This window comes from Papaver somniferum, chromosome 3, assembly GCF_003573695.1.
Source record: "Papaver somniferum cultivar HN1 chromosome 3, ASM357369v1, whole genome shotgun sequence".
Taxonomy (NCBI): Eukaryota; Viridiplantae; Streptophyta; class Magnoliopsida; order Ranunculales; family Papaveraceae; genus Papaver; species Papaver somniferum.
In genome coordinates, this window is record NC_039360.1 from 69,144,442 (window position 1) to 69,216,530 (window position 72,089).

General features: G+C 35.6%; 1 protein-coding gene and 1 pseudogene across 1 annotated transcript; one reads left to right on the forward strand and one right to left on the reverse strand.

Moving 5' to 3' along the window:
- The first annotated feature begins 38,213 nt into the window (after window positions 1-38,213).
- On the forward strand, window positions 38,214-43,922 carry LOC113356423. Its single transcript, XM_026599547.1, has 10 exons — window positions 38,214-38,775; window positions 39,485-39,582; window positions 39,658-39,703; window positions 40,166-40,248; window positions 40,426-40,490; window positions 41,588-41,649; window positions 42,558-42,617; window positions 42,808-42,840; window positions 43,476-43,541; window positions 43,643-43,922. The coding sequence occupies exons 1-10, from the start codon at window positions 38,341-38,343 to the stop codon at window positions 43,685-43,687; spliced, it is 993 nt and encodes a 330-aa protein (XP_026455332.1). The 5' UTR covers window positions 38,214-38,340; the 3' UTR covers window positions 43,688-43,922.
- A 5,848-nt stretch (window positions 43,923-49,770) lies between these two features.
- Window positions 49,771-52,603, reverse strand: LOC113359555 (annotated as a pseudogene).
- Window positions 52,604-72,089: the final 19,486 nt, after the last annotated feature.

Consider the following 72,089-nt stretch of genomic DNA (forward strand, 5'->3'; position numbering starts at 1 on the left):
TCTTAGATCCCCTAGGAGACTTTTCGGTACAACAGCTGAGGAATACAACATTCTTATTTCATATTTGGGTTCTTTTCCTTTCAAGCATGATCTTGACGATGAGTTACACTGGTCATTAAAATCTAAGAATGTGTATAATGTTAAGTCCTTGTATGATTTTATTTCCGTTGTTGATTCAGATTGGGTGGATAAAGTTGTTTTTTCTTTCATATGGAGTCAGAAATACCCTCCCAAGATATGATTTTTTCTATGGTCTATTGCTCATGGAAGGTTTCCAACCAGAGACTCTCTAAGAAGGAGAAAAATTGATGCTCCAGCTGAATGCGTCTTCTGCAATGCACCTGAGACAACCAACCATCTGTTGTTGCAATGCAATTTCGCTAAGAAGATTTGGAGTAAGCTCATAGAAAAGTTTCATTGGTTTATTGTGATGCCTGAACATGCTACTTCAGCTATCAAATCTTGGCATCTGAAACAATCATCTGTTGCTCAAACTACCATTTGGAATCTTATCTCGGTTGTTATTCTATGAAGTATTTGGCAAGAGAGAAATGTTAGGGTCTTCACAGAAAAAATCTGCAGCAAAATCGCAGTGGTGAATAAGGCATTTTATTGTTTTTATGGCCTATTTTGTGTTTCGTCCCCTCCCAAGATCGCTAATTAGCGTTTCCTCCCCAAAAAGATTAAAATTAGTGTTTCTTCCCCTCGTTAGTTTTTCCATCCATTTCTCTGTTAGCTGAGTCAGCACCTGTACACGTGTGGCATACACTGTACACGTGTTTCATGATTTTCCCAAAATACCCTCGAGTAAAAAACAGATACCCTCCTATCTACTGCTTTCATACACTCATGGCAACATCACCTGCAGTTCCATTTTTCTGACCAGCAAAACCACTCTTATCTCGAACCGACTTCTTCCCTGACTTTCACAATGCTCCTTCTCTTTTCTCACTTCTCAATCTATATACTTGAAACGCCAACAAGCTCCATGTTATCTTCTATAGAAACTTTACTGCACACTCATTAAAACAACACCAATCTTCTTCTTACTGCAAACCCTAAATCCACCAAATAACCACCATCCAAAAATTAAACGCATATACAACCATAACCTCCTCCATCTTAAATTCATCACCTGAATCATTCAATGTCTTCATTAAGTTGCTTCATAAAAAACATCAGATCCCCTAATTTCTAAAAATCAAATCCGTTTACTCTCTTCCATATGAGAGATGTTTCTCTCATTCACTTGAAACTGAAATTGAAAGAAAAGAAGCAGTTGCTGCTACAATTATTTACGATAAAACAAATCGAGAAACAGACAAAAAATCGAGAAAATTGAAAGGGGATTTAAGCGAATAGAGATGTTGTTCGAATTTGTGAGACATGGAAGAGATGATGCTCTAGAATTGAAGATTAGAATCAAGACCTCTTGTTGCAATCGATTAAAAAGAGTAATCTGGAATTGAATCTAGGTTTTGTAATTAGTTGTTTTCTTGTTGAATCATGAAGAAATTGAAGATGGGTTTATCTCCAAATCAAGTTTCGAGCAAAGTCTGTGAGTGATGGATCTTGACAGTAACAAGGGTGATGTGGTTTGGCTGATTTAATGAATCCGAGAGTAATCGAATGGGTAATTGAAGATGTATTAAATGATTGGAGAGAATTATTGTTGTTGTTGGTGAAGAAGATGATCTGCATGAATGGGTTTGTGCTGATGTTCATGGGTTTCGGATGAAGAAAGGGTTTGAATCTGGAAGACCGTGGGCTAAGTTGTGTTGAGAAACAAGATCTATTTTGTTGGTAGTCAAGGGTATTTTGGAAAGATCATGAAACACGTGTAAAGTATATGCCACGCGTGTACATGTGCTAACTCAGCTAACAGAGCAATGGATGGAAAAACTAACGAGGGCAGGAAACACTAATTTTAATCTTTTTGGGGAGGAAACGCTAATTAGCGATCTTGGGAGGGGAGGAAACACAAAATAGGCCACCTGTTTTTATTCTTGGTCTCTAGTTGAGAAAGACTTTGAGTCTATATCTTCTGTTGATGTTACGAAAAACTAGCATTCATCTTCTTTCTTTTTTTATATGAATTAGTATGCTTTGATGTATGGTCTGTGTGTAGACCTTCTTTGCTTTCTGTGGGTGTAGTCTGTTTGTAGACTTTACTCTTTTTCTCTCTTGTATTTTTTTCTCTTGGCTTAGGGTGGTATAAAGCTTTTATACCCTCTTTTTTTTTAATCAATAAAACTCTTTTCTTTGTCGATCAAAAAAAAAAAATCTTACACATGGATGACATGCTGGCGCCAGGACTTGTTTTTTTATAATTTTAATTTTGAAAAACTTTCGGTGATCTCTAAAAAACTAAATTAATCATTATGCGAAGATGAGAATGCTAACTTACCTTCTCATTTGATCTACATTCAACACCATTATCACAGCAAATATAAATGTCTTCATCTTTGGCTTCTTCTGTTGATGATTAACTTCTGAACTTCATGGAATGTTGACAACTTGTATTCATTATTTTTTGATTCCTTATTGCTTGAAACTTATATATACTTCTTCTTTTCCCCGGCCTTAACTAATGAAATAAAAAACTAACTATGATTTAGAAATGCAAGTTTGTTTGCATTTTTGTAATTTTTTCCGTTTATTTTGAAGATAACAAAAAGAGTACACCTACAATAATAATGAAACTGAAATTAACATGACCATGGGGAAAGACTTAAGCACAGGTATTGCCTTGGTGTCGTAAACTTCAAAAATTTGTATCTTTTTTTTTTACCTTTGATATAAAACTTTTCTCCTCTTTTTGTTGCTTTTAAACCTTGAACGTCTTCAACTTTATTTATAATTTTGATGTCATTCTGCTTGTTGATGATGATATGTTTCTATTGTTAATGTGTTAAGGCTACAAGATAGAGTTAGCAATTCTGACATTAATAGATAATATTTCTCCGTTCAATAACTTGTACACTTTTTGCCCGCTAACATTTATCTTTTCCCTCTTTGATAGATAATAACCGGGTGTCATGCAATGTCTTAAGCATTGGATGATAAATTTGTTGTCAGTGCATATATGTCTATTACCTAATCCTTTTGAAATGACGTTTTGGCATCCATAATATAAACCCTCTATTTCATGGTGTGTTTCGCTCACACCTCTTATTTAGGCCTGCACAGAAACCGCATAGTAACCGATAACCGCATTGAAACCGAGGAAACCGAACCGTAACCGAACTGAACCGTTAATCCAACGGTCGGTCACGGTTTGAATTTTGATAACCGTTAGATCTACAAATCGGTCAACGGTTTCACCATTAACCGCACCATAACCGAACCAATAAAACGATTAATTTAGATCGTAGATATATATTTATCCTGATCAATCCTAGTCATCTACAACTATATTATATACATATAATAACCCTAAATCTAAACTCCCATTTCATTCTCATTTTTTCATTTCTTCTCTCTATCTGTTTTAGAGCAGTCGCCTCCACCGCCGCTCACCATCATATCAACCACCTCCGTATCCATAAGGAACACCACCACACACCAACATATCCACCACCTCTATTTAGTAAGTACAAACTAGTCTCTCATTCTTCTTGTCTAACTGGTTCTCTGATTCTTGTTGCTTTTTAACGTAACCCTAGCTTTTGTTCCAGATTTGGTTGAATGGGTATTTATGATTTTGATTGTAGTAGTAGTGATTTGATTATTTGTATTTTGATTTTTGTTGTCTTTTTAACATAAACCATAGATTTTTGTTATGGATTTGATTGAATGGAGGTATTCATTTGTTCATGCACTAGATTAGATTTATTTGATTTTTATTAGATTATTTTTTTGAAATTTATAATAATCAGGGGTTCCTTCTTCTTCTTCTTCTTCTTCTTCATCATCATCAATAGCCTACATATAATGTTACAGCATGTGTTTTAGATCTGAGGTTGGGGTGTTTGCTTGATTTTTAGAATCTGGGGTTTACAGTATTTTTAATTTTATTAGATTTGAAGTTCATAGGGTTATAATTAATATCAGATTTGGAAAATCCTAGGTTTTGGTCTTCATGATAATGGAACCCTAGGCTTTTAACTTGGGGGTTCTCATGATAATTGCAGGTTCTCAAAGAAATGAATCGTTGTTACGGAGTTATTTGGAAAGAAAAACCAAGAGAAGGAATCTTGAAGGCAGCAGCTAAAATTATTTGTGTTTCTATTTGAACTTTGTTCTTAAGTTTTAATCTTAAGCTTGTTTAGAACCTTAATTTTAATTGTATAATGATTGAATTGTTATGTTTGTATGTGTAATGAATGATGAAATGAAGCTTGAATACCTGTAGGAACTTAAAGTTGCAAATTTGGAACTTTTTTTCTTTCTTTTTTTTAAATTCTGGAACGGTTAAAACCGAGATAAACCGTAAAAAACCGCACTGAGTCGGCTCGGTTAAAAACCGAATCGCAACCTTAACATTTCGGCTTCGGTTTCAAATGTAGAAACCGACTATACACGGTTATGCCAACGGTTTTAACCAATAACCGAACCGACCGAACCGTATGCAACCCTACTCATATTTAATCACCACCAGCAGCTAGTTAAATGGTCAGTGTTCTCTTAAATTGTAACCATACATACTACGACGAGTGAATCGGTTGTAGGATCCATCACAAAAAAGCTTGAAGGAACCAGTTGGTGGAGGCAGAACGCATACCTAAGAGAGATTTTTTTTAATGAATATTTTTATATTCGGGTTCTTAAAATTATCAATTTAATCATATTCTCACCATAAAAACCTAGCATCACAAAGAAACAGTAACACAAGTTATGATAATATAATTTCTTTTAGAGTTTCATTTGTAAACCAAATCCTTACTTAGCAAAAAAAAAAAGAAAAAAAAAGGTGAGCTAATTCCCAAAATTAATAAACAAATGAAGAAGCTAAACCCGGTAATAAAAATTATCATAATCAAGTTAACCTAGTTGTTATGGTGAATTTTTTTTTTGAAGCATTTGTTATGGTGATGTATCACTATCACTTATTCTTTATGGGTGATAAGGATTTTTGTGTAAATATGCACTAAATAAAAGATTTTCGGAAACTCAGTTTAACTTATTTTTTATGGGTGATAAGGATTTTTGTGTAAATATGCACTACATAAAAGATTTTCGAAAACTCAGTTTATGTTGAAAATATAATTTCGGTTTTTGTAATATCTACTACATTAATAGAATATTTTCCTTTTCTTCATGATAATTTTTTTTTTTTAAATTCTTTTTATTTTTTTTTATATTTTTTTAATTATTTAATCGTCAAGAACATCATCAGACGACAAGAAACTAGTTGGAATCCTAGCAACAAGCTGGGATCCAACACCTTTCTGAATCACAATCCCTAATCTGTGAAAAAAGAAATTACATTTCTTGGCACCAACATCAAACCTAGACAAATGATTATGCAGCCTCTTAAGTAAACCCACGGTTTCCTCACCAAGCTCGCCAAACGTCGTGAAAGCCAGGGTACCAAAACCATAACCTAGAGCTAAACACTTATCCAAGTATTTTTAAATCGAAATTATTATCTTTAATTATCGAGTTTGAAGAATCTTAAGAATCTTTTACTAAAATTAGATCTAATTCGTTGTGAAGTTTGAAATATGGATAGGGTTTTCGAAAGGAAGTGAAGGAAGTCAATGATAATCTTGTCAGTCTTGAATCCAGATTGGTAATCATTGAAGAAGATTGGTATCCTTTGGGTTCCGAGGAACTTATTCCGAAATCTTATGAAAAACCCTAAGATATAATATTGTGGTTTAGTATTCTTCGAATGAACGACTAATCAATTGTTGATTGATTTCACTATTTATATAAAGTTTATTCAAACTATCGATAAAAGTTATGGTAGGTATTTGCTTTGCTTTCTTGTTGATAGTCATGATTACAACTTTGTTTCAATCACTTTGCTTTGAGTTCGGTTATAAGATGAACTTCAGTTTTCATTAACTAAGTTTCGGTATCTTGTGGCTTATCTTTTTATGATTTTTTGACTTATTGATTCAGCGGATTTTATATCTAACCTTTTGGGTTTCTTTATCAAAGAATCATAAGAAGATGATGTTGATTTAACTCATTTGTGAGACACATATATACTAATCTCGATTTATTCTCTATAAGTTGTGTATTCGATATACATATGAGTTGTTTAGGTTTTAGTCTTTCTCTTGTGGTAGGTGATGACTAAGATTTTGTTGACCTTTTCTATGGTAAAGGTTATTTCCGTGTTATTCTTTTATTTTGTAAGGAATAACAAACACATGAGGAGAGTTTTACTTTCAACTGGTGCTTGATAATATATCTTTGTGGGGTGTGGTTGTGGAAATTGAGTTAAAAATTATTTTTGATAATATGTTTCCTGATAAGTAACTAGTTCGATTCCGTAACTAGCTTGGCGTATCGAAGTTAGGTAATGATTATTCTAGTTAATCATTTTCCTGATAAAAAAACTAAATTAATTATGATTTTTTTTCCTTATAGAAATTTGTGCAATTATTGACTATAATTGGTCTGGGATAAGAAACTAGTTATCTAACCTAGTTTGGCTTATCGAAATAAGGTAAAATTATTTTTGTTATAATTGGATCCTGATTCTGACCTTAGTTGGACTTGTCGAAATAAAGGAAAATTACTTTGGGTAATTATTCCTTGGTAAGAGTCTATGCTAATTACTTTAGTGATTTTACATAGGGTTGCCTATCAAAAGTGGTGTGTTAGACCTTCTATTTTATTAATCTCTTAGAGGTTGTATCGAGTTCATATAAACTTGAGGTTCCTTTCAAAATACTTTTTGTGTTTTTCGTACCTTTTTCATTTTTGTAACAAAAAGGGGGAGAAATATATGGACTATACAGTGATTTAACTATCATTGAGAAAGGATATACGAGCTGAAAAGTATATATCTAAGCATAAAAGAGTAGAACATTGATCAAGGTGGAGAAACATATCATGTTGTGTAGTATTTCATACTACGAAACTGAAAAACATATATGTTCGATTGAATATATGCCTAGCTTACCTTTAGGGAGAGTAAAGTTATTGTTATTCAAATTCTTTAACAACATCATTTATCTTTGAATATATGCAGGACTTTGTGTTGTTGAAACTTGGAATCAAGTGTATGAAGATATAGTTAAGAGATAGTTATGTAATTTAATATCTTCGTCTTTTAATTCTTTTTTTCTCCATATATATGCGTTTTGTCAATAAAATTGAAAAAGGGAGAGATTGTTAGAGCATTGCTCTGTTGAACTCACCAAGCGTTGGTATATTAAGTTTGCTTAGAGGTTTGAAACTAAAATATGACAAGTAAACTTGACATACCAACTGAAAAGACGAGGGTACCCAAATACACCACAATCTTTTATTTATCCACCTATAAGTCCTCTACCGAAAGTGATTATCTATGGACTGAGTCGAGACAGTACAAAAAATTGGTTCACACTTCGTGTCATCGTCTATGGATACGAGAATGAGACAATACGACAACGAAATATGATACTTGATAATAGGTTCAGACTTAACCAAACTCTATAGGACACTATCAAGTATATACGGAGTTAACGTTTGTGTAATTTACTTTAAATTATATAAACAAATATAATTGCGGAAAATAAAAGTTAATCACACAGCAAGATTTTGTTAACAAGGAAACTGCAAATGCAAAAAAAAACCCGGACCTAGTCCAGTATTGAATACTCTCAGAATTAAGTCGTTATACAAAATCTACACCAACTTCGTATAGTTGAGACCAAGCAACTACCCTAGTACTTAGTTAGCTCAATATCCATGCGCTTCCGACTTCAATGAATGCACGCACTGGAACAATTCCTTTGTATCGTATTCCAAACAGTAAAGGAACAACAAATCTGTTTGGTAACAACTTTTTCGATTCTTTCAAGATAAACATATATCAAGTCATACGTAAAGGCGCTTCTGTTTAATCTAATAAACTCCTTTGCCTAGTTAGATCGATCTATCCAATAACTACCAAAGTAGTCAAGTTTAGATTCGCACTCAATCGAAATAAATCTCAAAGAGATATATTGAGAACGTCGATCTCATGCAACTAATTAATCAATCAAATAAATCCGATCAAGGTTTGTGCACACCCAAAGATATGAGAAATAAATAAGAAATCTTCTTCGTCTTGAAATTGTTAGAGCACTGCTCGGTTGAACCCACTAATGTTGGTATGTAAAGTTGGTTGTCAATTTTAGTTGCCAAAATGCATTCTTGATTTAGCATACTAAAGATAGTTTCGGACTAGTTTAGTTCTAAGAAGTTGAATCGATGTTATCCTTAAAGGATGAAGATTGAAGGCTACAAGAAGACATCAACGAAGGTATGTAATTGATTTCATTCGGATTCTTGTTCAATTCTACCTTTCTAATTTATCAAGATACATGCTCACTACATGGAACAATTCCGATGACGGTAAATGTACATTTATGTATATATACTTGAGGTTATTTGATTCATGACCTTGGTGATAATAACCTTTATCCTTATAAAGGATCTCATGTTATAGTGAATGATCTTGCGAATCCAATGAGCCAAGAATCACTCAATTCCGAGTTATAACGACAAAGTTATGAGTGATTTAAGTTCATTAGTAGGAAACATTCCATGGGCTTTGGAGTGGTCCGCGAACTTGGGCCCAATACGTGACTAAAAGGGATTTTTGGTCAAGTTAGTGATGTTTCCTTATCTATGCAAGTTAGCTATTGGTCCAAACACTTTTGATTTCCATATTAAAGTATTTGTGATTCCTGCCTAAGTTAAAATGTGATGTATACATATAAATATAATTTTTGTTAAATAAGTTATTTATTTAATTATTTTGGCAAGAGTTTTAACTTAGGAAAGACTCTCATATTTAGGAGAATCTTGTAAAAGGAAAATAGCTTTGCTTAGATTCCAAGCTATTGTTCATTATAAATAATGAGTTCGCAAGTTTACACGTTTTTCATCCCTTTGAAAAATTGGCGTAAGCTCTGCAGTTAGGGCTGAACATGGTTTCGGTTTTCCCTTGAAACCAGACCGAACCAGACCAATTAGGAAGAAACCAAACTGAACCATTTACTAATGGATTGGTTATGGTGTAGAAAGTGGAAAACCAATAGTGTTGGTTTTGGTTTGGTTTGACCACTAAAACCGAACCAAAAACCATTGGAAAACCGATTAATTTTTAAACTTAGTTTTTACCTTGATTTACAAGTATTAGATTCTACCCATTGATTTAGAGGATAAATAGAAACCCTAAATCTAATATTTCATTATAATACTCTCCCTCTTTCTCCTCCTCTTAGTCGCATCCCTTCTCCGCCCCTAACTACTCGACTTTCTACTTCCCTTCTTCCTTCTTTTTTGTTTGTTAATAACTAAATTAAGATATATTATATATCTTCTTTTGATCTCTAGATTTAGAGTATGCTTTAACTATTCTTGATTTTTTTTTTGTCTGTAAATTTGTGTAAACCAATACTATCGGCAGTTACGATTTTTTTATTTGTAAATTTGTGTATTTGTTTTTTGTTTGAGTCGTTTGACATAATTATTGGTTAACCAAAAACAGCTGGGACAAACCGAAACCGGCTGGAACCATTTGGAAACCGAACCAATGGTTAATAGATTGGTTTGGTTTAGATTTTTAGAAACCGATAGTATTGGTTTCGGTTTTGGTTTGGCTAGAAACCGAACCAAAATCGACCATGAACAGCCCTATCTGCAGGTTGTTTTCCACGTCTTCCGTTCTTCGTGAACGAGAGTGAGATAAAAGTATTTGTATTAGGGATCAAAAAGCCAAGTTGGATTTAATCTTCGTGATTGATCATACAACTTGTAATCTAGGTTTTTCACTTCTTGTCTATTATAAGGTTTTCTCTTCTGATATAAAGCCATTCAAGAGTTGTTGATCATAAACCCTAGGTTTTTATAGATTTCAGTTTCCGATCGTATACCAACACTCGTTAGTCGAAATCGGAGACTAGAAAGAAAAACTTCTTTTGAGGCATCTCGTAAAAATCCTTGAGAAGTTTTAAACAAGATATCTCTAGATTTATTCTAGTTGTTCTTGTGGTTGATTTATTGGGGTTTTCTTAACTTGGAAATTGATCTTTGGAATCACCCAAGTTTACTTACGGAAATCAGTTTCACGGACTCCTTGTGTGTACGCATACTGATTGTAAGTTAAAACCCTAATCTACAAGTTTGTTTTGATATTACTTTTACCTAGTAATTGTTTTTATCAAAATAAACACAAGATTTCCAAAACCTTGATTCACTTCTAAAAGGAAATCAAACAGGTGTTTTGTGCAAACAAAATATCAAATCGTATCGATCGTTGTGGTGTATCTTCTGAAGAGAACTTTGGGTTCTGCTGGAAGATTTGTGTGAAGAGTTCCTAAAGAGAATCGGTATTCTGCTAGGAGTTCTACTAGTGCTGAAGAAGGTATTACCATCTAGTCTGAATAGGTAGTAGGAATTTGGTGTAACAACTTATTATCAGTGTGTGTTTATTCTGGACTAGGTCCCGGGGTTTTTCTGCATTTGCGGTTTCCTCGTGAACAAAATCTGGTGTCTGTGTTATTTCTTTTCCGCATTATATTTTATTTATATAATTGAAATAATACAGGTTGTACGTTAATCAATCATAGTTGTTAAATCCGACCTTGTTTGTTGGATAAGACTTGATTGATCTTGAACAGTTGAATAGGTTGGATAAGACTTGATTGATTTTGTTATTTTCACATTGTTAGACCAGTCTGGACTAACCCTATTTCAAGTGGACACTGTGTTGAAATATTCCTTTAGTGATTGTTGCTTAAAGAGGTTTATACACGGTGGATATTGAATAGGTTGTGATTAAAACAAAAGACTTTGTTTCAAGAGATTCACACTAAAATCAGGTTTACGGACTTGTTTCTGTTTAACTTTGATTGTGTTGAAATAGAGATATTAAACTCTTTGATATACTTTACTCTAGATTGAGTTTGACTGTCCAGTTGATTCTCTAGAAAGTATATTGGAGTTTGTCTATTCAGATTGCCAAACGAAATATTGGGTGGTGTTGTTAGACCCCCGCTTTTTCAATTGGTATCAAAGCAGGCAAACACGCTATGACCTCATAAGTCTGTGTTTGTAGCAATCTGGTTCTATGGACAGAGCTGTTATCTCTATAAACGTACCACCAGCCTTTGATGGCACAAACTACCTATGGTGGAAAATTGCTACGCGAGCTTTTCTTCAAGCACGTGATTTTTAAACATGGGTATATATAGTTAATGGCTATGATGCTACCGTTGTGGCAGTTGGAGATGTAAACATTCCTAAGAACATTGGTGAATACAGTCCTGCCGAGATATTTGTTGCAAAGAAAAATTCCGACGGTTTGATTGCCATCATACATGTCATTACCCCAGATCTTCAACACCACGTTACTACATGCAATAAGTCTAAAGATGCTTGGGATATCTTAGAAACCGTATTCGAAGGGAATACCCGCAGAAAAAGAAGCAAGGCTTCAATACCTAGCATCTGACTGGGAAAACCTTCGCATGTTTGATGATGAAACATTTGATGAGTTTAATCACAAAGTGTCTGAAATTGTTAATGCATCTTTTGTATTGGGTAAGACTATTCCTGAAAAGGACATTGTGATGAAAATTCTCAGATCGTTACCATCTAGATACGATTCTAAGAAATATTTCATTGAAGAAGCAAACGATCTTTCTACACTCTCCACAAATACTCTTGTTGGAAAGTTAAAGATCTTTGATAATGAACACGCTATAAAAGAGGTGATTTCTCTTAAAGATGCAGACAATTCTGAATCCTCTGAGGATAAATCTGGTTCGCCAGATACTAAGGATGTTACTCCTCGACAATTTAGAAAATTCTTGAGAGACAGGAAAAAGAGTTTTTCTAAAGGTGCAACATCTCCTAATGATGATGTACAATGCTATAGCTGTCGATGTTTCGGGTACTTGTCTGCAGTATGTCCTAGCTGGAGCGTAGACAATCGGCATATGCAGCAGATTTTCCTACTCTTGGTGATGGACCTGAATATTATAATCCTCAAGATCTCATAGGCGAGGTTGCATTAGCTTCTGAAAAAATTCTTTCGGATACTGATTCTGATTCTGACGAAGAAGTATTCCATGTTGATCCAATTGCTAATAATCTTCTTAAAGAATGTCATCGGAAGCTCTCGGAAGCTGATAGTAGCATTTTCAGTAAGAAAGTTAAATATGACAGAATTCGTAGTCGAAATAAAGACTTGCAAGACCAACTTGATTCTAGTGGTGCAAGAGATTATCTCAACGAAATACGAAAACTTAAAGAAGAAATTGTCGAAGGTCGAAATCGGGAAATTACTCTTCAAGCAAAGCTAGATAACTTGGAAAACATTGAGATGAACTTGTTATTTGATTCGGAACGAGAAGATCTCAAAGTTCAGTGTGAATCATCCAAGAATGATCTAGTTATTGCGCTTGAGAAGGTCAAAAGTTTGGAAGAAGAAAACTTGAGCTTAAAAGAGAGTTTGTCTAGAAATAGCAGCTCAGACAAATTAACCTCGATATTGGGAGCATGTAGAATTCATCGTGATACACGAGGATTGGTATATGAAGGAATAGACGCTCCTAGTATTTGCAAAGAGGTAAAATTTGTCAAAGCTAAATACTCTTCTCAACCAAAACTTTCCACGGTTGACAAAAGTAAAGTATCTCTACCAACTATGGATGGCGAAAAGAAGAAATCCTGCCTAGCTCCAAAGCAAGCACATGCACATTCAGGTAATACTAAACATAACTTTTTCCATTATACTAAACATTGTTTTTATTGTGGAAAACCAGGTCACTTGCAAAGGAATTGCAGATTTCTTAAACGAGATAAAACCAGATACGATTCTGTTAGGATGACAAGATCTGATGTTCCAAACTGGAGAAAAACTGAGTCTCATAATATCAGTTCTTTCAGTATTCCCCCAAAGAAGTTTCACAATTATATTGGGGAGAAAAAGAAATACGTTGCTCCAAAAGCTGCTCAGAAATGGGTACCAAAGAAGACTAATAAAGCAACGAGTACTATTAAGAAGGATCTCCCAGACAAGAGTTTGACAAGGGATAACATTTTAAAAAGGTATGGAACATTTATTGAAACTTTCAAGGAAGTTTTTAAATTCCTAGAGTCCATGCATGATTTTGTTTCGAATACCTGTTGTGAGCAAGACCTTGCTCACCTCAACACAACCTGATTGTGTTGAAAGTGCATCCTCACTAAGAACCCCTACTAAATGCGGTGAGGATTGAAAAAGAATTGGGATGCACATATTATGTTGGGAAATTTCTGAATATGTGGAACAATTTATTGTTTCGAGCTGAGCTTATCTCGCTTACATATTCCTCGAAATATGTGTTGGTAAAGCGTTTCTCTTTGATCAAATTTATCTTCACCTAGTGAGGAAAGTCATGAAAAGTTTCAATCACTTTGAGAACTGCTCTGACGTGAATCGGTCTGTGAATAACGGCTACATAGCATCCTCTAAGAATGTCTCAATGATTGAAATGAGAGTTTAGATTACATAACCATGTATTCCTTGAACCGAAGTTTTCGAACTTTGTTGATCAAGAGAAATCAGGAGGATTGTGGAATTGGCTTGCCAAGTCCGCAACCCCGTCCGCAACCCCGTCCGCAGACTCAGTCCGCGAACTGTCGGAATTTCTCGACCGAGAATTTCTGCTGGATTTTCCAAAACTCGTTTGTGTGCTAAGTCTGCGAACTCAGTCTGAGAACCCAGTCCGCGAACTGGCGGAAGTTCTCTTTCCGAGAATTTCTGCTGAGTTTGGAAAACTCAACCGGTTTACTTAAGTCCGCGAACTTGTTTGTGAACTTAAGAGGTTATGATCTAAATATGTGCTCTGAACATGAAACTTAAATTACTAAGGAATGCTTTATGCAAACCGTGGCTATAAAGTTCATAAGCCGATTCATCGAATCGAATCATCTTTGTTTCAATTGTGTTTTGTGTAGTTACATAAGATCTCATAGCAATTCAACAACTCTCTAACTAGTTCATTTGAGTTAATTGAACTAGTTATGGTGAAGAAGAATATGATCAGATACCACATGTATGAGTCTTAATTACCTAACTTGATTTGTGATTGAAATTCTTAAATATAACAGGTTAGGAGCAATTATCAAAGCCATGGATGTTGGTTTTTATTGTCAAGGAATATTTTTCATACTCTTATGGTAACCATTCTTGGTGTAAATCCTTGTGGAAAAGTTTATTCTTCCTTCTAAGCATATCAAGTCTTGTTTATACAAGTTTGTATCTTAGAAAAGATGATCACATATTGTGTATTGTTACCATGAGATAGTTCTAAACTTTTTAGTAACATGATCTCATGAGAGACTTTCAATGATTGGTTCTTAAATCAATGTGGAAATTTCATTACGATCCCGTTCTTGTACCTTTGCCATTTTTATTGACAAAAGGGGGAGAAATATTGTAGTTCACACTACAAACACATATGGTTTTCGGATCATTGTGTAAGGGGGAGTGGTTTCCATAATCGAGATGGAATATTGACTAAGGGGGAGTGATACATATCACCGTAGTATTATTGTCAAAGTTGTGATATAATGAAACTTTGATGTTGTATAATAATACTATGATGGATCTTCAACATGTACAACATGAACACATGAAGAGTTGAAGAACCAAGGAAATCAAGATTGTCGTTTTTACTTTTAACAAGTACAAGCCATATGTAAAATGGTTTTGTCACTAAAATTGACAAAGGGGAAGATTGTTAGAGCACTGCTCGGTTGAACCCACTAGCGTTGGTATGTCAAGTTAATTGTCAATTTTAGCTTCCAAAATGCATTCTTGATTTAGCATACTAAAGATAGTTTCAGACTAGTTTAGGTCTAAGAAGTTGAATCGAAGCTATCCTTAAAGGATGAAGATTGAAGATTGAAGGCTACAAGAAGACATCAACAAGTACTTCATCAAAAAAGGTATGTAATTGATTTCATTTGGATTCTTGTTCAATTCTACCTTTCTAATCTATCAAGATATATGCTCACTAAATGGAACAATTCCGATGACGGTAAATGTACATTTATGTATATATACTTGAGGTTATTTGATTCATGACCTTGGTGATAATAACCTTTATCCCTATAAAGGATATCATGTTATAGTGAATGAGATTGTGAATCCAATGAGCCAAGAATCACTCAATTCCGAGTTATAACGACAAAGTTATGAGTGATTTAAGTTCATTAGTAGGATTCATTCCATGGGCTTTGGAGTGGTCCGTGAACTTGGGCCCAATACGTGACTAAAAGGGATTTTTGGTCAAGTTGGTGACGTTTCCTTATCTAGGCAAGTTAGCTATTGGTCCAAACACTTTTGATTTCCATATTAAAGTGTTTGTGATTCCTGCCTAAGTTAAAATGTGATTTATTCACATAAATATAATTTTTGCTAAATAAGTTATTTATTTAATTATTTTGGCAAGAGTTTTAACTTAGGAAAGACTCCCACATTTAGGAGAGTCTTGTAAAAGGAAAATAGCTTTGCTTAGCTTCCAATCTATTTTTCATTATAAATAATGAGTTCGCGAGTTTACACGTTTTTCATCCCTTTGAAAAATTGGCGTAAACTCTGCAGGTTGTTTTCCACGTCTTTCGTTCTTCCTGAACGAGAGTGAGATAAAAGTATTTGTATTAGGGATCACAAAGCCAAGTTGGATTTAATCTTCGTGATTGATCATACAACTTGTAATCTAGGTTTTTCACCTCTTGTCTATTCTAAGGTTTTCTCTTCTGATATAAAATCATTCAAGAGTTGTTGATCATAAACCCTAGGTTTTGATAGATTTCAGTTTCCGATCGTATACCAACATTCGTTAGTCGAAATCGGAGACTAGAAATAAAATTTCTTTTGAGGCATCTCGTAAATATCCTTGAGAAGTTTTAAACAAGATATCTCTAGATTTATTCTAGTTGTTCTTGTGGTAGATTTATCAGGGTTTTCTTAACTTGGAAATTGATCTTTGGAATCACCCCAAGTTTACTTACGGAAATCAGGTTAACGGACTCCTTGTGTGTGCGCATACTGGTTGTAAGTTAAAACCCTAATCTACAAGTTTGTTTTGATATTACTTTTACCTAGTAATTGTTTTTATCAAGATAAACACAAGATTTCCAAAACCTTGATTCACATCTAAAGGGAAATCAAACTGGTGTTTTGTGCAAACAAAATATCAAATCGTATCGATCGTTGTGGTGTATCTTCTAAAGATAACTTTGGGTTCTGTGTGAAGAGTTCCTAAAGAGAATCGGTATTCTGCTAGGAGTACTACTAGTGCTGAAGAAGGTATTACATATAGTCCGAATAGGTAGTAGGAATTTGGTGTAACATCTTATTATTAGTGTGTGTTTATTGTGGACTAGGTCCCGGGGTTTTTCTGCATTTGCGGTTTCCTCGTTAACAAAATCTGGTGTCTGTGTTATTTCTTTTCCGCATTATATTTTATTTATATAATTGAAATAATACAGGTTGTACGTTAATCAATCATAGTTGTTAAATCCGACCTTGTTTGTTGGATAAGACTTGATTGATCTTGAACAATTGATTTTGTTATTTTCACATTGTTAGACCAGTCTGGACTAACCCTATTTCAAGTGGACATTGTGTTGAAATTAGGGCTGTTCATGGTCGGTTTTGGTTCGGTTTCTAGCCAAACCAAAACCGAAACCAATACTATCGGTTTCTAAAAATCTAAACCAAACCAATCCATTAACCATTGGTTCGGTTTCCAAATGGTTCCAGCCATTTCGGTTTGTCCCAGTGGTTTTTGGTTAACCAATAGTTATGTCAAACGACTCAAACAAAAAAAAATTACACAAATTTACAGATAAAAAAATCGTAGCTGCCGATAGTATTGTTTTACACAAATTTACAGACAAAAAAAAAATCAAGAATAGTTAAAGCTTACTCTAAATCTAGAGATCAAAAGAAGATATATAATATATCTTAATTTAGTTATTGACAAACAAAAAAGAATGAAGAACGGAAGAAGATAGTCGAGTAGCAGCAGTGACTGCTATAGTTAGGGGTGGAGAAGGGAGAAAGAGGGAGAGTATCATAATGAAATATTAGATTTAGGGTTTCTATTTATCCGCTAAATCATTGGGTAGAATCTAATACTTGTAAATCAAGGTAGAAACTAAGTTTAAAAATTAATCGGTTTTCCAATGGTTTTTGGTTCGATTTTAGAGGTCAAACCAAACCAAAACCAACACTATCGATTTTCCACTTTCTACACCATAACCAATCCATTAGTAAATGGTTCGGTTTGGTTTCTTCCTAATTGGTCTTGTTCGGTCTGGTTCCAGCGGAAAACCGAAACCAAGTTCAGCCCTAGTTGAAATATTCCTTTAGTGATTGTTGCTTAAAGAGGTTTATACACGGTGGATATTGAATAGTTTGTGATTAAAACAAAAGACTTTGTTTTAAGAGCTTCACACTAAAATCAGGTTTACGGACTTGTTTCTGTTTAACTTTGATTGTGTTGAAATAGAGATATTAAACTCTTTGATATACTTTACTCTATATTGAGTCTGACTGTCTAGTTGATTCTCTAGAAAGTATATTGGAGTTTGTATATTCAGATTGCCAAACGAAATATTGGGTGGTGTTGTTAGACCCCCGCTTTTTCAGAAATCTTCTTTAATCTTCAATAAACACCTGCACATCACCTCTTGAATCTCTTGTGATCAATCACACACAAAATGAAGTCTGTTAACAATGGATTATGACAAGATGTCTTTAGATCTACAAACAGTTCTAAAGATCCCGTCGATACTTCGATCTAGTTTGAGTGAATCTTATATCAGAATAGAATATTCTCAAAAATAAACAAGCTAGATATGTTAGAGCACTGGTCGGTCGAACTCGCAAGCGTTGCTATCTCAATCTTGTTTGTCAGGTTTAGTTACCAAAACTATAAGTCTTGATTTCTAGTCTACTTATAGCCATGTCTCGGATTAGGATAAAATATGTAGTTGAGCTTTAGACTTCACGGTGTTCATCGATTGAGACGAATAACTACTAAGGGGATCTTGTGGAACTTCATCAACAAAAGGTATATGGAGACTTGAACTTATCTATCACTCAGAAGTCGATTTCTATTTTATCTCCTATTGAGACGAAAGTCGTATAGCTATATAGACTTTACTTTATACACATTTGATATTTCGAGCTGAGTTTAACTCGCATTCATATTTCTCGAAATATGTGTTGGTAAGCTTTCGCTTTAACCAAGTTCATCTTTTATTCTTGACGAAAGTCAAAAGATGATCATGTGAAATTCGCCTGGTAACATCTTACATGATTTGTTTGAGACAACCATTTGATGTAGACTCGAAATGTTTCGTATTGATTTATTGATCACTTGAAAATTGCTTTGAAGCTAATAGTTTGTGTGAGACAGCTATTCCCGTCTTCTAAGAATGTTTCAATGATTAAAATGGAGTTTAGAACAATTAACCGTTGATTGGATATAACACAGTATGCGTACCTGTATGCTGACTGTTGCAAGTTACTCTAAGTCCGTGAACCATAGTATGCATACCCGTATGCGTACTGGTTTAATAGTTGAAGCCCGGGAACTTGGTATGCATACCCGTATGCATACTGTCTAAACAGTTCAAGTCCGGGAATTTAGTATGTGTACCCGTTTCCATACTAATTCAACTGAGTTCAGTCGTGAACGACAGTATGTGTACCCGTTCACATACTGGCGGACGTACCAAGTCCGAAACTCTAAGTATGCGTACCCGTTTGCATACTTGAGTGGGTTAAGTTCTAAAATCGGTTTATTCGTGAACAAATACATTTATGTAATAAGGAATGCAATCTTTTGCAAACCATGGCTATAAAGTTCATGAATTGATTCGAGTGAATCAAAATTGATTTTGCTTCAATTGTGTCTTGTATACTTCTATGAGAATATAAACGATTGAACAACTCTATAACTAGTTTCATTTGAGTCATTTGAACTAGTTTTGATAAAGATGAACTAGGTTCATATGAAAGTTTTCATATGGCTAACTTCGGTTAACTATTATTGACCAACTAAGTGTACACGTTTAGGTGCGATTACCCATATCTAAATGAAGGCACATTTCATTTGTGCATAACAAGCTAAGTTCAATCTAACAGTTGAAAGATATTAGCTTGGCTCTAATCAGGTTTTCATCTAACAATGAATATTGAATGCTTTGTTACCAAGGTATCATTGATTGCAAACCCTGATTTGAAGACTATATAAGGGCGAACTCTAGCAACTGGGAAACTAATCCCCACACTTCCTGTGTGATAGTAGTTGCGACTAAAGTTGATTATCCTTTAACCTAGGTTTTTATAAAACCATTATAGGTTAACCACTTAAATACTTCGTTGGGATTCTGAAGCCACACCCAACTATTTTCTCCGTGGTTCGGTTTTCTGATCTAACTTTGTTCTATCGTATTGAATACTATCTTATTTAAGATTTGCTTGAGATTCAATCTCTGATAGGTAAGATAAAAAGTAGTCACAAACATCTTCGTCTCATCGTTCGAGATTCTACAATATCTTGTTCCGCTACCACACGATTAAGATCATTATGAGGTGATTGATATTACTGGGCTGTTCTTCGGGAATATAAGTACGGTGTATCAATTGGTTCATGTTCACCTTGATTTATAAAAAGACGAAACAAAAACTCATAGGTATTTCTGTGGAGACAGATTTATTTATTCAATAGACTTTTCTGTGTGAGACAGATTGTTTATCAAGTCTTCGACTTCGGGTCGTAGCAACTCTTAGTTGTGGGTGAGATCGGCTAAGGGAATCAAGTGCGTGGAGTCCTGCTGGGATTCAGAGGTGTAAGGAACGCGACTGTACCTTAATCAGTTTGAGATTGGTTAGGGATCAACTACATTCCAGTCCTAAGTTAACTTGTTGTAGGCTAGAGTTTATAGCGGCTTAATACAGTGTGGTGTTCAAATATGGACAAGGTCCCAAGGTTTTTCTGCATTTGCGGTTTCCTCGTTAACAAATTTTATGGTGTCTGTGTTATTTCTTTTCCGCATTATATTTTTATATAGTTGAAATATCACAGGTTGTGCGTAGTTCAATCAATTGGTGAATCCGACCTTTGGTTGTTGATTGAAATTGATTGACGCTTGGATATTGGTCTTTGGTACGATCCAAGTTATTTCTCATATTAATCCGGCTCACAGATTTCTATCTGTTCGACTGCAGATTGATTTGAGAAATTGAGATATAAATCTTGGATATGTTTTCCTTGGTTGAGTCTGACCGTCTAGTTGATTCTCTTGGAATTATATTGGATTTAGTCATACAGATTGCCTAAACGAAATATCGGGTGTGGTTGTTAGACCCCCGCTTTTCAATTGGTATCAAAGAAGGCAAACACGATAAACCTAATAAGTTTGTGTTTGATTGTTCCCAAAGACTGTCCCTATGGTAAATCTTCTTGGGAAACTTGTTCTGGGCATCTGTCGCACATACCAAAAATCTTCAAAGATTATTCAGAGTTTATTCTTATCTAGACTGCTGGTCTCTCAAGATAATCTCACATCATCTAAGACGTTAGAAATCCTAGATGATGGAAAAATTAAAGATTCATTTCAAAAGGTTCGTTGCAGGAAACTTGTGAATAAAATCTCAAGGTTATGGAACCTCACTAGACTTCTTATTAATCTTTTTGAGGAATACTATCGAGAGGATCAATTGACAAAGATCTATTTATAGCTTTTGAAAACGTTTTTAAATCTCTAGAACGACTTGTCTTGATTAAGGAAAAGGTTTGTGTTGGAAAAAATTCTAATTCTGTCATTCGTACACACATTCGAGTTTTTGCAACAACTCGGTCAAAATCGATAAAAAGATTTTTATAGGTGGTGTTGCAAGTTCCAACCATTGGAAAAATCCTTACTTTAATCATAAGAAAAATGAGTCAAAATTTTCAAATAACCCTGAGTATCATCATTACTATGATTATACTTCTGGTATATTTCACAAATATCGACTGGAGAAGATGCATGAGGATATCTCTGCTCATCTTGCATCTTGGTAACAAGATTAGCGTCACCCCATTTGTATATAACTTGGAGTGGGGCAAGTAACAGTTGATTTGTTTTGTGTCTTATGGGTTAGTTTTATTTTTGACATTTATTTTTTTTTCCTTGAATAAAAACTCGTTCGACATAATTTTTCTGTCCACTTGAGGTTAAATAAAATGATGTAGTTCTACTACTATCCTTTTACTGCACTATGTTGCTTCTTTTCACAGTGTGAGAACCTTGATGGTTGAACGATGTAAAAATCCCACTTTCCTTTTGTGGGTTGCGGTTCATGAACGGGTCCAAGCCCATCAATGGGTATATAAGAGTTGTTGTACGCGTACCCTTCTTCTTCCTTCCCTTGTACGCGTGCGTGAACTAAGTCTCTTCTAGGGTTCGCGTTTTCAACTCCATTAGAAAATCGTTCTTGGAGGTCCAAGGGAGGCAACGGGTTGTCTTCACTCTCAAGAAGTTTTTCAAGTAATTTTTTTCTTTCTTTTTGATCTTTTTTTTAGATCTCATGGGAAATTTCAAGGTTTCAAATAAGGTTTCAAAAAACTTGGATTCATCCTCTTCTAGCATGACCATACCAAAAAATCAAGATTCTATTAGAATTAGATTTGTCAATGATTCTAGTAGTAAGATCTTTGAAAGGATTTCTTCTAGGGTTTCATTCTAGAAAAGAAATTGAATATGGTTAGTGGCCATAAAGAAGATTTGGTTTGTTTTGAAAAATTTAATCTTGGAAACATCTTCAATGGTCTTGGTGAAGGTTTTGACACTCTCACAAGGATCTTCTATGCTAACATCCATGATGTTGATCTTGATGACATGGAATTCAAGACCATGATAAATAAAGAAAGGATTCTTGTTGATAGAGAGTTGATTTCAAGGATTACCATAATTCCTTTGGGTAATTTTCTCCTTCCTAGACCAAGGAAAGAAAGACCATCTTATGAAACCATTTCTAATGGTCTCTGTGGCAAGAGTGTTGATTGCATTGAAGGGAAATTTCTTAATAATTATCTTAGTCACGCTTTGATGTCTTTCGGAAAACTTGGTATATCTTATCTTTGTCCATCCACAATTGAGAACTCTCGGTGGAGTCGTAAGTTTGCGGAGTTAGTCTATTTCCTTGAATTGGGTTCTCGAAGTCTTGATAGTTGTGGATTTATCATTCTTCAAATGCTCTCAATGACGTCATCCAACAAGAAGTTAGGCTTTCATTGCTTAATTGAGTAAATTTTTCGAGCATATTCTATTGCTCCTATTGGAAAGTCTATTGGAACTCCCAAACTTGTTCGTCCTTATACTTTCAAACGTATGAAGAAGAATGCTTGCAAAAGACAAAGATGTGATTCCCTTGACGGTTCTTGTGATCCTACCACCTTGAGTCTTCTTCATCAAATTCACAAGGGTGTGTGTAAGATCAATTCCAAGGTAAAATGTGTGCAAGAACAATTACTTGTGATTACTATTAAGTTTCCCAAAATCAAGGAAGATATGGATATTGTTCAAGTCTCTTGGATGGTTTCCGATGATGAAGATGATGATTAAATTCCTTATCTCTTGTGGTTTTTATTTTTTTCTAGGAAACTTCTTATGAGAATTTATTCTTGTGTTTTAAGAGGGATAACTAGGGTTTGGAATAGCCTATATTGTGATTACACATTGCTATTGCCAACGATTTTCATCTTGCAACGCTTTTAGATTTATTTATTTAAATTTTAAAGTTTATTTGGAAGATGATTTTGCAATATAAATCTTTATTGGTTTTATATATTGCAAATAATGTTATGGGATATGTTTGTTTGCGTCCGTGAACTATCATTGTCCCATATATGTCAACAGTTAAGTCTATTATGTCATTATGCAAATATTGATGGAGAATAGGATGAACTTTTGATGACAAAGATTAAGTCTATGGTATCATTATGCAAATATTGATGAAAAATAGAATGAATCGTTGTATATTCTGCATTATTGATCTTTCCCTGATCCACTTCTATGTGAAAGTATTGTATGGCTCCGTAAGTTTTCTTATGTTGAGCAATTCCGATTAAATTAATCATGGGATCTCTTGTGGTTAATTTAATTGAGTACTCTGGATACAAATTCATGTTTCATGTAATTTGTTAATATCCAAAGAAATCCTTCTTTTCTTGCAAAAGTATGGTCGCAATTGTTGTTCTTTTGGAAATGACATTTTATGGGGGAGAGTTCTTAATTGAACTTGTGCTTAATTGCCAAATCTTTGTGGGGAGTGCGGTTGTGGAATATTGTAGGAGTTTTCTTGTATATTTTTAAACTCCTTGATGAATACACTAAGTTTCGACTATGTGAAATCATCGAAACAAAGTTGATATGTTCTCTTTTAGTCATGAAGTATCTCTTTGAGAATTTCATTTTGATCCCGCTAGTCTTCGTACCCTTGCCAATTTATATTGACAAAAAGGGGGAGAATTATTGTGTAGTTCACACTACAAATACATATGTTTTACGGATCATTATGTAAGGGGGAGTGGTTTTCATTGTGAGATGAAGTATTGACTAAGGAGGAGTGATACATATCACCATATTACTATTGTCAAAATTGTGATACAATTGAACTTTGATGCTGTGTAATAATACTATGACACCGTATAACAGTAATTGAGAACAATGGTTTTCTTATTGTTATGGCTACAGATCTTCAACAACTATGATGTTGAGTCGAACACGTTCAGAATCACTGGAGTACTTGGAAGTGACGAAGATTTCGAGTAATGTTGAAGAACCAAGGAAATCAAGCATTTGGATGAGAAGCTACAAAGTTTATTTATTTTGTAATCCATATGTATCGATATTTTTGTCACTAAAATTGAAAAAGGGGGAGATTGTTAGAGCACTGCTCGGTCGGACTCGCAAGCTTTGCTATCTCAAGCTTGTTTGCCAAGTTTAGTTGCCAAAACTATAAGTCTTGATTTCTAGTCTACTTATATCCATGTCTCGGATTAGGATAGAATGTGTAGTTGAGCTTTAGACTTCACGACGTTCATCGATTGAAGACAAAGAACTACTAAGGGGAGCTTGTGGAACTTCATCAACAAAAGGTATGTGGAGACTTGAACTCATCTATCATTCACAAGTCTATTTCTATTCTATCTCCTATTGAGATAAAAATCATATATCTATATAGACTTTACTTTATACACATTTGATATTTCGATCTGAGTTTAACTCGCTTACATATTTCTCGAAATATGTGTTAGTAAGCTTTCACTTTAACCAAGTTCAGCTTTTATTCTGGACGAAAGTCAAAAGATGATCATGTGAAAATCGCCTGGTAACAGCTTACATGATTTGTGTGAGAGAGTCATTTGATGTAGACTCGAAATGTTTCGTATTGATTTATTTATCACTTAAAACTAGTAGTTTGTGTGAGACAGCTATTCCCGTCTTCTAAGAAATTAAAATGGAGTTTAGAACAATTAACCATTGATTGGATATAACACAGTATGCGTACTTGTATGCTAACTGTTTCAAGTTACTCCAAGTCCTGGAACCATAGTATGCATACCCGTATGTGTACTGGTTTAACAGTTGAAGTCCAGGAAATTAGTATGCATAACCGTATGCGTACTGGCTTAACAATTCAAGTTCGGGAATTTAGTATGCGTACCCTTTTGCATACTAATTCAACTGAGTTCGGTCGTGAACGACAGTATGCGTACCCGTTTGCATACTGGCGGACAGACCAAGTCCGGAACTCTAAGCATGCGTAACCGTTTGCATACTTGAGTGTGTTAAGTTCTAAATTTGGTTTATTCGTGAACAAATACATTTATATAATAAGGAATGCAATCTTTTGCAAACCATGGCTATAATGTTCATGAATTGATTCGAGTGAATCAAAATCGATTTCGCTTCAATTGTGTCTTGTATACTTCTGTGAGAATATAAATAATTGAACAACTGTATAACTAGTTTCATTTGAGTCATTTGAACTAGTTGTGATAAATATGAACAAGGTTGATATGAAAGTATTCATATGGCTAACTTCGGTTAACTACTGTTGAGCCAACTAAGTGTACACGTTTAGGTACGGTTACCCATATCTAACTGAAGGCACATTTCATATGTGTGTAACAAGCTAAGTTCAATATAACGGTTGAAAGATATTAGCTTGACTCTAATAAGGTTTTCGTCTAACAATGAATACTGAATGCTTTTTTACCAAGGTAACATTGATTGCAAACCCTAATTTGAAGACTATATAAGGGAGAACTCTAGCAACTGGGAAACCCAATCCCCACACCTCTTGTGTGATACTAGTTGCGACTAGAGTCGATTTTCCTTTAACCTAGGTTTTTCATAAAACCATTATAGGTTAACGACTTAAAGACTTCATTGTGATTCTGAAGCTAGACCCAACTATTTTCTATGTAGTTACGTGTTTTGATATTACTATATCCTATTGTATTGAGTACTATCTTCTCTAAGATTTGCTCGAGATTGAATCTCTGATACGTAAGATAAAACGTAGTCACAAACATCTTCGTCTCATCGTTCGTGATTCCACAATATCTTGTTCCTCTACCATACGGTTAATATCATTGTGAGATGATTGATATTACTAGGCTGTTTTTCGGGAATATAAGTCCGGTGTATCAATTCGTTCTTGTTCACCTTGATTTATCAAAAGACAGAACAAAAACTCGTAGGTATTTCTGTGGGAGACAGATTTATCTATTCAATAGACTTTTCTGTGTGAGACATATTTGTTTATCAAGTCTTCGACTTTGGGTCGTAGCAACTGATAGACGCATTTTTGTGTCTAATTTGTCCTCAATATCCGTATTGTTGGAACTCTATTTTTGTACTAATATTGTGTTTTTATGTATTTTTTTTAGGAAATAAACATTTTTGGAAAATTCGGCTCGAAAAGTTGCCCGGGGCACCCTTGAAGGACAATTGTTATTCGGACTCTCACTATCGGTTAAGGGGCACCTCAGTGGACACCTGTTATTCGCACCCCAGTTCAGGATAGGGGGACACCCTTTCTTCTTCGTTTGAAAACTGTTTTTTGGCGGGAAATGAAATTCTCAACTGGAAGAAGTTTGGTCGATTCAATGGCTGAAATTTGATAGAGAGATGTGATATAGGTTAAGGAACACATTTTGGGCAGTGGGTTCAATCGGAATTGGCTGGAAAACGCGTGATGATTCACACACCCAAAACAGATCACGTGTACTTTAACACGAGCAAAATTGAAGTTCTTGTGTGCATGGAGGAGTTCTACTAGCGTTGAAAGAGTGCTGAGACGTGTAGAAGGCTAACTAGAGCGTGCAGGATCAAATCTAACGTGTGTAGAAGCCAAAAATGGAAATTATTGTTAAATATGGGCAGCGAGCAATGACGGGATTAATGGGAGATTATACGGTGTTATGGTCGGATATTTTTGTTCTAAAACACTATAAATACAAGGCTAAAGAGTTTAGCAAGTTTGGAGAGTCTTTGGGGAAAGTTTAGGGGTCGAGAGAATCAAAAGAAAATCACGCAGAGAAGAGAAGAGTTCTGCTGGTGTAGTTGAAGACGAAGAACAAAATGCGCTCCAGGAAAGTCGTTGAAAGGTGTCGCTTAACTGCGACAATTTCCAATTCCTTTCCCGCGACTTAGAAACAGTGCTTACATCACTTCATTTGTATCGTTCTTCCCTGACGCTTCCTGTGTGTTGCAAAGTACGGTCGAATATTGATTTTTTTGACATTTCACTTCATTGTAATCAACTTTTGAGCATCAATGAAATATTTTGAGAGGTTTTTCATCATGAGTAGCTAAACCCAATCCCAGGGGTGACGGAGGAAGCCATTCTTCCAAAAGTTATGTGGTAAAATTTATTTAAATTTATTTATGCAACTCTTTTATGATTAATTGCACCGAATAAAAATGGAGTAAATGATTTTTATTAATCAATTGTGTTTTCTCTTGATGGAGTATGCTTAGTAAATTGCTTTTGATACTTCATGCTCGCGATTAACAGTGGATGTTTTCAAAATCTAATTTAGGCAATGATTAGAATCACAATTTCCTTTGATTGGAGTTATATTGTCTAGAATTGCATGATAAGAATTGTTATTGAATCACATAAATTTTGGTGAATGGTGGAATCCTGATCCCCGGTAAAAATTCTCTCCCATATTTTGTTAATATTGTGCATATAAAATTATTTATTTATTTTTATTAAGTCAAAAAAGTATCCTTCACAAATCCGAGAGTTTGAACCTTCACTACTACAACCACGAAAAATCATTAAAAATTTTTGGCGCCGCCGACGCGGACCTGTGCTTAGGTAGATTTTTTTTTTTTTAGGTTTATTATTTTTTTTTCCTTTTTACGTTTCTTTTTGTCTTTGATTTGCAGGTTCGAAGTGGAATACTAAGGACTTGGGAACAAAAAGCTTAAAGCTAAAAGCTAAAAGAGAAGAAAAAAAAAGACATAATTTTTTTTTAGGATTTAATTTTTATTATTATTTTTTTTTTGTATATAGCTTTTTTTTTTTAGAATTTGTAAATAGGCTTTATTTTTCATAATTTTTGTAATTTTTGGACTTTATTTGGACTTTATTCTGGACAATTGGACTTTTTTTTTTTAAACCTTATGGAAGGATACCCTTAAATACAAACTGTTTGCAGGGAAGGACGACGATTACTATGTCGTCTCGGCCCCTCGGGTTCGCACACGACATAGGAGTCGTGGCCCGAGTCGACGACAATGGTTCATCCCCCGTCTGGTACGGGAGGTAAGTCCAATCGAAACACTCGTGAATCCCCTGCAAGCGAGTTACTGTACTCCTTAAGGTGCTAATTGTTTGAGGACGAACCGAACTGTCTTTATTTTCCTAGTAAAGGGCAAGGCCTGGCCTAAACAAGATAAGGGTTCGGATTTCATCACCGCTCCCTTCTTGCCCGCTTTAGGAGAACAAAACCTAACGCGAACCCAAGCTTTAAAATCTGATTAGAAAGAGACCTATAGGGTATCGCGCTTATTAGGAAATTTTTTCGAAGGATATTGGTTACTTTCTTAAGCACACCTCGAAGTTCATGATGGTTTCTGTGAGTTGAATGCGTGACTGCGTCGTCTTGTGATAGCGGTGAGGCCTTAGGTATCAAAGCTCCACTAAGCTTCCCTCGCCTCTATTCAACTTACTTTGACTCGGATTGATTCCAGAGGGGTTTGTTCAAATTGCAACGAATTCCCTTTCGAAAGATAGAAGCTGGTCTAGAAACAATCTAAGTGGAGCCATCATGATTTTTGTTTGCTAGAATTTATAGGTTTGATTTGGTCGAGTCAGCCTTGTTTGTGATTTTGTAGAATTCCTCTGTAGTTTGTGTTTCCTCGGTGATGAATCCTTTTCAGGAGACGCCACCTGAGATGACGTTACGAGAATATATGTCTAGAAATTCTCATTATCAAGGGACGTCTTCGGAAATGACTCTTGGTGAATATATGCGTGGGCAGCGATATATGGATACTCCAACTTTTATTGAGGAATCACCTCTAACGATCTATGAGAAATATTATAAACATAGACCATGTAGTTGGAACAAAGCTTGAGAATTCGTGAATATCAAAAATTATATTGTGATGATGATGACGAGGAGGATGGTGTTTATAATGATATTTCTAGTTCAAATCCAAATAATTTTAATAATTATTTACCTATTCAAAAGGACGAGGATTTGACTAGAAATACCCCCGTTTTAGACGATGATTACGAAACCAATGATGGTTTAGAGGAACCAGTTTATCTTGAGAGTACTGTTTTCGAGTCAAACGATTTAGAAACAATAGTCTTAGATGAACTCGTAGAGATTAGCGGGGATGAACCTGACTTAGAAAAATCAATCGCCCACTTTCAGGAATCTGATGACCTAGAAATTAGGGAGATTATGACCAGTCTACCTAGAGACGCCGAAAACTCTAAGTTTGGGGGTGATTATCATTCTCCATGTTCTTTAACTCTTACAAAAATCCCTTACGTGGGACTTGACATCAATGCCTCAACCATCTTACAAGACTATCTTCGTACTTGTTTTCCCGAACTTAATAATATTCAACACGAGTCTCAACTGTTAGAAACCCATCCTCTGGTTGATGAGGTTAGCCCAGGCAATAATACCAAGATTGACTTTGTTTTCCCCCCAAAAACTTTTCTACCAATTGTGGGAACATATAAATTTCAGATGTGTCAATTATTAAGTTTTGAGACTAAACCTAATTACTTTAGGAGATTAGGGTCGACACATCTGTTTAAGGAAGACCACTACTCTCATTGTGGTCAATTATGTAAGTCAAATCTTATTGACTTAGAGTATCCTCAGTTATTTAAGTTATTATTGTGCGCTTCTAAGATCATATTTGAGTTTTTCCAGACTCTAGGACCTAATGATTCGGATCCCACCTATGAAGAAACGCAGCCAATGAATTAGACCCTTTCATAGAACCTGAACCTGAACCACAATTAGATATAAATTTCTTAATCAGGAAACTAGGTAAGGGGTTGCTAGTCTTGTTCATTTTCTTGGTTTATTGCAGTTTCCTTTGGTCATCTCTATTTGGTTTTGAAGACCCACAGTTATTTCGACTGTTACTATATGATTCGAGGTGACTAATCTTTCCTAAGTCTGGATGAAGACATTAAACTTAACACTTCTTGGGAGGTAACCCAATCTCATGCAACACGGTAATATCTTTCCTCAACCCTTTTTGCTTCAAGTGGTAACAATTTCTCCTCGTTCATGCTGTTAATTTTATCATTGGAAACATTGAGGACAATGTTAGATTTAAGTTTGGGGGTATGGGAAAATCTTTTAGTTGCAATAAATAAACTCCAGAGCCTAGAATTTTATGCGTATTAAGGATAGCACTAACCAATCTAAGTGGATGGAAACATTTTTGTTTTAGGAGTTGAGGAACCAATCTGACTAGATGGAAACATCTATAAAGTCTATTCATAAAAGCACAGAGCTCAGGTGTTAGAAATAACATGATAGTTTCGCCATATCTCGTCGAGTCCTTTTCACTTTCTATTTTCAGTTTTCTTTTATTTCAAGTGATTTGGCGGGGCACATGATTCAAGTTGTTACCTTTGCTAGGGTGAAATAGAGTGACTGAGTTACCTTTTCAACAAAAAATAAATAGACCAGACCAGTAGACCAATCGGAATAAATACTAACACTTGGATAGCAATATGTGTGTGTTCTCCCTGTCTCCGTCGCCTAAACAAGTGTGGAATGCAGGATCCACGGGAATTACCATGTAATCTGCTGACAAGAAACATGCGCTTGGGTCCACAAGGTCCAATCATGTTGTTAGTTCTTAAATAAATGTGTGTTTAATAAAGTCGACCACTGGTACCCTTGTATATGCCAGTTGTGTTGACCTAGAGTTAGGATTATTGACCACTGGTTCCCTTGTATATTCCAGTGTGTTAATATTAGTCAGACTGGTATCTCAGTCATTTAGGTTAGGTTCACCTTGGCAGAGGCGTTTAGACAGATATGGGAAACACCGTTCACTTTTCAACCATCTACATTTTTCTTTTTCCATCTTCTTAATCTTTTCATGTGATTAGTCTGACTCCGAGTATGATGTCCATCGTGAAACTATCTTAGTAGAGCTCTGTCACTTATATGAATTTTAGTATGCTTGAGTGAAAACTCGTGTACAGTAATTGGAATTTCGCATCAGGGTACTTCCTCCTATAATTAATAAGTATGCCAACCAAGGAGGTTCTTTAGTGGTTTCCAAGATTTTGCGTAGATAGTTAGGGTCTGGAGTAAAGGTTTTGTGGGTACACCTCTGGTAAACCCTCCGGAGACAACACTCCGCCACTAGGGCCACCTAGGGGTTCAAATGATTTTCCTTTCTAGAATAAATTTGCTCGAGGACTAGCAAATAATAAGTTTGGGGGTATTTGATAGACGCATTTTTGTGTCTAATTTGTCCTCAATGTTCGTATTGTTGGAACTCTATTTTTGTACTAATATTGTGTTTTTATGTATTTTTAGGAAATAAACATTTTTGGAAAATTCGGCTCGAAAAGTTGCCCGTGGCACCCTTGAAGGACAATTGTTATTCGGACTCTCACTATCGGTTAAGGGGCACCTCAGTGGACACCTGCTATTCGCACCCCAGTTCAGGATAGGGGGACACCCTTTCTTCTTTGTTTGAAAACTGGTTTTTGGCGGGAAATGAAATTCTCAACTGGCAGAAGTTTGATCACAAAAATGAAGGGGTTACGGGTCGATTCAATGGCTCAAATTTGATAGAGAGATGTGATATAGGTTAAGGAACACATTTTGGGCAGTGGGTTCGATCGGAATTGGCTGGAAAACGCGTGATGATTCACACACCCAAAACAGAGCACGTGTACTGTAACACGAGCAAAATTGAAGTTCTTGTGTGCATGGAGGAGTTCTACTAGCGTTGAAAGAGTGCTGAGACGTGTAGAAGGCTAACTAGAGCGTGCAGGATCAAATCTAACGTGTGTAGAAGCCAAAAATGGAAATTATTGTTAAATATGGGCAGCGAGCAATGACGGGATTAATGGGAGATTATACGGTGTTATGGTCGGATATTTTTGTTCTAAAACACTATAAATACAAGGCTAAAGAGTTTAGCAAGTTTGGAGAGTCTTTGGGGAAAGTTTAGGGGTCGAGAGAATCAAAAGAAAATCACGCAGAGAAGAGAAGAGTTCTGCTGGTGTAGTTGAAGACGAAGAACAAAATGCGCTCCAGGAAAGTCGTTGAAAGGTGTCGCTTAACTGCGACAATTTCCAATTCCTTTCCCGCGACTTAGAAACAGTGCTTACATCACTTCATTTGTATCGTTCTTCCCTGACGCTTCCTGTGTGTTGCAAAGTACGGTCGAATATTGATTTTTTTGACATTTCACTTCATTGTAATCAACTTTTGAGCATCAATGAAATATTTTGAGAGGTTTTTCATCATGAGTAGCTAAACCCAATCCCATGGGTGACGGAGGAAGCCTTTCTCGCAATATTTATGTGGTAATTTTTATTTGATTAATTTTTGTAATATTTATATATGATTAATTGCATTGAAAATAAATGATTTAAATGATTTTTATTAATCAAATATATTTTCTCTTGATAATGCATGCTTAGTTTTATACTCTTGATGTATTATGCTTGCGATTAATCTTTGATATTTTGAGAATCTGCTTTTGGCAATAGTTAAAATAAAAACAATTATTAAATTTGCATAATAAAAAATAAATAAAACTACATAAATATTGTTGAATGGTGGAATCATCACCCCTATTTTCTCCATAAAATTTATATCACTTGTTAATTGAATTTTCTACATTTCTAAATTATTTAAATCTAAAAAAAACTATTCCCTTCACAAGTTCGAAAAGAACCCATTTTACCACAATCTACAACAACTTTTGAAAAAACATCAGCAACTCTTAGTTGTGGGTGAGATCATCTAAGGGAATCAAGTGCGTAGAGTCTTGCTGGGATTCATAGGCGTAAGGAACGCGCCTATACCTTAATTAGTGTGAGATTGGTTAGGGCTCAACTACATTCCAGTCCGAAGTTAACTTGTAGTAGGCTAGACTTTGTAGCGGCTTAATACATTGTGGTGTTAAAGTATGGATTAGGTCCCGGGATTTTTCTGCATTTGCGGTTTCCTCGTTAACAAAATTTCCGGTGTCTGTGTTATTTATTTTCCGTATTATATTTTTATATAATTGAAATATCACGGGTAGTGCGTAGTTCAATCAATTGGTGAATCCAACCTTTGGTTGTTGATTGAAATTGATTGACGCTTGGATATTGGTCTTTGGTACCATCCAAGTTATTTCTCATATTAATTCGGCTCACATATTTCTATCTGTTCGATTGCAGATTGATTTGAGAAATTGAGATATAACTCTTGGATATATTTTCCTTGATTGAGTCTGACTTTCTAGTTGATTCTCTTGGAATTATACTGGAGTTAGTCCATACAGATTGCCTAAACGAAATATTGGGTGTGGTTGGTAGACCCCCGCATTTTCAAGGTGCAATCAAAGTTTCAACAACCGTTAGTTAATCAAATCAATCGAAAACTAATAACACCGCAGTTATCTAATTTCCCACCGACGGTACTCATAGAGCTTCTTGATCCAACAGAGGTCTTTAAACGAGCAATCGTAAGAGATTTTACCTAATTAGGATACTTTCCTCTCCGAATAGATGGCTCCACCAGAAACAACAAGAATGAAGTTTGCCTGGCTCTTAGGATGGTTTGCTAGAAATGCAAACTTAGGTATTTATAGACCAAGGAGTTTGCACACCAAGGAATTTCCAAAACCGAAAATATTCTCAAGATATGCAAATTTTTTTTAGATCATATTTTTTTTTAAATATTATTCAAAACGAAACAAAAACAAAAACAAAAGGAGAGTTTTTACATAACAGGCAAGCGAGCAACAAGCTGCGTCGCAAGCCCTTTTTGAATTGCCCTTTTGCTATTATGCAATGAATAGCAAAATTTGGTTTTCCTAATTCCAATAAATGCTTGTACAAAATTTCCGAAATCTCTCAATAGAAAATTTCCAATTAGTAAATGCATAATACTAATTTTTATTCTCTAGAGATATGCATTTGATTGCTGGTAATTAAAGCATATAAACCAAAAAAACCTTAAATAAAAGATTCTCAATTTATTTCGGTACAAGATCTCCTTGAGTACTAAGAAATATCTTTGAACAATTAATGATAAGAGTTATTGTACGTGTTCAAAGTATGTTGACATTTTTTCGCTGTAAATACTTATTCATATTTACATGGATTTACATTCTTGGAATCGGTTATACCACACTTCCAAACAAGTTTAGAATTGGTTCACCTGTATTCCAAGATTACTATGTGATTGATCAATATCAAATAACATACATGTGTTCAACGGTTCTACCAATCACTAGGATCGGTTATACCTCAATATGGAAATACTTGTCATCGCTCACACAAGTTACAAAGACCGACTACATCAATTACCAGGATCGGTTATATCCATTACCAGGACCGGTTACCAGGATCGGTTACACCAATTACCAGGACCGGTTAACAATTACAAGGATCGGTTATACAACACTCTGTGATCGGTCACACCAATTACTAGGATCGGTCACACCAATTACAAATATCGATCATACCATCTCATGGTGATTACTTAGGATCGGTTACACCAATTAATAAAAACTAGTCATACCAAATCATAAGTCAGGCATTGTGATTAGTTATACCAAGATACATAACAAAGTTATGATGGGTTCTACTAACTCACACATATTGGTAATCCAAAGATATGCAATGAATAACAATACCAATAAGCCTAGATATTTCCCTTTCGATTCATAAAACAAGTTCATGAATGTATTTCCTTTAAACAAATGTAAACATTGTTTCCTAGGATGAAAATCACAATAGCATTCATACGATTATGTCAATGTCATATCCACGAAGTTCAAAAGATAAGCGTTATACTTCGTAGTCTAATTACCTAATACTATGATCATACAAATATGACCATGTCACATCACTAGAGTATTATACAATATGTACAATATATACAGCTTCGTAGTTATGTTTTCAATATAGCACGACTTGAAAGATACGTTAGGAATGAAACAGTTCAAGTCAATATTACTAACCTCAAGAGGAAGGATGATGTTGTCGTCGTAGTTCGCTTCTTCTTCACATTCTTCAGGTCTTCGGAGTAATACTTGTATGTCTCAACATTCCTAGACTTTCTAGTCTAACCTAAACGAAGTTGACTCTAGTATATAATCAAGCGACTTTAGATGAGTTTTGACACACTAAAATATGACAACCAAATTTGACATACCAACGCTTGGTGAGTTCAACCGATCTATGCTCTAACACCAACACTTGGTGGGTTCAACCGAGCAATGCTCGAACATAAACGCATTGTACTCTTTTTCTTTAGTAAAGTTTTTGTCCCATTGGGTTTTCCTTGTCAAAGTTTTAATGATACATGTGAGTCCAGTGTTATCAGCAATTCGAAATGTTGTACTATTTCCCCCTTCGTCTTAGTTTTTTTCCTTCTGGGTTTTTCCGGGCAAGGTTTTAGCGAGGCAACATAGGAACATCCAACTAGATTTCTTAATCAGTTTATAATTGTACTCTTTTCCCTTCGTTATCAAGTTTTTCCCTTTTGGGTTTTCCTGAGAAGGTTTTGACGAGGAATCCAACTTAGAAAATTTACAAAGAGAATGCTAGAAGAGATGTTTAGAGCAATTATTTGAAGACACGCATCCCAGTTTCAACAAAGGTGGCTTGTATGTGGATTCTACTTTAAGATTAACATTAAGTGACTAGTTTTACAATATATGTGGGAGCTTCAATATCAAAGGAAGCAAAAGGTTCATTTACGAAGTCTATCAACCATGCAATGAATTTTCTGGTAATGCTCACTTTATGTGAACTGTACTCTTTTTTCTTCGTATAAGTGAGTTTTTTTAGCAAGGTTTTGATGAGGTAGTACACAACGGATGCAACACTCTTCTATATGATTTGTACTCTTTCTTCCCCGTGTAGGTTTTGTCCCTTTGGGTTTTTCTAAAAAGGTTTTAACGAGGCAATGATAGTAGTGCGGTGTCATCCAAGGGGAAGTATTGTAAATAAAATGTATGCCATGGTGGATTTCCACCCCACTTAAACTCCACCACTTTTCCACTTCTTACGCATCTTGTAATCCACACTATTTGTATATGTTTAATGACTGTGGTTGCGTGTCGTTACTTATTTTATTTTATTTATAACAAACTTCAGAGGAAAATTTTCTTCATAAAAGACAAAAAGAAAACATAAATAGAGGGGACATAAGCATGAACAAGAGAAGCATAAAAATAAATCAAAAATAAAATATACATAAAAATGAGAAATTACAACAAGCAGCTCATGTAGAGTGTTTCATTCGGAAATTCTTTTCAGGAGCTTATAAATAATAATGGTTGAATGCCATTACTTACAGTCACTGCCATATGAATTTTCGCCTCTTATGTTTGCCTATAAATAGTGTGCTTTTCTCTTTTTGTCACATGCCAAAGCTAGTAATAAGAAATTTCTTCTTTTTTTATTATCTAATGTGTTATATTTTTGCAAAAATTCAAATACAAATTTGAAGTGACAGAGTGCATTTCAATTTTACAATCAAATAAGATCATGAATTTCTTTACACCCTTAGAGTAAGGGCTATGGAGTGAGAACACTCATTCAAACTGAAGGAGTTTAAACAAAAAAGACCAAATTAGGTGCTATTATGGAAGATTTTTATTAGAGGGAGTGCAAAAAGTGATTCGAGGAGCACATAAATCGTAATCGACTCATTGATTAGGACCTATTTGGTATAGTTTCTCAACTCGGACCAGACTTCCCTTATGAAATATACATAAACCATATCCGCTGCCAAATACACCGAATCAAATCCTACACAAAAAATGATACCCATCTGCACAAACATCTCCACCATCACCGCCGCCGACTCTTCCATCAATGACTACAGATAAAAAAGACAAGTTCTTCACCACCACCGTTACTTCTTTAACCATGACGATTCTCACTACCCACATAAGAGAAATCATAAGAGAAATAAAGAATTAAAAATAAAGGACAAGCAGTCACTTGCTAAGATCCATAATCCTAACATCAACTAGTCAAAAACCCAAATCTCAAAAATCCACAAGTACTAACAAATACTTCCAATTTAGTCCAAAAATCACAAAGTACAACCAGTATCGCATGGATGAAAGAAGGGCACGACTATTTGAGTACATGATTAAGATAATTTACAATGATTTGGGTTCAAAATCTTTGTTGGACTTATTTATGCAAGAATAAAACCCATGTTATGATGGTGTCCACAATGGAATTACTTGTGGTGTTGGTGATATCACTGATGGTGGTGGCGGCCGATGGGGTTGTTTTGGTTTTGGGAATGGGCAAAAGTTTTACGTGGTTAGTAGGTGTATGTAGTAGAGAAATTTAGTCTGAATAAGAAAAATATATTGACTAGGTACGAGTTGATGAGTCAACTACGGTTTTTTCTCTCCTCCGATCGCATTTTCTCTCTCCCTCTAACAAAAATCGTATGGAATGAGAATTCTCACTCATTCAACCAAAGTCTTTCTTACACTCCTTTATATGAAGGAGTGTCTCACAATAGACACTGAGAGGCACATGATCAGCCGTTTGGGAAAAAGCTTGTGCTGGACAACATATGATCAGTCTCCTGAAGATAAAGACAAAAAATGATATATTAAAACAATTAAAAATAGGTTGGGGAAACGCATGACCAACAACTTAAGTGATTTTTTCTCCCTCAAGCTGCTGATGATCATTCTCTTCAAGGGGTTTTCCCTTCTGCCTCTTAGTGTATAAAATAACCTCTCTCTTGACTGAAAACTCACTCCTTCACTCCAACTATGGCCTTATACTTCGTCATTAAAATGTTGCACCGTCCTCACGTCAATATTCATGCTCAAATTATACAACTTAATAATAGTGAAGGATGATCCATGTACAATTTTATTAGGACACTATCTTACTAGATCCACACTAATTTTTCTTTTAACTCCAAATAATAGTGAAATTGAAACCAATACTTTGATGATAGTTTATTTTTATGAAACTCGACGTATAACACCACCGTCTACCATTTTGAAAATCAATCGTTGAAAATTAACGGTCGAAATTAAAATTCGTAGATGGTGAAACTTAATATCACGAAATGTGCTCCTTTTTTATAGGATTGTCAACTGTCGTAAGATAAACTACGTATCACCAACCAAAATATTGACTTCAAATTTATTGATGTAAATCATGCAAGATGCAAGATAGTGTGCAAATAAGATTTTGTCCATAAATCCCCCGTCAAGAATAATAGGTCAAAGTCCAACAATAGGTCCAACAACTACTCCAAGTCTCAAGTTCCCGAATTGCAAGTTCGCAACACTACTGAACCCTGATTGAGTGCTTTCAACCAAGTTCAAGTATCAACCGTACTGATAAAATTTTAGTTTGGATTAGAAACCTGATACAAGGGAGAAATGGCTCTCTCTTACTCTGGACGTCCATGGCTTCTCTTTCCTCTTTCTTCTCCCTCTACGAACCCTAAAACCTCATCTCTCTTCATTTCATTTCAAAACCAAAAACTTCCCCAAATCCCACTACACAGCACTGACAGTTACAATCCCAGTAGACCTTCCCAAATTCCTAAAGCAAGTGCTAAGCAGCAAAACAGGAACAGTAGCAGCAACAACAGTTCTACAAGAAAACGACCACCACCCAGAAAAAAGAGTCCTCCTTCAAAGACTTTCAATGTGAATGATACAGACGATGATGACTACGAATCAGAGGATAAGATTTCTACAACACATTCTAAAGCTTATATTCCTTCTCCATTACCGAAACCACCTGCTGGGTTCGTACTCGATCCTCATGGAAACGTTCTTATGGCCTCTTCTAAGCGAATTGCAACCCTAGTAAGTATTCCCATGTTTGTCCATTTTGAGTAATTTTTTGAGTTTTGCTTAGGGTTATTAAGGATATAGATAGGAAAAAGTATTAAATGATAGGAATGGATAAGAAATTTGTTAAAACTAGGTTACATTTGTATTAGAATCTTCCAGTTTGTTTGAGATAAATATTTGTTCTGCATTTCTGGATAGGGAATAAGGTAGAGCTTATGTGTAGTGTGTTGAGGTTTCAAAGGAAGGATGAAATCTTCGGATGTGAAATGGGTACTTTTCTAATGAAATCATTGAGAGACAGTGAAATTATTGCTTTGTGAATATCTTGAGGTGGCGGTGTCATTATAAGGAGTAGATTACTAGGTCATATCAATAGATTAGATCCTAAGTAGTGAGATGGTATCAGAATTCAGAAGTACCTGTATAATGTAGTAGTTCTTGGAGGTTTTGTTTGGTTCACCTTCTCTTCTTCTTTTTCTTCTTAGTTTTTTTTTTTAAAAATTCAAACTATCACCTCATTTTGTAATTTACTTTTTCTATTCCATGCTACATAATAGGCTCAGCTATGTGATGCTTTATGATCTATAGGTACATTTATGAAGAGACACAGTTTTGTACCGAACTAATAGAGCTACTGATTGTGAACCATATAATTTACTGTATATCTCGAATAGATGATTCTCTTGGAGTAATGATTTTTGCTCTAACAAGCTATTGACAGGTTGACTCTTCAAATAACTTGCCATTAGAATGCGTAATAAGAAGAGTGTTCAGAAGTTCTCAAGAGGATGAGTGTATGCTGTTATGCCCTGTTGATACGTAAGTGATTTGCTACTCAACTGGCTATTTAACTTTCTAGAAGTTCCATTTTGACTGTTGTGCTTTCTCCTCCAGGCCGGTGCAGATTTTAAAGAGCACAAATATTGATGGCTGGTCAGCTGTATGTCTCTTACTTAACTAGAGCTTAATGTTTTTGTTTCTTCACTTATTTGTTTCAAGACACCACAGCCATTATCCCTAGGATGCTGCACACAGCAGCCCCATCATGGTGAACCTAAAACCATGCATGGTTCCTTTCAGCTAAACTCTTTCTGCCTTTGCACGAGTCTTTACTTTGCAGTCTTGAGTCCAGTGTCCTATTTCTTGAAGAGGGTATCACCACGTCACCAGCACTCTTCTTGCTTCTTACTGTGTGTCGCCAACCTTAAGATACATCTTAATGTCAATTACTCCACACTTGACACATAGCAGGTATTGACGCCAGTCAGTTCCGTGTAAAGCAGCTAAACTCCTATAACGAGTTAATTAAATAAAGTGTTCTTTTTTTATAGGAAGGACTATTTTTTCATTTTTATATTGTAATCGGTGGCCACTTTGTGTTACAAACTACGTATATTTGCAGGTCAGTGATGAGGAAGTTGAAAAGATTCTCCCTGCAGCCGCTTATGCACTCGCCAAGATACATATGCATCTTGTCATTAGTGGGTAAGGTTGACAAATAATTTGGGTCTTAGTCCCTTTCAGTAACTCCCATTCATTTATAATCTATATTATCCTCAAACAATTCAAGATTGTAGTTATTGATTGCTGGATGAGTTCTTTATATGATTTAGTTTTTTTTTTTTTTTTTTTTTTTTTTTTTTTTTTTATTTTATGCATCAGGTTTTGTTATACAGCACGTGGAGGGTTTTGCTATTCAGAGGAGGACATTATCGAATTTGGCACAGGCAATGAGCTTTCCTTTATTATTTTGGCTTGCAAACAAAAAGATTTGTTTTTCCTTCCAATAAAGACCTGATTAATGTGTTGTTCATCTTATGATAAACTTCCAGTTGAGCATGGTTGAACTTAATAACGTTGACTGATCAGAGAGGTGGTCCACACTTAAGGACCTTTTGCACGTTATTCTCTGGTCATATCAGATTACCTCACACCCCCCTATATACCAGACACGTGGTATATGGGTTGTCAGAAATTGAAGTGTTAGGAGGACTTGATCCGTGATTTCTAATTTTTCTGATTTTAGGCGTCCTAACTCCTAACCTTACTCTGGATTACAGAAGCGAAAAGAAGGGTGAACTGAGAGTTGTGATTGAAACCATGTAGAGATGTATAAGCTGTGGTTAGAATAAATCTAAGGCATATATGGAAAAGGTGGAAATCTTACAGATCCGATTCCCCTTTTGTCCAACATTTTATTCCCATGATTATTGACCAAAAACAGAGATGAAGCAACGTGAACTAAAAGAGGTTAGGTGTGAAGTGTAAGTGTACAGAGTGTTTTCGTAAATATGACTTGTGCTATACAGAATAATGTGTCTTAAGCTTTGACAGTCCTTGCCTTAGTTCATGAAATTGTAGTGGGTTGTGCCATATTCACACATTTATTGATGTATGTACAGATGTAGCCTCAGTTTAGCCAAAAACAGCACTATGGCATTTGGGAACTGGAACCCAATTTTAAAACTGCTTTATTTTGTTGGAGATCATCATTAAGCCTGTTGGTTATTATGCAGACTAATGTTTCATATTCAAGGTGCATCAGCATGATCATATGCTTCAGTTGCACTCTCATGTTGTCCACCCGCATCTTATCTGTGTCCCTCCCTGCATAAGCTGCACTTCATTATTTCACTTCGGTCCAACTTATTCACTGGGTTCTTATATTTCGTTGAAAATTTCTCCTTCTGAAATCTACTTCCTTATTGCCTTGTGATGTTGCATTAGAGCTGTATTTTTAGTTGTTATGCCTGAATTTTCTTTGAATTTTTGTCTTGGACTTTGATGCCGTGCATGACCCTCAAAATTGTTTGCGGACTTGTAGATAATGGTCAAGATATAGATGGCTTACCAACCGAAGGTGTTGAAATCACATGCTTCAATCAGGTGAGTTTAGTACTCATGATACGTTTTTGACTTTCTTTCTTTGTTGCTGTGAATCTGTGATCACATTGTCCCTGATAAATAAGATAAAAAGTGTGTTTCTATAGGTTGACGTCTTAAACATGTAATAAGTAGTACCTGAAGACTTAAGTTGAGATAGACTTTCAAGGTTAAGGCCACATGTAGGCAGAACAAATAAATGTAGAATCCTGGTTACATATAGTTGCCATTCACTTGAAATTTTCAAGCACCTAGAAAATAAGAATCTATGCAAGTAGCTGATCAGTTGTTAGACATACCTTGATCAATAGGGTAAAACAATGCACCCAGAGTTATTATTTCGCAACCCTTCATTGCTGCATTTGTTTCAGCTAAAATTACTTGTAATGGCAGTAAGAGAAATATGATGGTTAGCTCTGATCACAAATACATCCCCACCATTGCTACCTGAACAACACTTTTGTTCGTTAGTTGCAGCTTTTGATATTTGCATTTATTTGTTAGTTTTTCTTACTTCTGCCATTGTCCCTAGAAACTGTGTGAGTAACCGACTGACAGTGTATGTGTCTTTATGAAAAACAAACATTGGGAGGAATATTAAATAATCAGAAGACTATCATACTCGGCAAGAGGATTGCATCACTATCTTCTACCAAAATCGAAAATTTGGATTTATAGTTATTCCATATTAGAACCCACCAGACCAACGTTCCTTTACACCTGTTAGAGTAGAAGTTATAGATCTTGATGCTGATACATTATCGCGGAATTTGTTACTTTGTGGTACTCATTCCGCCAAAAAGACCAAGCTATACTAAATTAAAGAAAGAGAGATGGAAGAGAGGAATAAACGGGAGTCAAATGTATGGATTGTGGTGAAGCCTCTGATCTTAATGGCTTCTATTTTGCAGGATGGTGTACATTATATGATCTACACACCCTCTGATCCTCTTCTATTTGTTGCTGTGAAGGTAAATAACCGGCCTGACTTTTGTTTCATGATTTATATCTTGGAACTACTTGTGAGTCAAGTGGCATGACTCATGATAGTGTTTCAAGCCGTCACTTCTTTTTTGTCTCTTCCAACTTTATAGTAGTTGGTTACTACGCTGAGACCAGGTAAATAGGATATAAATAACCGACCTTTATTTGTTTATGCAGGGTAATAATGGCCAATTGCAAATTGCTGACGATGTAAGAACTTTTTATTTATTAAATCATATTCTTTTACACCTCCATACGATTTTCTTCAAAAAAAAAATTTGTTTTGATAACTGAGCTCCTTTATTGATGTTATTGATATGACCATATGAGAACGAATAACTACTTTGTAAATACTAAATAATTGTCGTTTAGATCATTTGAGAATAGAAAATAGCGGAACAATATTTAGATTTGAATACTTTCCACAAAGCAATAAGCTACAAATCCCTCTTTCTATTATCACTTCTTTGTTGCTTCTTAAAGCTTACTCGAGGACTCATTTAAACACAGTAAAGACCAGTTAGTGCTTTGTATCAGTTAAAAGCTTGCTTTCGGTGTAGTGTGTTTGACAATATATCCATGTCACACAACGATGTACATTTGGAACCTTAATATATCGGTCTCATTCTTGTACACTTGGGCAATTCTTCTTGTGGAGTTGGGTACTGTTATACTGTTAGCCATCACTACAAAAAGTGGAAGAATTTGCATATTATACATGGTCAACATCTCGATTGTCTAGAGGCACATCTGTGCAGACGCCCGAAAGATGTTTACTTGTTCAATAGTGTACACTGACTTGTTTTCTTATACAGCTAATTGTTTTGTGACATTGAACTAAACAGGATTTATTGGAGGACCTTGCAGTCGTAGATGCAATCGATGAAGAGACAGAATTTAATGCTTTGGTGGTAAGCTTTGCAATTTGCCCTCTGCACTTATAGATATCAGTTGCTGGATCTGTGGGGCTTCTTCTAATCATACTTTTTGATTTTTGCTGGAACTTTTATAGGAGGAAGAGGCTGCTCTTTTGGAATCGCTGTTAGGAGAAAGATGAGGTAAGAATGGGGGCTAGAGATGCTACAAGAGAGAGAGAGCAAATTAGATTTTCACGTATAAGTAGCTTTTTTGTGTTGTAGGTGACATGTCTAGTAAAATTTCTGTATATAAATGTGACTTTTGTTTGCTAGGATTTACCTCGTGTATAAATTAGCTATATATTTTTACGCAGAGAAGTCATTACCTATGTATTCATTTATAGACAATTTCAATGCATATGCACATTACCACAACTCAAATTCTCATTGCTCTCATTGATATCTGAAAACCTCTCTAACGTTGTAGTGCTCTAACCGTGTATGATTATAAATGATTCCTTGCTATGTTCCAAAGTTATCATAGTGGCATTACTTGGTTGTACTGTAAGTTGCAAGTGATACGATTCAGTGACATCTGTATGTAAATAACTTCTGTTCTAGGATTTTGTCTCGTGTATATTTAGCTATATATATCCTGGCGTTTTTAGGGGCCACTCAAAAGGATTTAGGGGCCAACAATAAAACAAAAAAGGTCACCCAAAGGGAAAATGTAGCCAGCCCTTATTTCGCGTAATTCGTAATGGCGAAATTACCCTTATATATTCGGAGGATATGATAACATTGTTACCCTCCGAATGCAATCGGAAGCCAAAATTGTTCCCATACTTCCGATTATACGAGGTGCAGTATTTCTTGGTTCGTGTTTTGGATTCAGCGTTAATCGGGAGTTAAATATATTACAAAACCTACCGATTATAAGTTGCCGCAAATTCAAATTTTGAAAGCTACCACAATCGGTAGATATGCTAAATCCAATACCTACCGATTATTGGTTTCTCCACATTCAACTTTCGTCAAATTAGCCGTTGGAGTTTTTGGGAAAAACAAAAAGAGCCGTTGGACCCTAAACCTATATAAAGAAACTCATATCTATCACCCCAATTGCACCAAACTCTTTCCTCTCTTCAGTTTTAATTTTCATAACAAAAAACATGGATATTGCTTTTGCCGAAGAAGAAGATTGTGCTATTTATAGAGCGTGGGTTGTGGTAACTACTCATGATCGTGTTCACAAGCTCCACAAATCGGAATCCGAAGAGCAGATATGGAACCGTATCTTAATGGTATTTGAGGCCTTAGATGGTAATCGAATTCGAAGATCATCCAATGACATTAAGATGAGAAAGAATGCGCTAGATAAGGAGATTGACAAACTTGAAGATGAGGAACGGTTTGTTAGGAACGCTTTTCCTTGGTGGACGTATGAAAAACGAGTAAGTATCTCTGTAACTCCAATTCACATTAACAAAAGTTAGTACTAACTTGTTACTCATTCGTAATTTCAGAGAAATCTTGCGGATCGCCGGTATGTGGACCTCTACGGGAAACGATTTGAACATGAAGGATGCTACAAAATCAAGAGGGACAATTTCTATGGTCACTGGAAGTTATGATCTGTTTTAATACTTTTATGGTCAATTAGGAGTATGGATTTAGGTGCTTTTGACGAAATTGTAAGGTTAAGGCCGTTTGAACTTTATGTAATGTATGTAATCGGAGTATTATTAATATAAAAACTAGCCGATTATACGAAATCGGTAGATTATTTTGTTAAACAACCTACCGATTGTAATATTCGGTTATTTTATGAGTCAACTTTCTTTCCGATTATGGTGTTGTTTGGTTCCAGGAAACAGTTTTTTTTGAACTTGTAATATTCGGAGGATAATGTTTTTGTAAAGTTCCGAATGTACGATGGCCCAAAAATCAGAATTTGGAAAAACTTATACTTTTCAAATTTTGTCTTTGAAAAATAATCGGACGTTAAATTAGTTACCAAAACTTCTGAATATGGGATGTCTAACCTTCAATATGGGCCCTTGGAACCACCTGGAGCCATGGCGTGGTTTGTTTTGAACTTGTGATATTCAGAGGATAGGTTTTTTATAAAGTTCCGAATGTACGATGGCCCAAAAATCAGAATTTGGAAAAACTTATACTTTTCAAATTTTTTCTTTGAAATAATCGGACGTTAAATTAGTTACCAAAACTTCCGAATATGGGATGTCTAACCTTCAATATTGGCCCTTGGAACCACCTGGATCCATGGCGTGGTTTGTTTTGAACTTGTGATATTCGGAGGATAGGTTTTTTATAAAGTTCCGAATGTACGATGGCCCAAAAATCAGAATTTGGAAAAACTTATACTTTTCAAATTTTGTCTTTGAAATAATCGGAAGTTAAATTAGTTACCAAAACTTCCGAATATGGGATGTCTAACCTTCAATATTGGCCCTTGGAACTACCTGGAGCCATGGCGTGGTTTGTTTTGAACTTGTGATATTTGGAGGATAGGTTTTTTATAAAGTTCCGAATGTACGATGGCCCAAAAATCAGAATTTGGAAAAACTTATACTTTTCAAATTTTGTCTTTGAAATAATCGGACGTTAAATTAGTTACCAAATAACAATGGATCAAAGCATACGTCCGAGGCCTTCAATTGGTCCAAAATCTCCCTCATGCGAATCAACTGCTGCTCTTTTGTCCTAGAACGGTTGTCTTCAAATATATACTTTGTTCCTCTAGGAGTACCTTTGCACCACCCCGGGTTCTCTCCGGCCAACTTCAGGATAGGGAAGTGGTCATAGATCCATGCCTATATACATAAGAAATCAAGTTTTAGTAAATAGATTGTGTATATTCGGTAGTAATTTCCAAACATAATTTCCGATTATATATAATCGGAAACAAAACTGAGTACCTATCTACCGAATACCCAACATTCGGAAATAGATATGGATCATTTCCTACCGAATATGCGTCATTTGGAGTTCAGTAACCTATAGTTTTTCTGGCCTGTATATTCGGTAGTAATATCAAAAAATATTTCCGATTATATATAATCGGAAATAAACTAAGTACCTAGCCACCGAATAACAAACATTCGGAAAATAAGATGGATCAATTCCTACCGAATATGCGTCTTTGGAGTTCAGTAACCTCTAGTTTTTCTGGCCTGTATATTCGGTGGTAATATCAAAAACATATTTCCGATTATATAATCGAAAAAACTAAGTACGCCACCGAATAACAACATTCGGAAAATAAGATGGATCAATTCCTACCGAATATGCGTCCTTTGGAGTTATGAATATGCATCATATGTATTGTCTACCGAATAACTATAGAGTGAGTTATAGAGTTAAAGAAAAAACCTGCAATAGAGCCACGTTCCCGGCAACTTGGCAGGTTCCTAGCCTCGACGCCTTTCTCAACTCTTCCATCAAGAATGCTAGGCATGCCGTGCCCCAAGAATAGTCACCGACTTCATGGAGAGGATCCAAAAGTTGTATAAGGTTGGCGTCGATCCGGTTGCCAGAAGTATTGGGGAATATGACACATCCCAATACACAAGGAGATATGCAGTGGCAGCGTGGTTCACTTGCTCATCAGTTAACGTTCCATTCTTTTCCTTCTCCAAGGTGCCTCGGAACATATTCATCAAAGCTGTAATGTTGATCTGTCTTGTTCTAACTGGCATGCCTCCTAAACTCTGTGTTGTTGTCTCTTCATCCCAACCTAAGCACTTGTTAGTTAGAGAATAAAGTTGTGCCCAACTTAACTGCTTTGTGTAGTTAAACTTCACAGCTGTGCCTTGGTCGGGAAGGTTAAGAATCTGCACAACATCATCCGGGGTGATCGTCATCTCCCCAAACGGCATATGGAAAGTATCGGTCTCAGGATACATTCTCTCCACGAACGCCGATATGGCCACACGATCATGTTCCAACAATGAATTCTCGGCGGCATTAGCTAACCCCGAGTTGGCAACAATTGTCTTGAACCTTTCACATTCACCGGATAAAGGCCACGCAAGCATTTTTGTTGGTGCGGCGGTAGGTTTGAGTAGACGGACCGCATCTTGATGATCCTATTAAAGTACATAAAAAAATCCTTAATACAAGTATTACGATATAACACATAGACAATACATTAATAAAAAATAGTAATTTTATTACCTCGGTTTCATATATTTCTCTGGCCCATGAGTCTTTGTATCCAAATAGCAATTTTCCTCCATCCGCTGGTAGTCCAAGGATTGTGCCTGCTGGAATACCCTTCTTCTTCAAGTGCTGAGGGACAAGATGTGATGCTTTCTTAGCAATATCCTTCCTTACAACATCTTTTCCTTTTTTGGCTTTTTGGGTACCACTTGGTTGTCCTTCTTCTTCTACTCTTGCCACTGGATCAACTGGTTCAACACTTGGTCCTGCACTTTGTTGAGCGGCTTGTTCAACACTTGGTCGCACCCCTTGTTCACTGCCTTGTTGTTCAACAGTTGGTTGCACTCCTTGTTGACTGCTTTGTTCTTGTTCGCTTTGTTGAGCACCTGAATTATTTGGCACTCCTTTCCCTCCTAGCACTAGCTGTCACTTTCTTCCTCCCTTCTCGACTTTGTCTAAACAACAAAGAAAGGAACAATATTTACAAACTATACAATCGGAAGACAAAGTATGGAAATATAACCCGAATGTACACATTCGGACGTAAGAAGACACATATTGTTCCCGAATACAAAACAATCGGAAGCTAACTAAACATATTTGCAACCGAATATACATCAATTGGAGTTCAGAAGCTGTAAATTTTTCATCCTACACAATCGAAGAAAAAGTGCACCTCTATAACCCGAATGTACAAATTCGGAAGTAAGAAGAGACATATTTTTTCCGAATGAAAAACAATCGGAATATAACTAAACACGTTTACAACCGAATATTCATCAACTGGAGTTCAGAAACTCTAAAATTTTATCCTACACAATCGGAGGTATAAAACATTATATTGTCTTCCGAATAAATACTGGCCCCAAAATGGGATTTTTCCTATCATAAATTTTGAGATTTTTTCAATATATACATTCGGTAGTGAGTGTTCTTCCGAATACTTTGTGTCTACTTAAATATATTCGGTAGCCAAAAAATTCATTAAACTACCGATTATTAGCAGTTTGTATCCAGGAAGATATGGCCACCAATATTCGGCAGATAATCATCAAATCTTTCTCCCGAATACTGTCGATGTTCTTGAAAAATGAAGAACACGACACATTCGGAGTAAATGAGCATGCATATCGTCCGAATCTGGATAAATAACCGAAAAGCCTAGAAATTTTTTTCTCGATTCGACGAATTAATTAGCGAAATAAACCCCAAAAATGATAGATTCTTACCTAATTGGGGCCATTTGAAGTTGACGAAGTGTTTGAGTCTCGGAATCGCCACCACCGACTACATTGCCGGGTACTTGTTCTTCGCGTTCTTCTTCATTTGCAGCAAGAATTTCTTTATTTCTTGCTAAAATTCCAATGTTTGGATCGATACCCCGAACAACATTTTTGGTTCTAGGTCTGTGGGTTTCATTTCTCTTATCCACTGTTTTATAATCGAATCGACGATGTTTTGATTTTACGATTCGCGGCGATGTTTCGGTTGAACGAGGAAATTTTTTTTTTCTTCCACAATCGGAAGATAATATGAAACTGGAAGAAGAAGAGTTGAAATGAGTAGAATTGTTTTTGATTTGGTTTTTATACGGTTTTACCATAAGGGCATTTATGTAACTTCAATATCATATATGGTACCCCTTAACTAGAGTATTTGGCTGGGTATAAACTGATGGCCCCTAAATCCTTTGGGATGGCCCCTAAAAACGCCAGGATATATATGTGATTATACAGAGAATTCATTACCTTTTTAGTCATACATGGACAGTTTCAATATATAGGCACATGTAACATACCCCGGCATCTTATTTTTCTCATTGATATCTGAAAACTGCTATACACTGTACAGAAGATGTTTGTAAGATTGTAAAAGATGCCCTGCTACATTTGAAAAAGTTATCATAACTGCATCACTAGTATATAGAATGATTCAAAATGTTATTCAAGCCAGAGTGGTCTGCAAGTATCCTGTTTAGTAGATAATGCTGCTATAACAGTGAAATTCTGGTAAGTTGGCCGACTAATGTTTATTTGTTCAGTGAGCCCCCTATTCAAATTTAGATTCACAAACTCACCTGATATGCATATGTAGTATGTAAAATTGCAGATGATTAGAACTAAGAAAGTTGTAATAATTATCAAGTACTACAAACCACATAGGTATCATTAAGACTCAATCTTCCACTTCTTATGTACATAGTGAAAATATTGAAGTTCTTATCCATTATAGCAAACATCCTAGACACATAGTTAAGCTGTAGCCTGTAGACATGGCTCTGCATAGTACATACATAAGTATACGGCCAACTCAAAGACTTCCTAGCAACTAACAACTCTGTTGGGATCTAACGTTAACTGCAACCTTAGGAGCATATTTTCCTAGCCAATGACAATCATCGAACGAGCAATGAGATCCACTGGAAGGCCGCTCTACAACATCTACTAGCTTCATGAAAGTTGGACCCCAAGCAGGTGTGCCATCCTCGTAAGAATTGTGTGTCATCCTCTGTATCTCAGAACCATCCGATCTAGCTATGAAGATATCACCATAAGGCTGAAAATGATGAGGGTTTGAAATGGGTTCAGCAGACACAGCAGCATAATCTGTAGTGAATACGAAATGGTCGGAACCTGGACTGAACCATGGGTGATTAGTTTTTCCACCTATGCCACTATGAACTACTTTCTTCAATCCAGTCCCATCTGGATGTATAAAGAAAATTTCATAACTCCCACTTCCTGGATTCTCTCTATCAGAAGCAAAAGCAATCCATCCACCATCTGGAGACCAATTACACATTGTATCTGTCCATGGCCCCTTTGTAAGTCTGTAAATTCCACCCTTTTCGCCTTCAAAAGCATCCATTATATACAGATTCTTATGACCAGACCTTCCTGATCTGAATACAACCCATTTTCCATCTGGAGAAGCTGACGGAAATGCGTTGTTTTGGCCTCCTGTTGTGAGCTTTTTCACCTTTGATTGATTAGCAATACCTCCCTTTTCACCGCTGCTATCGCCTTTGGCTTTGTCATCATCACCAATGGTCACAGAGATAATATCAACTTGGGTCCTTTCTGAAGCAAAAGTGGACCAGTACTTGTATATACAACTTTTCGTTTCCAATCCCAAGCAGTAGAGAAAGCAGCACCAGAGAAAATTTCTCTTTTGCCAGAACCATCTCTATTCACAACAAACAAACCAGGGAATCCAACATAAGCTATTCGATCACCATTAGGAGAGAAAGAAGGGAAAGACCCATCTATTCTGAACAGAGAGATCTTCTCAGATGGACTCTTAACGTTCTCAAGCAGTAGCTTCTTGTTTTCTTCTCCTTCTCCATTACCATTTCCTCTACACTTATGATACCCAATTTCATTTCCACCTAGTGAGAAAAATGGATTATAGTGATGCATGTTCGGCGAAACATTCTTCGTCAGCTCCACGAATTTGTTTGTCTTGATATCGAACAATTCTATGTGGCGAAACCTTGAAGTGGGTCTTCTTGTGGCAACAGCTACAACATTTTTGTTCTTTGCAGAAGCAGCAGGAGTGAAAGCATGAAGACCAGGTGGAGTAACTCTTTCTATTCTTACAGAATCGATATGAATTGCGTCTCCCACGGAAGCAGGAAGTGTTGCTCTATAAACACTCCACCAACCATCATCACTATTTCTATGAAAATAAAATGTGAAATCATCTACCCAACAAGGCCAACCACCATGATCGACAACTTTAATTCTATGTGAGCCACCATGATCATTTGTTTTAAAGATATAGATATGGGTATTAAGATCTTCTATCTCTCCATCCCAACCTTTCTCACCAGATGAAGCAACAGCAATCCAAGTCCCAGAAGGTGAAACAGAAGGACTAAAATCAGCAACACCGTGAGGTGTTAGTCTATGAGTTTGTCCTGTTTTGATATGTGTTGCATAAACAGCTGCCCAGCTCTTTCTAGGTTGCAACGGATTTTCATGAGTTGAAACCTATATTAAGTACTCACCTGAAATTGACGGCCTGTCTTTCATAGAGATTGTATTGTTTTGTTGTTGTAATAGTGGAATTTGAACTCTTTGAATTATAAAATCTACTTGTTCAACCACCATGATCGACAACTTTAATTCTATGTGAGCCACCATGATCATTTGTTTTAAAGATATAGATATGGGTATTAAGATCTTCTATCTCTCCATCCCAACCTTTCTCACCAGATGAAGCAACAGCAATCCAAGTCCCAGAAGGTGAAACAGAAGGACTAAAATCAGCAACACCGTGAGGTGTTAGTCTATGAGTTTGTCCTGTTTTGATATGTGTTGCATAAACAGCTGCCCAGCTCTTTCTAGGTTGCAACGGATTTTCATGAGTTGAAACCTATATTAAGTACTCACCTGAAATTGACGGCCTGTCTTTCATAGAGATTGTATTGTTTTGTTGTTGTAATAGTGGAATTTGAACTCTTTGAATTATAAAATCTACTTGTTCAAGAACTGATCTTGATTTTCTTGTGTTACTACTACTAGTACTTGGGTTGAAGCATCAAGATATATATTGGAATATCCATCTCTCTCCGTAACATAGACTAGACACTGGAGAGTTGAGGGAGAATTTGTTCCCTGAGATAACATAGGGTGGTTTGAGAGGAGATTCAGTAGTGGAGGTGAAGTTGGAGATGCAAAGAAACCATTGTAGTTGACTGATTTAGCATCAGTGATTTGAAGCTCTTTTGGACTACTAAAATTATCATTAGAATTTGAGGCGGAGATTGGGATTGTGAAGATGTCGAAAGCATAATTTGATCTTCCAAGAGTAGCAAAGACAATACTACTGCTTCGAGCTTCGTCCCCGTCTTCGGCAATCGAGCAATTCAAGATTAAAAAGAGATGAAGAAGAATGATGAACAAGTAGGATAATGATCGATTTGCCATATTTTTGATTTTTGAGAGTTTTGGATGAGAACTGTTAAGGCTTCTAATACAAAGTCTTCTTCTGATAAATGATGCAGATAATGCAAAGACATCTTCTAGTCCTTTCTCTTCATATCCCGATTGGGTAGTGTCAAATCGATATTCGTATGCTGTAGGAAGTGGACAGGCGAATACATGTATTGGGGCTAAATATAAACGATGCACATGTCCTACACTAGCAACACGGAACCTATTTTGAGGCATACGTTCGGCTGAAGTTATCAGCTGAAGACAAAATACACAAGATTCGGCTGAGATTGAGTATGCCTCAAAAATTTATGCTATGCCTCAAAACAGGTTACAGTAACACTACATCATACATGTTCAAAATTTCAAATACGTAAATATGTGTCGTGTTTTCTCTATTGGGTTTGAGCAACAGTCGCAGTCGGATGTGTATACCGGTGTACTTTCTTGCCAAACTTTTATGGGAAATTTCTTATTTAGTCCAGTAATTCCGATCCGTGTTACTGGCTAGTCCAGAGGGATAACACAGTTATTGGTTGGTCCAATAAAGTTTAAACCTGCCTAAAATTACCTATCTACCCATAGACACGTTAAAAGTAATTTTCAGTTTCATTTTCGATTCTCTCTCTCTTGTTTCTTCAGTTACAGAACCGCTCCTTCAATTTCTTCTTTACCAATCGCTTCTATCTCTTCTTTCTTCTCAATCAAACTCATCTGAAAAACGATTTCGGAAATCATTAATTACAGAAAAATCATCAGTTCTTGACCTAATCAATTACATAAATCATCAGTTCCTAACCTAATTTTTATTCATTCAATTGAAGAGAAAAAATGGTTAGAACTATCAAGCGGACAATTACAGAAGAAATTGTAGAAGAAACCCAGGTAAAAAGAAGAAGAAAAAATGTTGATGATTCACCAACACAATCCTCCCCTGCTGCTAAATCTCCGACAACAAGGAGTATGAGTAAAGTTGGTACTCCGTCACGAACAAATGTTCCTCAGGTAGAAGGTAAGCAAAAATCAGAAGAAAGTAAATCCTAATTTTGTACTTCATATTGACATGCAATACTTAGAAAACTGTTGTTGAATTTCATATTGACATGCAATACATATCAATATGCAGTGCTGATGAAAAACTGTTGATATGTAGTGATGTTCAACTAATATCCTACATATGCTCAATAGAATCACTACATCTCTGTATGTAGTGTTTGTTTTACATGTTTTCAACTGTTGTATATGCAATTTACTCTTACATATTGACATGCAGTGTGTGTTTCTATGCTCAATGGAATCACTAGATATTTGTATGTAGTGTCTGGTATACATGTTTTCATATGTTGTATATGTAATTTGAGACAACATATTGACATGCAATGTGTGATTCATATGTTTTTTGTTCAATAGAAACACAACATCTCTGTGAGTCATATGTTTTACATGTTTTTCATTTGTTGTGTATGTAATTTGACACAACATATTGACATGCAGTGTGTGATTCATATGTTTTATATATGTACTACATATCAATATGTTGTCTGCAATTTGTAGTTATTGATATGTAATGATAGTATCTCAAATTGATATGTGTGCTACATATTATTATCTGCTTGTAATATGTAATGTGTACAAAACTTTTGGTTTACAAAAACAGCAAAAACCAAAGGAAAGAAAGCAGCTGCTGCTCCTGAAGCAAAAAGCAAAAGAAAAACAGCAGCGGCAACTACTAAAGCAAAAGGAAAAACAGCGACAACGGCTGCTACTCCTTCACCACCAGCAAAGGGGGACAAAGCACTTGTCCTGAGAGCTGCTACTCCTTCTCCAAAAGGAAAGGGAAAAGCAAAAAGGGGGAAAGCAAAAGCGCTCCTGAAAGAAGGTTTGTAATGTTAAAACTGAAGATAATTCTTAATAACGAGGGGGCGCTGCCCCCTCGACCCCCGTAAATTGTGGTTCATATGTAGTTATCAGTATGTAGTTATAAAATTACCAGTATGTTGTGGTATTTGATATGTAGTTGTTTCATGTTCATGGTAGATATATTAACTACATATTTGATATGGTGTAGGGGAAGAGAAGGGGAAAAAAGCAGTTGCCTTGAGAGCTGTTACTCCTTCACCAAAAACAAAAGGGGGGAAAGCAAATGTAGAAGGTATGTAGTACAACTACATATAAGAACAAAGCGTATGAATAATATGTATCCTTAATAACATATGTTTATGAGTATGTAATGATGCATTGTGGTGCTTGTTTTTGGTATTAAGTGTTTTTACATTTTTAGTGTATCAAAGCAGATACATATGCCATACGTACTATTACAAATCGATATGTAGTTAAAATAATACGTAGTGGTATCTACTATTATATATCAATATGTAGAGGTAAATACTTATATTCTCATAACATATTACATTTCAATATGTAGAGGTAGATACTTATATTCCCGTATGTACTGTTAATAATATGTAGTTTCAAGACTTGGTAGATGTTACAACTACATATTGATGATGTAACTACATATTTGATATACCATATTGATATGTACTGTATTAGTTTTTGGTTCTTGTTATTGTGTAGGTGCTAATAAGCGTAAGAAAGGAGCTGGAAAACCACGAAGTTTATACCGTGGCGGTTTCAGGGGCTTGTGGGGGCTTGCGAAGACTATTAGGACCACTAAGAAGGCTATTGCGAAGTCCACTGAAAACCTTGAGTTGAGTGAGTTGCAGCTGAAGATGATTTATGAAGCATCATTCGGTAACCTGTTCCTAATGTTCTGGTACACAAAATTTGAGTTGGAACATTGGTTGAAGATTGAAGATGCAATGACGAAAATGTTACGCTGTTACGTTAGGGGTCAAGATCCAAACAAGCTTAGATTTGTCTTTAAAAGGCATGGCCAACCGAATGAGCTAGTATCCACACCAGAAGAAATGGCACTTATTTATGGGATGCCGAGAATTCCAAATAGGGAATATCTTAGTTATAGGCTTACACAAGTCAATAAAAAAAGTGGATGGCGTAAAACAGAATTTTTCAAAAGGACTTTTCCTACTGATATGAAAGCTGGTGATAAAGTGACTATGCCAATGATTGTGAAGGCAATCTTGAATATCCTTAAACGAACACCAATTAATCTGAAAAAGAAGAAGTCTGATGAAGAGTCTCTGCAAAGCGTGGGTGATCAATCAAATGAAGATTCTGAAGAAGACGAGGAAGACGAGGAAGATGCCGAAGATCTTGTTAGGCTTATCTGCTTGTATATGTGCACTTCATTATTTTTCGCTACAAGTGATGCAAACGCTTTGACTGAAAAATATATTGGTTTCGTTCTTGATCTTGAGAAGGCTAAGAATATTTCATGGCCTGACCTCATCCATTCTCATTTAGAGAAAGAGCTGAATGAAAACGTGGAATCCGTAGAACGCACAAATGGTTGTGCTATTTATTTGTTCGTAAGAATCTATTTATTTGTTTATTCTACTTCAAAATGTTTTTGTTTTATGTGTTTTCTACATTTTGATAGTATATCTAATACTGCATATCAATATTTTGCAGCCACGGTTTGCGGAGCATACCCATTTGGTGGCGCCCGAGGATATAGTGACAGAACCTGCAGGAATGTATGTGCCAAGAGTGGCTAGGTGGAATCATACAAAGATATGTGCTGAGTTCCTAAAGGATATTGATCTTTCTGAGTATCAGGTAAACTTGCCGTACATATTTTGTCATAATAAAAATATATATTGATAAGTACACGTAGTTCGACATATTGATATGTAATTATTAGCATATCAATATGTAGTAGTTATTAGCATATCAATATGCTACTACATATTAGCATATCAATATGTATTAGTTATTAGCATATCAATTTGTGGTGATACATATTAATATGTAGTTATTAGCATATCAATATGTAGTTCTCCCTGTGTATCTAATAGAGAAAGAACTACGACATGTTTTTTTTTTTTTGGTAATATCTAATATGTAGTTTCTTTTTTACATTTATTTGATTTGTACCAGTTCCATGTTAATTTCAAAGATGAGATAACACACGAAGAAAGACAAATCCTTAATCGTATTTCAAGAAGGATTCAACAGGAAGCAAATGATGATGCTTTTTGTTTAGATGAGAATTCCGAATCGGAAGAAGAGAAAGAAGAAGAGGAAGAAGAGAAGGAATAAGAGAAGGAAGAAGAGGACTCAGTATTGGGGGGAGAAGATTGGAAGATTAAATACGATGATTTGAGGAATACAATATCTTCCAAATGGAGTGAATTCAACACAATGCAGCAAGAGGGCGAACCGGTTGACGCTTCAAAGCTTGAGTTCATGTTGCATGATATTTACCGGAAAGCTTTCCCTTTGCAGAGAGAAGCTAGCCAGGAAGATTATGTTAGCTTGGGATGTACACCTACTCCAAGAAACCCCAATGAAGAGTTGAATGTGGACCAAATAGTTGAGAACGAAATGCAAGGTTCTCCGGAAGATCAAACAGATGCTAATGTCAACATTCCTGAAGTTGGTTTGTCAACACCGAAAGATGAAACTCATGTTAATGCCACTTCTGAGGTTGAATTGTCAACAACTTCAGTATTGAAGTTCCATGATGTTGAAGTTCCGCGTTCTGAGGTTAAAAATTGGGCTAAATCTAATTTGGAGCAAAAAGTCAAAGAGATACAAGAGAAAAAGGGCAAAGAAAACACACAGGTAAGTAGCATATTAATATCTATTTGTGACATATCAATATGTAGTGGTATCTACCATTACATATTGATATGTAACAATACATTCTTGTATACCACTATCTATCTGTTACATATCAATATCTATCTGTTACTTATCAATATGTAGTGGTATCTACCATTACATATTGATATGTAACAGTACATTCTTGTAGTGGAACATATTTATATGTAACAGTACATTCTTGTGGTGGTAGACATAGCAAAAACTCAAGCTAAGTAGGTTTTTGTTGACAGTTTCAATTGATTTTTGCAAGTTGATCAACTTGAAGTTAGGCAGGAAGCAGCAAAGGAGTTGCTTACAACTATGCTAGAAACGAAGTCTTCAGTTGTAGTTAATTTGCAGAAATTTCCAGAGTATAACGCCGGATTGGCGGCGGAAGAGTTTCATTTGCTGGATGTACCTTTGTTTACTATGATGTCGAGTTTGGAACACATTGAAAAGCTGTCTATGCCAGATTTTATAGAAATGGAAAACTCTGGCATTGGTGTTTATGTCGAAGAGTTTGCAGACCTCCTTCCAGATAACAACGATGGTCTTTTTGGTATTAACTTACGAGAACAATTTGATAATCTGTTTGGAAGAGATTTGTGGCCTTTACAAATTCCACAAGAAACAACTGAGCAACAAGAACCCATTGAACCGAAAGATGCAGGTGAAGTTACAGGTAAGCAACAAGAATACATACCTACAACCAGTTCAAAAAGTCATTTGGAGGTTGCATCACAAGATCCTTTGGATGTTTCATCACAAGATGTTCTGGATGTTTCATCACAAGATGTTCTGGATGTCCCCTCGCAAGGTGTTTTGGAGGTTCCATCACAGGTGAATGATATGTACTAAAAATATCATTTTGTGTAGTTAATATTACACTACAAATCACTACATACTGATATGTATATCAGTATGGTAGCACTAGAAATCACTATACCATACAATCATATACCACTACATGCTTTCAAAAATTATTAGGTGATGTAACTATGTTTTATGCAATATAGATATTTACATATTTTTTTATGTTGATTAAAAATGCAGGAACAGTTTAGCCCAAGCCAGAAACAAAAAATGGTAAAAGTGAACAAAAACCGTGCTACAAAGCCCGAAAAGCAGCAGGTAACAACACCCACCAGACCTGTTACTCGTTCCCATCCTGCAAAGAAGGTAGATGATATATATGAGAGTGGAAGTAAGTTCTCACCATCATATAAAGGACCGAAAGCTGCAGCTACAGAAGCACTACCACTAAACAAAAAGAGAAAGCTTAAATTGCGCAAGTATTTACGGAAACTGACTAAATCACCATTCTATAATGACATGAACGATGAACAAAAGAGTACTCTTTCCATATACATCAATAATCCAAAAAATCTTAGGTGAGTTCTCAATTGACACTTTTATATTGATATGTACTATTAGTTTGTGTATGTACTTTTGATATACATACATATTTGTATAAAAAATACTGAGAAAGACATATCAGTATGTACTGTTACACAAAGAATACTAACCTTTACGTCGTTTATTTTCTAACTCAATTGCTTGGAGAGTGGGAGAAGGTGGTCTTTGTGTAAGTGGAACTACAGTTGATGACTTGGTGCAGAACGATTTATTAGAACAAGATCTTCTCAACTACGCACAATACAAGCTTAACAACAAATTTCAGAATGAGCAACCGATGCATGAAGTATACAGGAAATACTTGCCTGTGTTGCATCTGGATCCGTCCGCTTGGATAAGTTGTTATCTTACACTGCATATTTACTACAACACATATTCAAAAATTAAAAAAGTATGTAGGGGTAGGTACACTACATATCAATATTGCATAAAGCAAAATTAGATATGAACTATTTCAAGTACATCCATGTGACAATGTCGAGTTCCCGGATAACCTCAAAGGAGCAGCACATGATTCTGTTTACAAACCAATATTGGCGATGGATGAAAGTATCAAGAAGATTCTTGTACCAATGTGCCACCACAATCTTCATTGGACGCTACTTGAGTATGACTGCGAAAAAATGGTGTTCAACCACTACAATTCTTCTAAGGCTGAATGGGGAGGTATTTGTTATCCACACGCCTGCAAAATGGCAGATTACATGTACGTACCTATCAACGTGTACTTGCTGGAGAAGAACAAAGTAACAATGAAGAATGTAATAGTGAATGAATGTGAAGCACCTCAACAAGGGGGATCGCCAGACTGTCTACTGTTTGTGATGCATTTTATGAAGATGATGTCAAAAAGAAAATATGTGGGAGTGCCTTTGGGAGATGATGAAGAAGTGCAAGCGAAGATTCGTAACAAAAGGGTCCCGTTAGCATGCAAATTGCTGAAAGCATCTCCACCGGAAATCAGTTGGCAGATGACACAAAAATAGTCTTACTTGCTAAAAGTAATCTGACAGTACATATCACTATTTACCTATTTTCTTTTCTTTTTATTCTTGGTTTCATTTCATTTCATGAGTTCAAGAATGTTCAAAAACATATATCTAATATGTAGTGATTTTTAATTTGAATTTGGGTTTAACTTTAATGTAGTGATATTTCAATTGTGTTACTTAAACATGATTTTGTGTTGTTGATACGAGGGGGCGCTGCCCCCTCAAAAGATGGTGAATCAGCTGGAAAACCAAAAGATGTTCTAAATAATCTTAGTGGAAGATGGTTAAACCACAAACCAGTACATATTTAATTGTTTTCTTGTTACAAACATCTAGTATGGTTACACTACAACCACTACATATCAGTATGTAGTGGTAGATACTAACACTACAATACTGACATGTAATTTCAGTATGTAAATACTTCACTACTGGTGATAGATACTGACATTTTGATAGACTTAAAAACATATTTCATTATTCGAAAATAACTACAATAACTACATTTTGATAGACTTATAATGTTTCAAAAACCAAAAGATGTTCTAAGAAACAACAAAAACAGTATTTTCAGTACACTTGTAATGTATGTACTGTAAATGAAATACTTATTAACCAAATTCAGTTGGTACTGACAAAATCAAAAAGAAAAACGGTAGAATAGAACAAGGGCTAGAGGAAAGAATTGTGGAAAAGGAATCTGGCAACATCATCGATATAACATTCTGCTGCACGTTCAAGCCTGTGATAAAAGAAAAAGAGAAATCAGAACACTACTTGCTTAAAAGTACATTGTATTGTATCAAACTTACTTAATTAAGACATTAATATGTATCTGACTGAAATACATACCTGACACAAAATCATTCTTCAGAAAGTTCATACTGTCGGATAAGATTGCATGTTGCCTTGTTGTGATGAGTCTTCAAATTACAGTTTGAACACTTGACAGATTTTCTACTAGTCTCAAATGCAGACTTAAAACGTTTCCCCTTTTTCCTGCCTGGTGGAGACCTAATTACTTCTGCTGGGAGAACGATATCATCTACGTGATACTCATCGGGCCTGTGAGAAAAAAACAGTATCATATAAATGGAATGAACCACAACTACATATGAATATGTACACGGTATATTGTTCCTGAAAAACAAATATAAAAAAATGTAGTGGTATCTACCATTACATATCAGTATGTAACATCCATATGTAAGTAGGTTTATGTTGACAGTTTCAATTGCTATTACATGTGTAAGTGGTATCTACCATTACATATTGTTATGCAAAATATGAAAATGTACTGATTAAAGACACATACCTGTCGTGGTTAGGAACGGGTCTAATAGCTATTGAATATAGCTTACGAAAAGTGGTAACTTTGAAATAATCTTCAACGTAATCAAGAATCCTTCCTCCAGATCTAGTAATAGCTGCAGTAGCGTGCGAGCATGGAAAACCATAAACGCGCCATCGTTGGCAAGTACAAGTTTTTCTCTCTAGATCTACCATATGAGATCTGCACAGTACATATTCATGTGTTATTTTTCAGTACACCTAATATACACAGTACATATTTATATGTTCTCACAGAAACATGGTACTTAAAAAAAAAGAGAAAGTAAATAACATTCAGATGATAGAGATTAGGGGTAAACGCTAACCTTGGAGAATGCACTTCATAACGATTAGCATCTGACTGGCTAACTTTCCAGGGACGGCCAATTTGGATGTGTAGTTCAAGCAAGGCTTGATACGTAGGGGTTAGCAGTTCTGGGTCCATCAAGAGACTCTCTTCACGACGTTCTGACATCATTTCCATCATACGTATCCTACACGACAAGGGGATAGCAAAGTCTGTTATACTAAAATATACGTAGATTAACAGAACATATATGCTAATACTGTTACAAAAAGAAAACTAATATAAGCTTGTACTGTGACTAAGGAAACTGATACAAACCTGATCGAGTCAACGAACGCACACGCAGGTAATTTCTTCTCTTTGTTAATCCAGCTATTGAACGATTCAGCAACGCTAGATGAAGTGTAACCATAACTACAACCGCCTTGAAGAAAGCACTGGACCACTTTTCTTTTGGAATGTTGCGGCAGTAGTCAGCAACCCAAGGCCTTCCCAAATTAACCATTTCTTGAAGACCTTCCTCGTATGTTGCAGGAGAAAGAGCATATGTCGCCTTTCGGAAAGCATCAGTCACTTCCTTATACTTTTCGTCAGACTTTGCGATAGGTAAGTTTTTGTCCAAATGGAAGTAACAATATCTTTGATGAGAATCAGGGAACTCTTTGGGAATATATTTAACCAACCCTTCACCTCGGTCAGTCATAAAAGTGATTGGGCGATCATCATTCAAAGCCTCCTTCAGTTTCTTGAAAAACCATTCCCAGCTGATATTGTCTTCACCAGGTACTAAAGCAAACGCAAGCGGATAAAATCCTGCAAAAAGGAATTACTAGTTATGTTAAGCAACTAATATTGACACTACATATTGACATGCAGTTGGTTTACCTCTTTGTTGATATGTGAAAACCTGACACTACATAATAACATGTTAAGCAACTGATTGACACTACATTTTCACATGCAGTATGGTTTATCTCATACTCAGTAAGGTCAATATGTAGTATGTAGTATGATCAATACTCATTGTCAGATAGTGAAGTAAGGTCAATATGAGTGATCTAACTACCAGACACTACATATCAAAAAAAAAAAAGAACCAGTTACCTTGATTGCCATTAAGACATGTTGCTGCCATGAGACCTCCTTTAAAAGTTCCAGTGAGAAATGTACAGTCACAGAAAATCATGGGACGACATAGTTTATATCCCTCTATACAAGCTCCAAAGCAAACAAAAAGTCTATTGAATCTTTTTGTAGCATCATTGAAATCGAAATCAATAAATGACCCAGGGTTTGTTTCCCTAACATCATTCACCCACCAAGCAAGATCAGTGTACGACTTCACATCATTACCAAAAATCTGTTTATGCGACAACTCAATTGCATGATATGCGTGGTGATACTGGATTTCAATGCCACCACCAACTTTAAGATAATCTATGATCTCTGCTGGTGTTATGCGAGGGTTGTGCCTGACCATCTCATGAATTAGACTGTTCATGAGTTTTTTTGTAACTCTTGGATTCTTCAACATATAACCACCGCCACAGGTGTGTCTTCCCACATATTCCTTTATCTTAAAAACATCAATAGAACTACCAATGACAGTTGCGTGAAGCTTCCATGAACAACCTTTCACACTACATACGGCGGTGAATCTCTCAAGGTCATTATTCTTCTTAATTACCTCATATCCAGTTCTCATGCAGTATTTTTGGCATGCTATACGTACGACATCAACACCACCATAGAATAATTTATCTGTATCATCAAAAATCTTATCCCAACCATCTGAAAAAAACACTCTTGGGGCTTCTTTACCTTCTTTCAAATAACTATTCTTTGCACTGACAACTAAGTCTGCATTATTGTCAACTTCCATACGCCTAGACGCGCCATTTGAAATTACATCAACGTGCAAATCAAAGAAAGCTGATTGCTTTGAAGAATGTAATGAAGAGATGCCCTGGAGTGTTACATCGGCAAGAATAGGAACTATCGCTTGATTCTGGAAATAGTTAACCAGAATAGTCGATGGAGTCAACCAGCTCCACATATTACAGATGCAAAATTTCAAATCCTCTAAAGTTGAAAACGATGTAACCTAATATGCAAAATGATATTGCTTATGGTATACACGAGAATAGATGGAGAAGTCTGGTTTGGGAGCAACGTCAGACATGTTAACCCTGTAAATGATCCAAAAATTAACTAAGTCTCTGAATGGATATAAGTTATACATATTGATATGTATTGGCATCTACTGTATTGCACGATACATACTAAGAGCGCAGGCTATATGTAGTACGTATTGGTATGTAACATGTAGAATAACTAAGTCTCTGAATTCCTATACGTTATACATATTGATATGTATTGGCATCTACTGTATTTTAGTAAGATATATTTGCAGGCTATATGCAGTACGTATTGGTATGTAACATGTAGAATATATTTTACAACATATCAATATGTTTTGAGTTTTATCTTCTATAAATAGAAGAACTGCAGCTATATCAAAAAGAGAATACAAAATTACTACACGATCTATCTAACAAAACAAACCTATATCAAAAAATATAGTAAAACAAACCTATATCAGATTACAAAGAAACTAAAACAGAACAGCAGCAGAGAAAAGGTGATTATAGTAACATACATTGTTCGAATCTGAGATTAACCTAATTCGATTTTAAGATACCTAATTGAAACACACAAAAATCACAATGTAAATCAAACGGAAGCTGAATTGAACAATATAAATCATCACAAAACTGAAATCATAAAAGAAAGATAACAATGTACATCATAGACAACTATTCTGATAGAAATCGGATCAGAATAAACCTAATTATTCATCAACATTCCAAGAACAACAACAGAGGAAGATGATTTATGAGATAAATACCTTGTTCGAATCTGATTTCGAAGCACAGATGATTTACGAGATAATAGCTGTGATGAGCCTAATTGAAAGACGCTACCAGATACTGTGATGAACCAAAACGCAGGAGCAGAGAAAACCAAAGAGAAACAATCTGAGATGAAAAAAAAGAGAAAGAAACTGAATTTGATTTGTTCGTGGAGTTGCAGAAAGGGTATTTTTGGTACTTTTGAAAAACTTGTCTTGTGTGACCCGCACGTTTTGGACTAGGGAATAAATATTCTGGCCCAAAAACATGTTTTTGGACCAGCGGATAATTTTATTTTAGGGGTGGATTAGAGAGTAACCGGTACTGGGTTTCCTGGACTACCTAGTAATTCCTAGAACTTCTATTCTGGCCCGTAATACCGGATTACAATTTTTTTTTGGGTCTGCATACCTTTTCTGGTGTGCAAGTGACTAGTGTACAACATTTTAGGAACGTAAAAAAGTAGTGCGCACCTTACGCCTTCTTTGCCAGGCATCTATTTGTTCCCTGGCGAAGTGTCCCATTTTCTATGGTATAGCAAGTGCAAGATTTATTTTGGTGTGTGCCTCGAATTGCACAATCACATTTTCATGTAAGGCGTGGATGGAAGCTATGGAAGGGAAGGGAAGGGAACAAGCGGTACTTGGGCATACTATAAAAATTAGATGCTAGGCCTAGTTTAGGTCCACATATTAAAAGCCCATATTGAGGCCTGGTGTAGGTTCACCACTTCATATTTTGGATAGACTGTGTAGGGTTGACTGGACCTCCTCAATGGATCCACCAAAAGCGGCCAACCTGATCAGTTGGCTAACCAATCAAAGTGGATCAGATTGCAGATTAGATGTCTTCGACGGTTGAAATCTATCTACCCGTTTACTGAGGACAACTCCTACGGTGGGGAGGCAAAAACATCCAATCAGTGAGTATTCTTATATTTGTGGACCTATGAAAATTTGTGGAATCAAAACTCCCTATGGTAAAACGAAAATGATTCGTCGTCCGGTCACTTAAAGCCCGGATACCCTATCCGGCTACTTGATGATCGATGACATTTCCCAGCTGCTAATCTGATCCCCAAGCTAAACCCTAACTTATCACTCCCCCACTGATCTTTTTCTGCTCTATTCAAACAAAGTGTCCTACATAGTTCACCGTGACAAAGTGGAGGCTCACAGGGATTATTTTTATTGTGACACCATGATTTTAAAGAGATGTTAATTGATTACAAGAATGATACGATGAAAATGTATCTATATGTAATGGAAGCTTCGACATCCAGGCAGTCTGAATATGGACAAGACGACGAAAAGCTCATGAAAGAGCTTGGAGTCTTACCAAAAGTTGATTATGATCATAAATTTCAAGCTAAGAAGGACCCCGAGGAACTGAAAAGACTTTATTGTGAGTGTTGCGACATTTTTGATCAGGATAATTTTGTGGTCAATGGCTTACTGGATCTACTCTTATAGTTTTTTGCAAAATTTTTTGAACTCTCATCCAGTACTTACCCGACCAGATTGATAAAACAACATAGCAGTATGTGATTGGACAAGAAAAAATTCATCCACACAGTAAGTGTCCGGATAACATATCCGGTCAGCCTATGATCGGATGGACTACTCCAGAGCTACAACTCAAATTTGTACCATATGGATTACATTAAACCACATGGAGTACCATATGGATTTTAAAGAGATATGGACCTTAATTTTTTTTTCTATAGTGGCATTTTTTATCCATAAAATGTGAATCATCACAAAGATATGGATGAATTTTTACTCCATAGGAGTTGTCCTAAGAAGGATAAATGATGAAATTTTTACAACATGAAAGGGTAATTGGAGTTATTTATGCACATGTATACGCTTCTGTTTTCATAAGTTTACCTTTACTCTTGACTAGACAAATTGTATTTATGATATTCAAAAGTTTTTGACTTTAGAGATTGATAAGAAAAGTCATTATATAATTGAATATTTTGTCTTTCGTTGGCGTCATTACATTAATATCAAGATAAAACTAAGCGTTACCTTTATAACCTTTATACAGGGTAACAATAATATATGCTCTTCAAATTTCAGCATCAAACACTTAAAATGAATGTTTAAAAGATAATTTGTTTTATGGTATATCTATTAAAATCGACACCAGCTTATGGTTGGTGAGGTGAATGGCGGATTAGATGAATATTTCTAATCTGAAATCAACCATATGGAAAGTTTTGATACAAATGAGACCATGTTCATTAGATCAATCAGCTGCTCACCGGTTGTAAAATTTGTGTTCATTTTTAAGTTTCTCTGATTGTTTTGTGTATAGCCTTTTAAGCAAGAAAGATCTTTATATGTGTCGAATATCTTAATTTTACCCTTGGGATATATATATAGTTTAGTCCGTAACGTTATCGTGTATTTTATTTTATTTTTTGACAAGAAAATTTGAATTATCCGTTACATGAGTCGAAGTTATGAGATATGTTCAAAACAGAATAACCTCTCAATTATATAGGATATTATTGACATAAAATAGTTTCAAAAGGATCTGAATTACAAAACCATAAAATTATTAAAGCTTTCACCTCTAATTAAATCAGAGATTAGTCTTCTCTTTCCTCCATATACTCTTGCATTTCTTACTCTCCATAGTTATCATATGACTTCGAAAGGTAATAGTCTGCGTAATCTTGTATTTCTGGCCACCAGTCAATTAGGTTTCCACGACATAATATTTGGTTGTAGATTTGTTTGCATACACCATGAGATCCTAAATGCTTTAATAAAGCAATGCCATACTTTTCTAGCATAATCGCAGTGAAAGTAAATGTAATCTCTGTCATCTTTACATGCCCACACAACTTGTATAATTTGTCTGTAGTTAAAATATTCATGTGCTATAAGTTCTTGAGAGTCGGTATTGAATTATGAAAGGCTGACCATAATAGAACTGATACGTTAAGTGGAATGTCTTTCTTCCATATGCATTTCGTATAATTGTTGATATGTATTCTCCCATTCCTTGTTGTACTTATCACAACAAATTTTACTTGGGAATTTGATTGCAGCTACACTAAAATATGAAATTGTATCCTCTTGGGCCATGAGATCTGATGGTGTTGAAATCTTCCTCGTGATATGAAAGTATTCTTTGCTGACTTCACCTGAATTTAGTATCCCAAGATTTAACTTACAATTACCATTCACATCCATATGGAAAGAATAAATTCGTTACGAAGCTCATTACACAATCCTTAAGGAGTTTTTTAATAACCCGTATGAAATGTTAGCAAGTTATTGTAATGTGGTTTAATGTAATCTATTTAATAACTCGTATGAAATGTTAGAAAGTTATTGTAATGTGGTTTAATGTAATCTAGTGGATGATTAATCGTGTATTCATCGTATAATGGGTTGTATTTTAGTTCTTAATTAATGAAAAGGGGAGTTTTCTCACAACTTAGTCGGCATTGAATTTAACTGTTGCAACTATGCTGACTCACACTAATAGTTTCAATCCAACTATAGTAAGAGTCGACATTAAAGTTAACAAGTTAAACAATGGCGACTTCCGCAGGAGTAAGAGTCGGTATTGATGGTAACAAGTCAAAAAATACCAACTTATACCAATATTTTCTGTCCAATATTTCTAGGAAGTCAGTGTAGAAGATAACTTATTTAACAATTCCGACGTTCACTGAATCGATATTGTATCTTGATTTACATGATGTCGATTCTATCAAAAATGTAGCATACTAAAGAAAATGGATTCAATTAAAGTATGAACTGAAACAATTTTATTAACTCGGTTCCAAAATACAAGATTCAATTAGCATGATTCAAAATTGAAAATATAATATATAAGCAACCATCTAAAATATTATTTCATTAGGTGATTCCCGAAACACCACATTCCAAAACAAACATATCAAATTTAGGGAAATTCAATTTTTATCCTCACATCTCGTTGCACGGATATTTATAAAGTATCATATAATTGGTCATTCTCCTCGTACGATTTCATCCATTCGTAATAGTGATTAAATACTAAACCTAAAATTCCAATATATGCATAAACCGGTAATATTGGATTTTTTTTTCCGCGAACATCAAAGTAATTCCTCTTATCTTCAACGAGCCTTCACACACCTAATATTTTGGTTTTAAATGTAAGACCCATCCCAGGCCCAAAATAATGAACCACATACCGCCATGTATCTACTAAAATATACCCATATACCGTCATTCACATCCAATAATACTTCAGAAAGAACTCCATGGGTTCCTCAGGCCCTAGTACACGAGCATGGTATCATGCAAATTATTTTCCACCTCTGCTTCATAGAAACTCTTCTTTTAGATTAGTGTTGTGACCATCATTGTTATTTCATATTGGCATTGTCCCAAACTTATCCTCTCCATGTAAGTATCCTAATTGCTCAATCACAACATGATAACCAAAATTTGCATCTCCACTGACATCGTCTCTTGACATAACATACTTACGAATCATCTCAGGAAGTTATATCGTATACTCTTCTATTTTTATATGACCATTTTCTTCACCCTATCTTTTCTTTGGATCACTAGGGGTTTTCCTATCACCAATTTTTTTCCTTCTTATTATCTCCATACCATCTTTTGCAATCTCCGAAACCACATATTCCTTCTTCGGTCTTCCTCTTTTCTCTGGAATCCGTGCTTCATAAATGTTGGGAACAACTTAAGAAATGTAACTTGTTATTATATTTGTGATGATGTACTAACTTCATTCTTCGGCCTTTCCCTTTTCTTTGGCCCCCGTGCTTCATCGCTGTTGGAAATAACTTGGAAATTCTCATGATATTGAGTTGTCGTATTAACTTCCTTATTGAGCCTTCCCATTTTCTTTGGACACGGTGCTTCATCAACACTGGGAATAGCTTGTGATTCTCATCTTGTTGTTGTTGTGTTGATGTATTAACTTCCTCATTCGGTCTTCCTTTTTTTCTTTGGAACCGATGCTTCATCATACCTGGCTTCAGAAAGCTGAAAGCGGATATATTTTTTTTTTTACTATGCTTACGTTTTGTATCACGTTCACTGGCTTGTTTCAAAAAATTTCTCTCTTTTTCCCTTTTTAATTTGGTTTGTGGTCTACCAGTGTGCTTTTCTTTTATTGGTTCATCCAAGTCTTCCATGTATGGGTAATTCAATCGACTTAGTCAGCTCAACAAATTTGTTATTTGATACGAGTTCCTACTGCGTAAGTATTGAAGAATTCTAAGCCTTCTTTAGTATCCCATAAATTTTCTCCTATAACTTTTGTATGAGGAGAGGTGAAAGAGAGTCTAAAATGGGTCGATACCCTCAGTAGGTATCACATCTTCATACTTCACAATCATATGACGACATGGCGTAGGACAAACACACACATCACTTGGATCTCCATATTTTGTGTCCCTATTTAATTCTCTTATCATATGGGCTATCGACCAATGTGACACATTATGTTCTATTTCCCAGAGCAAATTTTCATCTCCCAAATATACCGTCTTTATCACCATTGAGCTTTCTTCGATTTTTTTTTTGATACTATCGATCTCATTTTTGAAGTATTATTTCAATTCCCCAGTCTAGTAAAAACATTTCCTTGATTCAAATCGAGGAATTTCTTCAATCAGCTGTGAGCACACTCTACTCTAATGTCTTTTTTTTCTTCCGAAGAAAAGGTTATATTAAAAAGAAACGCCTTTACAAAGTACAAAGGAAAATCATTCACTCATAAGATCTTCCCAATTGCTCCAAATGAGACTAGGAGTAAAATTTTTGAACGTATTGGTGTTGCAAGACCATAAGACTACAAGTTGTTTAACTAGATCAATAGTCTCCGTTGTACTTTTTTGACGACCATTTAACACTCTCCCATTTATCTCCTTCCACATGATCCAACAAATAACATAATGGATAATCTTCCACATCTCCTTACCTCTTCCATGCATCACATTCATCAACCACGCTTCAAACAAATGGAGTAAAGTCCTCGGCATAGGCCACGATATCTTGAAAGCCTTAATATAAATAATGAGATATTTTGATTTTGGGTCCCAACTTTGTGACCAGAGTTGCGTTTGGGTCCTAAAAAGTTTAATATTAGAGTTTGGGTCCCAGGACCGTAGTTGACCTTCTCGACTGTTACGAAAATATTCTTTTTAAAATTAATTAATATTAGTTAACGCCGTCAGTCAACTTAATGAGTGGCACATCTTACTTGAAAGACCTACTTTCACCGCCGCCTGTTTTTTCTTCATCACCGTTGCTACCGCTCCCACTTCCTCCACCAACGCCTCATTATCACCGCCAAAATCATCTCAAATGAAGAGCTTCGTTATCCGGTACTTATTTCATATCTTCTCAAAAAAAAAATTATGAATACATTCACATAAACAATTTCAACTAACAGTGTCTTTCAGAGACATTTTGCCGAACAAATTGCGAGCGAGCTTCTTAAATAACCACTACCAGATTGCCTCATCTAATTAACCAAAAATGAAATACCCAGATGTGAATCAATTTACCAAGAACAACCAGGCTTCATAGAAAATTAAGTTATTGGGATCTTCATTACCTAATCAACAAGTATAAACATCCTTATACACTAATACCAAACAGATGTCAAAATCCCCAAATCTGACTGGCTTTGTAACAGATACCCATTTAACTGAGGACACTGGATATCAAAATCGCCAAATATTAAATGGTGTATGATACTCATTTATTTGATGATGTATAACCGGATTAAGGCTATTACTTATTTTTAATGGGTTCTTATTGAAAAAGCGGGGGTCTAACAACACCACCCAATATTTCGCTTAGCAATCTGTATGGACTAACTCCAAAATACTTTGCTAGAGAATCAACTAGACAGTCAGACTCAATCTCGATAAAAGTATCTCAAGGAGTTAATATCTCTCTCTTGATTTGATTTTTACTCAAGCTAAAAACAATAGTGAGTCTTAAATCAAATACAAGGAATAACTTGGACGGTACCAAAGACCAATATCCAAGGTCAATCAATATCAATCAACAACCAAAGGTTGGATTTCCAATTGATGATCACGAGCGCACAACCTGTATTATTTCAATTACATAAAATATAATGCGGAAAAGAAATAACACAGACACCAGAAATTTTGTTAACGAGGAAACCGCAAATGCAAAAAAACCCTGGGACCTAGTCCAGATTGAATACACACTGTATTAAGCCGCTACAGACACTAGCCTACTCCAAGCTAACTTCAGACTTGACTATAGTTGAACCCCAATCAATCTCCCACCGATCCAAGGTACAATTGTACTCCTACGCCTCTGATCCCAGCAGGATATTGTGCACTTGATTCCCTTAGCTGATCTCACCCACAACTAAGAGTTGCTGCAACCCAAAATCGCAGACTTGATAATAAACAAATCTGTCTCACACAAAAAAGTCTATCAAAGGATAAATCTGTCTCCCACAGAAAAACCCTAGGTTCTGTTCCGTCTTAAGATATAAAATCAAGGTGAACAGGAACCAATTGATGATCCGGTCTTATATTCCCGAAGAACAGCCTAGATTAATCAATCACCTCTCAACAATCCTTCTTGACTACACAAGCGGTTTGTCGATGAATCACAAACAGTGAGACGAAGATGTTTGTGACTTCTTTATCTTGCCTATCGGAGAACTCTCACGATCTCAAGCCAATCAAAGATTGTACTCGTACGATAGAATATGCAAGACCAGATCACACAACTACAATAAAAGTAGTATCGGTC

Excerpts from the sequence above, each read along its gene's own strand:
- LOC113356423 (XM_026599547.1), top strand. The coding sequence starts at position 38,341 with ATGGCTCTCTCTTACTCTGGACGTCCATGGCTTCTCTTTCCTCTTTCT. Across the intron at positions 39,704-40,165 it reads ATATTGATGGCTGGTCAGCT|GTCAGTGATGAGGAAGTTGA; the intron begins GTATGTCTCTTA and ends GTATATTTGCAG. Across the intron at positions 40,491-41,587 it reads CATTATCGAATTTGGCACAG|ATAATGGTCAAGATATAGAT; the intron begins GCAATGAGCTTT and ends GCGGACTTGTAG.